We start from the raw sequence: 72089 nt of genomic DNA, 5'->3' as shown, positions 1-72089 counted from the left end.
GGGGGAAGAAAAGGTAGTATTGCCAGACCATACATGATCAAAACAGGGAGCGGAGGTTCAGCTGCAAGGTGTGAATGTCTGACTATAGTTTGTAAAAAGCGGGTAAGACAAGGTGCGAATGCCCAACAATGTATGATCAAAAGAGAGAGTGGAGGTGTTCGGCTGCAAGGTCTGAATGTCCAACCATAATTTGTAAAAACCGGGTAAGAAAAGGCTCGAAAGCCCGACTATACATCATCAAAAGCGGGAGCGGAGGTGTTCAGCTGCAAGAAGGTGTGAATGTTCGACTAAAGTTTGTAAAAAGCTGGTAAGACAAGGAGCGATGTCCCGACATTTTATGATCAAAAGCGGGAGCGGAGGTGTCCAGCTGTGAGTAGGTGTGAATGTCCGACCATAATTGCTGAAAAATGTGTTAGAAAAGTTGAGAATACTGGACCATACATCATCAAAAGCGGGAGAGGTGGTGTTCGGCTGCAAGAAGGTGTGAAAGTCCGACAATGGTTTGTAAAAAGCGGGTAAAAAAAGGTTCGAATGCCCGAATATAGATCATCAAAAGCGGAAGCGGAGGTGTTCGGATGCAAGAAGGTGTGAACGTCCGACCAAAGTTTGTAAAAAGCAGTGAAAAGCGAGAAAAAGCATTTCGTGAGTTCTGCATGATTTGGGATTTTGCTTATAAAATGCATTACTTCACTCAAACTATGTTAAAACTGATTTGTCCTTCATATTTACCATGTCTAGAAATATTTAAACAAAAAACAACGTTGTACTTTGCAGTAAAAGAAATTGCAAATCTATAGTTTCAGGAATCCGAGTATAAGCCTGCTTTCATGAGTTCTGCACGATTTCGGATTTTGCTATAAAATGAATTGCTTTGCTCAAACCAAGTTAAAACTGCTTTGTCCTTCCATATTCATCAATGTCTAGATCGACTTCAACAAAGAAAAACATTGGACTTTGCAGTAGAAGAAGTTGAAATCCATCTACACATTGATAAATATGAAGGACAAAGCAGTTCCCACTTGCCCATAAGAAAATAAGCTTATTCTCGGATTCCTGATCCTTCAGTTTTGCTCTTTCTTCTACTGCAAAATACAATGTTGTTCTTTGTTGAAGTCGATCTAGACATTGATAAATATGAATGAAAAAGCAGTTTTAACTTGGTTTGAGTGAATGAATTCATTTTATACATAAAATCCGAAATCGTGCAGAACTCATGAAAATAAGCTTATTCTCGGATTCCTAAAACTTCTGATTGGCTCTTTCTTTTACTGCAAAGTACAACGTTGTTTTTTTTGTTTAAATCTATCGAGACATTGATAAATATGAAGGTAAAAGCCTTTTTAACATAGTTTGAGTGAAGGAATTGATTTTATAGATAAAATCCCAAATCATGCAGAACTCCTCAAAAGGGGCGTATGGCTTAATCACAAGTGTGGTTCTTTCTCATTCAGGGTAGTATGAGGAAGTTTATGCTTGAAATATATGTAGAAATGGGTACATATGATGGAAAAAGCAGTGTTAACTTAGTTTGAGTGAAGGAATTCATTTTATACATAAAATCCCAAATCATGCAGAACGTATGAAAATAAGCTTATTCTCGGATTCCTGATCCTTCAGTTTTGCTCTTTCTTCTACTGCAAAATACAATGTTGTTCTTTGTTGAAGTCGATCTAGACATTGATAAATATGAAGGAAAAAGCAGTTTTAACTTGGTTTGAGTGAATGAATTCATTTTATACATAAAATCCGAAATCGTGCAGAACTCATGAAAATAAGCTTATTCTCGGATTCCTAAAACTTTTGATTTGCACTTTCTTTTACTGCAAAGTACAACGTTGTTTTTTGTTGAAATCTATCTAGACATTGATAAATACCAGCCGAAACTCTGCTGCCGCTTTTGATAATTTATGGTTGGGCATTCTTACCTTTTCTTACCCACTTTTTACAAATTATGATCTTACATTCACACCTACTTGCAGTCGAACACCTTCTCATCCACTTATGATCATGTGCGGTTGGGCTTTCGCACCTTTTCTTACCCATTTTTCAGTAATTATGGGTGGACATTCAGACCTTCTTGCAGCCGAAAACCTCCGCTCCTCTTTTGATCATATATGGTCTGGCAATAGTACCTTTTCTTACTCGTTTGTGAGTAATTATGGCTGGACATTCACACCTTCTTGCAGCCGAACACAACCTCTCCCGCTTTTGATGATATATGGTCCGGCATTCTTACCTTTTCTAACACATTTTTTAGGCAATTATGGTCGGACATTCACACCTACTCACAGACGAACACCTCCGCTCCCACATTTGATAGTGTATAGTCGGGCATTCTCACCCTTTCTCATCAGCTTTTTGCAAATTATGATCTGATATTCACACCTACTTGCAGTCGAACAGCTCTGCTCCCGCTTTTGATTATGTTTGGTTGGATATTCGAACATTTTCTTAATGCTTTTTACAAACTTTGGTCGGACGTTCACACCGTCTTGCAGCCGAACACCTCCGCTTCCGCTTTTGATGGTGTATAGTCGGGCATTCGAGCCTTTTCTTACCCACCTATTACTTACTATGGTTGGACATTCAAACCTTCTTGTAGCCGAACACATCCGCTCCTGCTTTTGATGATGTATGATTTGGCATTCACACCTTTTCTTACCCATTTTTCAGTAATTATTGGTCGGACATTCAGACCTTCTTGCACCTGAACACCTCTGCTCCCGCTTTTGATGGTGTATAGTCGGGCTTTCGAGCCTTTTCTTCCCCGATTTTTACAAATTATTTGTTGGACATTCAGACCTTGCAGCCGAAAACCTCCGCTCCCTCTTTTGATCATACATTGTCGGGCATTCGCCCCTTGTCTTACACGGTTTTTACAAACTTTAGTCAGACATTCACACCTTGCAGCTGAACCACCTCCATTCCCTGTTTTGATCATGTGTGGTCTGGAAATACTACCTTTTCTTCCCCCGTTTGTGAGTAATTATGGCTGGACATTCACACCTACTTGCAGCCGAAAAACCACCTCTCCCGCTTTTGATGATGTATTGTCCGGCATTCTAGTCTTTTCTATCACATTTTTCAGCAATTATGATCTGACATTCACACCTACTTGCAGTCGAACAGCTCTGCTCCCGCTTTTGATTATGTTCGGTTGGATATTCAAACCTTTTCTTAACTGCTTTTTACAAACTTTGGTCGGACGTTCAAACCTTCTTGCAGCCGAACACCCCCGCTTCCGCTTTTGATGGTATATATTCGGGTATTCGAACCTTCTCTTACCCGCTTTTTACAAACCATGGTTGGACTTTCATACCTTCTTGTAGCTGAACAACTCCACTCCTGCTTTTGATGATTTATGGTTGGACATTCGCATCTTTTCCTACCCATTTTTCAGTAATTATGGGTGGATATTCACATCTTCTTGCAGCTGAACACCTCCTCTCCCGCTAATGATCATGTAAGGGTTGATATTCGAAAATTTTCTTTCATGTTTTAAAGCAATTATTAATGGACATTCACACCTACTTGCAGCCGAACACCACCTCTCCCGCTTTTGATGATGTATAGTCGGGATTTCTCACCCTTTCTCATCAGCTTTTTGCAAATTATTCTCTGACATTCACACCTACTTGCAGTCGAACAGCTCTGCTCCCGCTTTTGATTATGTTTGGTTAGATATTCGAACCTTTTCTTAACTGCTTTTTTACAAACTTTGGTCGGACTTTCACACCTTCTCTTAGCTGAACAACTCCGCTCCCTCTTTTGATTGTGTACATTCGGGTATTTTAACCTTTTCTTACCCGCTTTTTACCAACTATGATCGGACATTCACACCGTCTTACAGCGGAACACCTCCGCTCCCTCTTTTGATGGTGTATGTTCGGGCATTTGAACCTTTTCTTTCCCGCTTTTTACAAACCAGGGTCGGACTTTCACACCTTTTAGTAGCCGAACAACTCCGCTCCCGCTATTGATTGTGTACAGTCGGGTATTTTAACCTTTTCTTACCCGCTTTTTACCAACTATGGTCGGACATTCACACCGTCTTACAGCGGAACACCTCCTCTCCCGCTTATGATCATGTACGGTTTGATATTCGAAAATTTACTTTCTTGTTTTAAAGCAATTATTGATGGACATTCAAACCTCCTTTTTGATGGTGTATAGTCGGGCTTTCAAGCCTTTTCTTCCCGGTTTTTACAAACCATGGTAGGACTTTCACACCTTCTTGTAGCCAAACAACTCCGCTCCCGCTATTGATTGTGTACAGTCGGGTATTTTAACCTTTTCTTACCCGCTTTTTACCAACTATGGTCGGACATTCACACCGTCTTACAGCTGAACACCTCCGCTCCAGCTTTTGATGGTGTATAGTCGGGCTTTCGAGCCTTTTCTTCCCCGGTTTTTACAAATTATGGTTGGACAATCAGACCTTCTTTCAGCCGAAAACCTCCGCTCCCTCTTTTGATCATACATTGTCGGGCATTCGCACCTTTTCTTACCCGCTTTTTACAAACTTTAGTCGGACATTAACACCTTCTTGCAGCTTAACCACCTCCGCTCCCTGTTTTGATCATGTATGGTCTGGCAATACTACCTTTTCTTACCCATTTGTGAGTAATTATGGCTGGACATTCACACCTACTTGCAGCCGAACACCACCTCTCCCGCTTTTGATGATGTATGGACCGGCATTCTTACCTTTTCTAACACATTTTTCAGCAATTATGGTTGGAGATTCACATCTACTCACAGCCGAACACCTCCGCTCCCGCATTTGATGATGTATAGTCGGGCATTCTCACCCTTTCTCATCAGCTTTTTGCAAATTATTCTCTGACATTCACACCTACTTGCAGTCGAACAGCTCTGCTCCCGCTTTTGATTATGTTTGGTTAGATATTCGAACCTTTTCTTAACTGCTTTTTTACAAACTTTGGTCGGACGTTCACACCTTCTTGCAGCCGAACACCTACGCTTCCGGTTTTGATAGTGTATATTCGGGCATACGAACCTTTTCTTACCCGCTTTTTACAAACCATGGTCGGACTTTCACACCTTCTCTTAGCTGAACAACTCCGCTCCCTCTTTTGATTGTGTACAGTCGGGTAATTTAACCTTTTCTTACCCGCTTTTTACCAACTATGATCGGACATTCACACCGTCTTACAGCGGAACACATCCGCTCCCTCTTTTGATGGTGTATGTTCGGGCATTTGAACCTTTTCTTACCCACTTTTTACAAACCAGGGTCGGACTTTCACACCTTTTAGTAGCCGAACAACTCCGCTCCCGCTATTGATTGTGTACAGTCGGGTATTTTAACCTTTTCTTACCCGCTTTTTACCAACTATGGTCGGACATTCACACCGTCTTACAGCGGAACACCTCCTCTCCCGCTTATGATCATGTACGGTTTGATATTCGAAAATTTACTTTCTTGTTTTAAAGCAGTTATTGATGGAAATTCAAACCTTCTTTTTGATGGTGTATAGTCGGGCTTTCGAGCCTTTTCTTCCCGGTTTTTACAAACCATGGTCGGACTTTCACACCTTCTTGTAGCCGAACAACTCCGCTCCCGCTATTGATTGTGTACAGTCGGGTATTTTATCCTTTTCTTACCCGCTTTTTACCAACTATGGTCGGACTTTCACACCGTCTTACAGCGGAACACCTCTGCTCCCATTTTTGATGGTGTATAGTCGGGCATTCGAACCTTTTCTTACCCGCTTTTTACAAACTATGGTGGGACATTCAAACCTTCTTGTATCCGAAAACCTCCGCTCTCTCTTTTGATCATACATTGTCGGACATTCGCACCTTTTCTTACCCGCTTTTTACAAACCATGGTCGGACTTTCACACCTTCTTGTAGCCGAACACATCCGCTCCCGCTATTGATTGTGTACAGTCGGGTATTTTAACCTTTTCTTACCCGCTTTTTACCAACTATGGTCGGACATTCACACCTTCGTACAGCGGAACACCTCCGCTCCCTCTTTTGATGGTGTATAGTCGGGTATTCAAACCTTTTCTTACCCGCTTTTTCCAAACTATGGTCGGCTATTCACAGCTTCCTATGCAAACTAGGCAAACTATGGCCTTCTTGCAGCCAAACACCTCTGATCTCGCTTTTGATGATGTAAGGTTGGGCATTCAGACCTTGCTTCACCTGCTTTTCACCAAATATAGTCGGATATTCACATCCACTTGCATCCGAAGACCTCTGCCCCAAATTTTGTTGATATTTAGTCGGACATTCGCACCTTACCCGCTTTTGGCAAACTATGGCCTTCTTGCAGCCAAACACCTCTGATCTCGCTTTTGATGATGTAAGGTTGGGCATTCAGACCTTGCTTCACCTGCTTTTCACCAAATATAGTCGGACATTCACACCTTCTTGCAGCCGAACACTTCCGCTCCACCTTTTAGTGTTCTATGGGGTATTCACACCTTTTTTTCACCGCATTTTATACATTATGGTCGGAAATTTTCAACCACTCTCATCCGAAGACCTCTCCTCCCACTTTCTTTAATATATTTGAACTTTAGTCGGACATTCAAACCTTCTTGCAGCTGAACCACCTCCGCTCCCTGTTTTGATCATATATGGTCTGGCAATACTACCTTTTCTTACCCGTTTGTGAGTAATTATGGCTGGACATTCACACCTACTTGCAGCCGAACACAACCTCTCTCGCTTTTGATGATGTATGGACCGGCATTCTTACCTTTTCTAACACATTTTTCAGCAATTATGGTCGGAGATTCACACCTACTCACAGCCGAACAACTCCGCTCCCGCATTTGATGGTGTATAGTCGGGCATTCTCACCCTTTCTCATCAGCTTTTTGCAAATTATGATCTGACATTCACACCTACTTGCAGTCGAACAGCTCTGCTCCCGCTTTTGATTATGTATGGTTGGATATTCGAACCTTTTCTTAACTGCTTTTTACAAACTTTGGTTGGACGTTCACACCTTCTTGCAGCCGAACACATGCACTCCTGCTTTTGATGATGTATGGTTGGGCATTCGCACCTTTTTTTTTACCCATTTTTCAGGTATTATGGGTGGACATTCACACCTTCTTGCAGCTGAACACCTCCTCTCCCACTTATGATCATGTGTGGTTTGATTTTCGAAAATTTTCTTTCATGTTTTCTAGCAATTATTGATGGACATTTAGACCTTCTTGCAGCTGAACACCACCTCTCCCGATTTTGATTATGTATGGACCGGCATTTTTACCTTTTCTAACACATTTTTCAGCAATTATGGTTGGAGATTCACACCTACTCACAGCCGAACAACTCCGCTACCGCATTTGATGGTGTATAGTCGGGCATTCTCACCCTTTCTCATCAGCTTTTTGCCAATTATGATCTGACATTCACACCTACTTGCATTCGAACAGCTCTGCTCCCGCTTTTGATTATGTATGGTTGGATATTCGAACCTTTTCTTAACTGCTTTTTACAAACTTTGGTTGGACGTTCACACCTTCTTGTAGCCGAACACATGCACTCCTGCTTTTGATGATGTATGGTTGGGCATTCGCACCTTTTTTTTACCCATTTTTCAGGTATTATGGGTGGACATTCACACCTTCTTGCAGCTGAACACCTCCTCTCCCACTTATGATCATGTGTGGTTTGATTTTCGAAAATTTTCTTTCATGTTTTCTAGCAATTATTGATGGACATTTAGACCTTCTTGCAGCTGAACACCACCTCTCCCGATTTTGATTATGTATGGACCGGCATTTTTACCTTTTCTAACACATTTTTCAGCAATTATGGTTGGAGATTCACACCTACTCACAGCCGAACAACTCCGCTACCGCATTTGATGGTGTATAGTCGGGCATTCTCACCCTTTCTCATCAGCTTTTTGCAAATTATGATCTGACATTCACACCTACTTCCAGTCGAACAGCTCTGCTCCCGCTTTTGATTATGTTTGGTTAGATATTCGAACCTTTTCTTAACTGCTTTTTACAAACTTTGGTCGGACGTTCACAATATCTTGCAGCCGAACACCTCCGCTTCCGCTTTTGATGGTGTATATTCGGGCATACGAACCTTTTCTTACCCGCTTTTTACAAACCAAGGTCGGACTTTGACACCTTCTCTTAGCTGAATAACTCCGCTCCCTCTTTTGATCGTGTACAGTCGGGTAATTTAACCTTTTCTTACCCGCTTTTTACCATCTATGGTCGGACATTCACACCGTCTTACAGCGGAACACCTCCGCTCCCTCTTTTGATGATGTATGGTTAGGTATTCGCACCTTTTCTTACCCATTTTTCAGTAATTATGGGTAGACATTCACACCTTCTTGCAGCTGAACACCTCCTCTCCCGCTTATGATCATGTGCAGTTTGATATTCGAAAATTTTCTTTCATGTTTTCTAGCAATTATTGATGGACATTCAGACCGTCTTGCAGCTGAACAACTCCGCTCCCACTTTTGATGGTGTATAGTCGGGCTTTCGAGCCTTTTCTTCCCCGGTTTTTACAAATTATGGTTGGACATTCAGACCTTCTTGCAGCCGAAAACCTCCACTCCCTCTTTTGATCATACATTGTCGGGCATTCGCACCTTTTCTTACCCGCTTTTTACAAACCATGGTCGGACTTTCACACCTTTTAGTAGCCGAAAAACTCCGCTCCCGCTATTGATTGTGTACAGTCGGGTATTATAACCTTTTCTTACCCGCTTTTTACCAACTATGGTTGGACATTCACACCTTCTTACAGCAGAACACCTCCGCTCCCTGTTTTGATTATGTATGGTTTGACATTCGCACCTTCACTCACCCGCCTTTTACTATGGTCGGCCATTCACAGCTTCCTCTCCACCATACTTGTATGGTGGGATATTCACACCCACTTGCATCCGAAGACCTCCGCCCCCACTTTTGTTGATATTTAGTCGGTCATTCGCACCTTACCCGCTTTTGGCAAACTATGGCCTTCTTGCAGCCAAACACCTCTGATCTCGCTTTTGATGATGTAAGGTTGGGCATTCAGACCTTGCTTCACCTGCTTTTCACCAAATATAGTCGGACATTCACACCCTCTTGCATCCGAACACTTCCGCCCCAAATTTTGTTGATATTTAGTCGGACATTCGCACCTTACCCGCTTTTGGCAAACTATGGCCTTCTTGCAGCCAAACACCTCTGATCTCGCTTTTGATGATGTAAGGTTGGGCATTCAGACCTTGCTTCACCTGCTTTTCACCAAATATAGTCGGACATTCACACCTTCTTGCAGCCGAACACTTCCGCTCCACCTTTTAGTGTTCTATCACACCTTTTTTTCACCGCATTTTATACATTATAGTTGAAAATTTTCAACCACTCTCATCCGAAGACCTCTCCTCCCGCTTTTGTTAATATATTTGAACTTTAGTCGGACATTCGCACCTTCTCTCACCCGCCTTTTACTATGGTCGGCCATTCACAGCTTCCTCTCCACCATACTTGTATGGTGGGATATTCACACCCACTTGCATCCGAAGACCTCCGCCCCCACTTTTGTTGATATTTAGTCGGTCATTCGCACCTTACCCGCTTTTGGCAAACTATGGCCTTCTTGCAGCCAAACACCTCTGATCTCGCTTTTGATGATGTAAGGTTGGGCATTCAGACCTTGCTTCACCTGCTTTTCACCAAATATAGTCGGACATTCACACCCACTTGCATCCGAACACTTCCGCCCCAAATTTTGTTGATATTTAGTCGGACATTCGCACCTTACCCGCTTTTGGCAAACTATGGCCTTCTTGCAGCCAAACACCTCTGATCTCGCTTTTGATGATGTAAGGTTGGGCATTCAGACCTTGCTTCACCTGCTTTTCACCAAATATAGTCGGACATTCACACCTTCTTGCAGCCGAACACTTCTGCTCCACCTTTTAGTGTTCTATCACACCTTTTTTTCACCGCATTTTATACATTATGGTTGAAAATTTTCAACCACTCTCATCCGAAGACCTCTCCTCCCGCTTTTGTTAATATATTTGAACTTTAGTCGGACATTCGCACCTTCTCTCACCCGCCTTTTACTATGGTCGGCCATTCACAGCTTCCTCTCCACCATACTTGTATGGTGGGATATTCACACCCACTTGCATCCGAAGACCTCCGCCCCCACTTTTGTTGATATTTAGTCGGTCATTCGCACCTTACCCGCTTTTGGCAAACTATGGCCTTCTTGCAGCCAAACACCTCTGATCTCGCTTTTGATGATGTAAGGTTGGGCATTCAGACCTTGCTTCACCTGCTTTTCACCAAATATAGTCGGACATTCACACCCACTTGCATCCGAACACTTCCGCCCCAAATTTTGTTGATATTTAGTCGGACATTCGCACCTTACCCGCTTTTGGCAAACTATGGCCTTCTTGCAGCCAAACACCTCTGATCTCGCTTTTGATGATGTAAGGTTGGGCATTCAGACCTTGCTTCACCTGCTTTTCACCAAATATAGTCGGACATTCACACCTTCTTGCAGCCGAACACTTCCGCTCCACCTTTTAGTGTTCTATCACACCTTTTTTTCACCGCATTTTATACATTATGGTTGAAAATTTTCAACCACTCTCATCCGAAGACCTCTCCTCCCGCTTTTGTTAATATATTTGAACTTTAGTCGGACATTCAAACCTTCTTGCAGCTGAACCACCTCCGCTCCCTGTTTTGATCATATATGGTCTGGCAATACTACCTATTCTTACCCGTTTGTGAGTAATTATGGCTGGACATTCACACCTACTCACAGCCGAACAACTCCGCTCCCGCATTTGATGGTGTATAGTCGGGCATTCTCACCCTTTCTCATCAGCTTTTTGCAAATTATGATCTGACATTCACACCTACTTGCAGTCGAACAGCTCTGCTCCCGCTTTTGATTATGTATGGTTGGATATTCGAACCTTTTCTTAACTGCTTTTTACAAACTTTGGTTGGACGTTCACACCTTCTTGTAGCCGAACACATGCACTCCTGCTTTTGATGATGTATGGATGGGCATTCGCACCTTTTTTTTACCCATTTTTCAGGTATTATGGGTGGACATTCACACCTTCTTGCAGCTGAACACCTCCTCTCCCACTTATGATCATGTGTGGTTTGATTTTCGAAAATTTTCTTTCATGTTTTCTAGCAATTATTGATGGACATTTAGACCTTCTTGCAGCTGAACACCACCTCTCCCGATTTTGATTATGTATGGACCGGCATTTTTACCTTTTCTAACACATTTTTCAGCAATTATGGTTGGAGATTCACACCTACTCACAGCCGAACAACTCCGCTACCGCATTTGATGGTGTATAGTCGGGCATTCTCACCCTTTCTCATCAGCTTTTGGCAAATTATGATCTGACATTCACACCTACTTGCAGTCGAACAGCTCTGCTCCCGCTTTTGATTATGTATGGTTGGATATTCGAACCTTTTCTTAACTGCTTTTTACAAACTTTGGTTGGACGTTCACACCTTCTTGTAGCCGAACACATGCACTCCTGCTTTTGATGATGTATGGTTGGGCATTCGCACCTTTTTTTTACCCATTTTTCAGGTATTATGGGTGGACATTCACACCTTCTTGCAGCTGAACACCTCCTCTCCCACTTATGATCATGTGTGGTTTGATTTTCGAAAATTTTCTTTCATGTTTTCTAGCAATTATTGATGGACATTTAGACCTTCTTGCAGCTGAACACCACCTCTCCCGATTTTGATTATGTATGGACCGGCATTTTTACCTTTTCTAACACATTTTTCAGCAATTATGGTTGGAGATTCACACCTACTCACAGCCGAACAACTCCGCTACCGCATTTGATAGTGTATAGTCGGGCATTCTCACCCTTTCTCATCAGCTTTTTGCAAATTATGATCTGACATTCACACCTACTTGCAGTCGAACAGCTCTGCTCCCGCTTTTGATTATGTATGGTTGGATATTCGAACCTTTTCTTAACTGCTTTTTACAAACTTTGGTTGGACGTTCACACCTTCTTGTAGCCGAACACATGCACTCCTGCTTTTGATGATGTATGGTTGGGCATTCGCACCTTTTTTTTACCCATTTTTCAGGTATTATGGGTGGACATTCACACCTTCTTGCAGCTGAACACCTCCTCTCCCACTTATGATCATGTGTGGTTTGATTTTCGAAAATTTTCTTTCATGTTTTCTAGCAATTATTGATGGACATTTAGACCTTCTTGCAGCTGAACACCACCTCTCCCGATTTTGATTATGTATGGACCGGCATTTTTACCTTTTCTAACACATTTTTCAGCAATTATGGTTGGAGATTCACACCTACTCACAGCCGAACAACTCCGCTACCGCATTTGATGGTGTATAGTCGGGCATTCTCACCCTTTCTCATCAGCTTTTTGCAAATTATGATCTGACATTCACACCTACTTGCAGTCGAACAGCTCTGCTCCCGCTTTTGATTATGTATGGTTGGATATTCGAACCTTTTCTTAACTGCTTTTTACAAACTTTGGTTGGACGTTCACACCTTCTTGTAGCCGAACACATGCACTCCTGCTTTTGATGATGTATGGATGGGCATTCGCACCTTTTTTTTACCCATTTTTCAGGTATTATGGGTGGACATTCACACCTTCTTGCAGCTGAACACCTCCTCTCCCACTTATGATCATGTGTGGTTTGATTTTCGAAAATTTTCTTTCATGTTTTCTAGCAATTATTGATGGACATTTAGACCTTCTTGCAGCTGAACACCACCTCTCCCGATTTTGATTATGTATGGACCGGCATTTTTACCTTTTCTAACACATTTTTCAGCAATTATGGTTGGAGATTCACACCTACTCACAGCCGAACAACTCCGCTACCGCATTTGATGGTGTATAGTCGGGCATTCTCACCCTTTCTCATCAGCTTTTTGCAAATTATGATCTGACATTCACACCTACTTCCAGTCGAACAGCTCTGCTCCCGCTTTTGATTATGTTTGGTTAGATATTCGAACCTTTTCTTAACTGCTTTTTACAAACTTTGGTCGGACGTTCACAATATCTTGCAGCCGAACACCTCCGCTTCCGCTTTTGATGGTGTATATTCGGGCATACGAACCTTTTCTTACCTGCTTTTTACAAACCAAGGTCGGACTTTCACACCTTCTCTTAGCTGAACAACTCCGCTCCCTCTTTTGATTGTGTACAGTCGGGTAATTTAACCTTTTCTTACCCGCTTTTTACCATCTATGGTCGGACATTCACACCGTCTTACAGCGGAACACCTCCGCTCCCTCTTTTGATGATGTATGGTTAGGCATTCGCACCTTTTCTTACCCATTTTTCAGTAATTATGGGTAGACATTCACACCTTCTTGCAGCTGAACATCTCCTCTCCCGCTTATGATCATGTGCAGTTTGATATTCGAAAATTTTCTTTCATGTTTTCTAGCAATTATTGATGGACATTCAGACCGTCTTGCAGCTGAACACCTCCGCTCCCACTTTTGATGGTGTATAGTCGGGCTTTCGAGCCTTTTCTTCCCCGGTTTTTACAAATTATGGTTGGACATTCAGACCTTCTTGCAGCCGAAAACCTCCACTCCCTCTTTTGATCATACATTGTCGGGCATTCGCACCTTTTCTTACCCGCTTTTTACAAACCATGGTCGGACTTTCACACCTTTTAGTAGCCGAACAACTCCGCTCCCGCTATTGATTGTGTACAGTCAGGTATTTTAACCTTTTCTTACCCGCTTTTTACCAACTATGGTTGGACATTCACACCTTCTTACAGCAGAACACCTCCGCTCCCTGTTTTGATTATGTATGGTTTGACATTCGCACCTTCTCTCACCCGCCTTTTACTATGGTCGGCCATTCACAGCTTCCTCTCCACCATACTTGTATGGTGGGATATTCACACCCACTTGCATCCGAAGACCTCCGCCCCCACTTTTGTTGATATTTAGTCGGTCATTCGCACCTTACCCGCTTTTGGCAAACTATGGCCTTCTTGCAGCCAAACACCTCTGATCTCGCTTTTGATGATGTAAGGTTGGGCATTCAGACCTTGCTTCACCTGCTTTTCACCAAATATAGTCGGACATTCACACCCACTTGCATCCGAAGACCTCCGCCCCAAATTTTGTTGATATTTAGTCGGACATTCGCACCTTACCCGCTTTTGGCAAACTATGGCCTTCTTGCAGCCAAACACCTCTGATCTCGCTTTTGATGATGTAAGGTTGGGCATTCAGACCTTGCTTCACCTGCTTTTCACCAAATATAGTCGGACATTCACACCTTCTTGCAGCCGAACACTTCCGCTCCACCTTTTAGTGTTCTATCACACCTTTTTTTCACCGCATTTTATACATTATGGTTGAAAATTTTCAACCACTCTCATCCGAAGACCTCTCCTCCCGCTTTTGTTAATATATTTGAACTTTAGTTGGACATTCAAACCTTCTTGCAGCTGAACCACCTCCGCTCCCTGTTTTGATCATATATGGTCTGGCAATACTACCTTTTCTTACCCGTTTGTGAGTAATTATGGCTGGACATTCACACCTACTTGCAGTCGAACACAACCTCTCTCGCTTTTGATGATGTATGGACCGGCATTCTTACCTTTTCTAACACATTTTTCAGCAATTATGGTCGGAGATTCACACCTACTCACAGCCGAACAACTCCGCTCCCGCATTTGATGGTGTATAGTCGGGCATTCTCACCCTTTCTCATCAGCTTTTTGCAAATTATGATCTGACATTCACACCTACTTGCAGTCGAACAGCTCTGCTCCCGCTTTTGATTATGTATGGTTGGATATTTGAACCTTTTCTTAACTGCTTTTTACAAACTTTGGTTGGACGTTCACACCTTCTTGTAGCCGAACACATGCACTCCTGCTTTTGATGATGTATGGTTGGGCATTCGCACCTTTTTTTTACCCATTTTTCAGGTATTATGGGTGGACATTCACACCTTCTTGCAGCTGAACACCTCCTCTCCCACTTATGATCATGTGTGGTTTGATTTTCGAAAATTTTCTTTCATGTTTTCTAGCAATTATTGATGGACATTTAGACCTTCTTGCAGCTGAACACCACCTCTCCCGATTTTGATCATGTATGGACCGGCATTTCTACCTTTTCTAACACATTTTTCAGCAATTATGGTTGGAGATTCACACCTACTCACAGCCGAACAACTCCGCTACCACATTTGATGGTGTATAGTCGGGCATTCTCACCCTTTCTCATCAGCTTTTTGCAAATTATGATCTGACATTCACACCTACTTCCAGTCGAACAGCTCTGCTCCCGCTTTTGATTATGTTTGGTTAGATATTCGAACCTTTTCTTAACTGCTTTTTACAAACTTTGGTCGGACGTTCACAATATCTTGCAGCCGAACACCTCCGCTTCCGCTTTTGATGGTGTATATTCGGGCATACGAACCTTTTCTTACCCGCTTTTTACAAACCAAGGTCGGACTTTCACACCTTCTCTTAGCTGAACAACTCCGCTCCCTCTTTTGATTGTGTACAGTCGGATAATTTAACCTTTTCTTACCCGCTTTTTACCATCTATGGTCGGACATTCACACCGTCTTACAGCGGAACACCTCCGCTCCCTCTTTTGATGATGTATGGTTAGGTATTCGCACCTTTTCTTACCCATTTTTCAGTAATCATGGGTAGACATTCACACCTTCTTGCAGCTGAACACCTCCGCTCCTGCTTATGATCATGTGCAGTTTGATATTCGAAAATTTTCTTTCATGTTTTCTAGCAATTATTGATGGACATTCAGACCGTCTTGCAGCTGAACACCTCCGCTCCCACTTTTGATGGTGTATAGTCGGGCTTTCGAGCCTTTTCTTCCCCGGTTTTTACAAATTATGGTTGGACATTCAGACCTTCTTGCAGCCGAAAACCTCCACTCCCTCTTTTGATCATACATTGTCGAGCATTCGCACCTTTTCTTACCCGCTTTTTACAAACCATGGTCGGACATTCACACCTTTTAGTAGCCGAACAACTCCGCTCCCGCTATTGATTGTGTACAGTCGGGTATTTTAACCTTTTCTTACCCGCTTTTTACCAACTATGGTTGGACATTCACACCTTCTTACAGCAGAACACCTCCGCTCCCTGTTTTGATTATGTATGGTTTGACATTCGCACCTTCTCTCACCCGCCTTTTACTATGGTCGGCCATTCACAGCTTCCTCTCCACCATACTTGTATGGTGGGATATTCACACCCACTTGCATCCGAAGACCTCCGCCCCCACTTTTGTTGATATTTAGTCGGTCATTCGCACCTTACCCGCTTTTGGCAAACTATGGCCTTCTTGCAGCCAAACACCTCTGATCTCGCTTTTGATGATGTAAGGTTGGGCATTCAGACCTTGCTTCACCTGCTTTTCACCAAATATAGTCGGACATTCACACCTTCTTGCAGCCGAACACTTCCGCTTTTAGTGTTCTATGAGGCATTCACATATTTTTTTTCACCGTATTTTATAGATTATGGTTGGAAATTCTCACCCACTCTCATCCGAAGACCTCTCCTCCCGCTTTTGTTAATATATAGTCGGGCATTCGAACCTTTTCTTACCCGCTTTTTACAAATTATGGTCGAACATTCACACCTACTTTCAGCTGAATACTTCCGCTCCACCTTTTAGGTATGTATGGTTGGCATTTGCACCTCTTTTTATACTGATTGCTGAAGATTAAGTTGTTCTTTCTCAAACTACAAATTTTTTTTAATTGTTGAAACTTGATTTGAAGTGGATAAATAAGGAGGACAAACAGTTTTAAGTCAGGCTGATAGAAGGAATTAATTTTATAGCAAAATCTGTATTTCGTCATATGTCGAGAGATGCTTATTGCTGAAGAAGTTCTTTCTCATTCTACAAAGTACAACGTTGTTTATCATTGAAACTTGATTAGACATGAATAAATATGAAGGACAAAGCAGTCTTAACTTGGTATGAGTTAATGAATTCGTTTTTTAGGAGAATCCGAATTCGTGCATAACTCATAAAATAGAGCTTATTTTCGGATTCCTGAAGAACGAGTCTGGTTCTTTCTCATAATACAAAGTTTGTTGTTTATTGTTGAAACTTCATCAGAAGTGAAGAAATAAATGAATGCCTATCAACAAATGTGGGATCTATACTCTAGTGCTTCCTCTAAAATAATTTCCTTTCTCAATTTAGAAATGTGTGTGTGTAAGTCACAACACCCGTGACACCAAAACGGCTTACTTTTCTCTACACTCTGCACTATGAGCACACACACCAAATCAGAAAGGCTTTTTTCTCTCTTTTCTACATTATGGACTGTGGGGACACAAAACCGCTCTCTCTCTTTTTTTTTTTAATCGTGTGCCAGGGCGTTGTCTCACGTATTGGATTATGCTTAAGATACGAATGGGTTTATCAGTCACATCAGAATCCATACATACTGATCCTCCCGTAATAAAATGGTCGGATCTTATCAAACACACTTTGTTTCTTGTGACAATCAAATCAGCGAAACAGCGTATACACGTCAAGACACTGAATCAAGTTTGCCACAAGAACTCATAAGTTTGGCAGTATTGCTCTGCCGTCAGCAATCATACACCCATTTTATTTTCGTGAGACATGTGCAAGCACCTGTTCATCTACTGTTCTATCACTATGAATTAGTGATCTATTATCAATAAGGATACTTCTACAACTACTATCAAAGTATGTCCGGACTTCTTATGTATTCAATTGCTATATATGAATAAGTGGGTAGCTACTGACAAGCATTAAGCATGTCACACAGCCCAAACATATAACATATCAGGATATACCACACAGTTAACAACCACAGTGAAGCGTGTCAAAGCCCAAACATGTAACATTCAACAGGACACTTACACAACACATTCAAATCAAACAGTCAGACAACATACAAGAACATATACCCCAGCCGGCATTGCTCCCTGCCTATTTTCGTACAGCACACTATGTGTGCGCACACCTTTATTCACAAACTCTTCAACTTATACTCTTTTACCGAAGCTGCTACAGCTCGATTGGCCGAATACCCTTTGATCCTATTTCGGTGAAAATGAACATCTGCCTTACATATAACAGATTAGCGGTTTAGCAGTTTTAATTTAGTTTGAGTGAAGGAATTCATTTTATAGCAAAATCCGAAATCGTGAAGAACTCATGAAAGTAAGCTTATTCTCGGATTCCTGAAACATTAGATTTGCTCTTTCTTTTACTGCAAAGTACAACGTTGTTTTTTTTTGTTTAAATCTTTCTAGACATGGTAAATATTAAGGAAAAAGCAGTTTTCACATAGTTTGAGTGAAGGAATTCATTTTATAGATAAAATCCCAAGAGTCTGCTGAGAAAAGAGAGTGAATGCGAAGTAGACTTTAACACGGCTATGGGAGCGAGCCGAGTGTGGGCTAACCGGGAGAATTGCTTGAAAGAAACGCGACACCGAATGAGCGATCAGAACAAAGCCTCAATATGGGATTCTCGTGGTGTTTTTGTTGCTGCCTTGTCTTTTGCACAGAGTAAAAGACAAGGCAGCCATCGAATAGGGCCCGATTGTTCCTAGTTGGTCAGCCGAGGAGCAAGGGGGGGAGGGGAGCAAGCGTCTCAACCAAGCAAAGCTCACCATGGGGAAGGTGGCTATGCCAACTAGCCTGATGCCCTGCTCCCGCAGTGACGGCTAATCGTACTCTGGTTTCTCTTCATAACGTACAAGTCTTTCGCCTTTTACTAAAGATTTCTGTGGAGAGCAGCACTAATGAGTTGTTTCTATTTTTGGCAGGCTTTACCTTTGCGGGTGAAGCCCTTTCTGTCTGTGCAAAAGAAATCTTCTTACTGTGCAGAGTGACTTCTCTGAGTAGAGTCGCCTTACTTGTTGCGACTGTGCCGATGTTCGAAGCTGGAGTGCAAAGTTGTTGCTTGAATGGTGCTTGCTGGAGCGTGCGGGAGTGCAAAGTTATACCATTTAAAATGGCTGAAGAGTGCTCAGTGCAGCGGGTGGGCGACACTCTGGCCACCTTGAAAACCGAGGTTACATCCACTACCAGGGGCAGCCCAAGTTCTGCCGCAAGTGTGGTGAGCATGGGCACCTGGTTGAGGCTTGTACCAAGGTGTTATGTGGGAAGAGCAGAGAAATTGGGCAAACTTTTGGAGAGTGTCCAAATGGCAGGAAATGTAATCTCTGTGGAGAATTAAATCACCTCTTCAGAGATTGCCCTAAATCTTTTGCCAACAAATTAAAGACGGTAAAGCCACAGTCAAGCCAACAAAGAGAAGGACCAAAGGTGGCAGTTGGTGAACAAAGTGAAGAGGTTGACCCAATAAATTCAAACTTCCCGCCAAAAGCTTGGATTGGAAGTGAGGAGCAAAAAGGGGAGGGGCCTGTAGAGGCCTCACCACTCAGTGTTGAAGTCTGTGAGAATTCACAGGCAGAGGGTGGAGCTACGCTAAATGAGGAGGAAGAGCAGACAGGTGAGTCTAGTGAAGATACTCACCTCCCCGAAGGTCAACAGCCGAAGAGGAAGGCATCTGAGCCTCTGATTCCCCAGTGGTATCAGAGAAGAGGGGAAGGGTTAGGTCCCTTTCAGACAGTTCTTCAGTGGAAGAACCTAGAGTCTTCCCCTCCGACTCACCAAATGAGCTCTCCTTTTTAACTTCAGCTCTGCAATCAACCCCCAGGGACTCAAAGTTAAATGCAACATTGCGTCAGAGGCCAACACCGAGAGTCTGAAAAGGAAATATAGATCACCCTACTCACTTTTCACCTAAAGAAATGAAGGAAGAGCTAGTTTCCCAAGAAATAACCTGTGTGTAATTTGTTTTGATAACTTAGAAAAACGAAAATGACATACCTACTTTCCTTTATGCTTTTAATGGTTCTCACCTTCTCAACACTAAATGTGAGAAGTGTGAAATCAAAGACAAGAGCCCAGAGTATTTTATCCTTCTTAGACTCCATAAAATCAGATGTGTTTTTAATACAAGAATGTGGACTACCTTTTTTAAAAAACCATAGACAATGGGAGGAAATGTGGCCCCATTTATCGATATGGAGTGGCTCAAATCAAAATAAAAATGATGGTGTGGCCATTCTAATTAAAAATCCGCATGTTCTGGTGAAAGGTAGCACAGTGGTGAGAGACGGACGGGCACTTTTAGCACACTTGAATTTTATGGGGCAAGACTTTAACCTCTTAAATATTTATGGTTTCAATGGAAAAAATGAAAGGTATGACCTTTTAGAAGATATACAGCTTTACATGCTAGGGCAAGTACCTTTAGTTGTAGGAGGGGATTTGAACTGTATCTTGAGCAGGAAAGATAGAAAAAGAGCAGGGGTAGATTTTAAAGTGGATAAGACTTCGATTTTACTTCAGGGCATATGCAGGGATTTTAAGCTTACTGACTGTTTTAAAACCATGCATCCCAGAGAGGAGGGCTTCACCTGGTTTAGTCATGATGGCACCAGAGCCTCTCGCATTGATTATTTCTTTACTAGAGATTGCCCACCCACTGATGTTAGATTAACCCCTGTTTTCTTTTCAGACCACCTTATGCTCTCCTGCACCCTTTCACCCCCTTCTGGTGTGACGGTAGGAAGTGGTCTGTGGAAACTCAACTGTTCCCTGTTGGAGGATGAAATCATAGTCAGTCAGTACAGGGAATGTTATAAAGAGTGGCAGACCCTTCAAGACCTCTACGAAACACATGCACAATGGTGGGAAATGGTGAAGGAAATGACCCAGACTTTTTTTAAACAGCAAGGTAAACATAAAAAAAGGAAAGAGAATAGATGTATGATGGGACTACATAAACGCTTACAGCGCTACTTTAAACTAAATCAGTGTGGCATAGACTTTAAAGAAGAAATCAAAGATGTCAAAAAGGAAATGTCAGTTTTAGCAGAAATAAAGAGTAAAGGAATTTTTGTAAGAAGCAGGGAGCAGGAAATTGAGGAAGATGAAAAAGAAAGAAAGTTATAAATAAAAAGGAGTGTATTCAAAATCTAAAAAGAGAAGATGGGTTTTTAACAAAATCCACACAAGAGATGATTGAAACTGTACATACCTTTTATAGTAACATGTACAAAGAGAAACCAGTGCACTTGGAAACATCGGCAGAAATCTTAAAATTCGTTGACAAAACCGTAAAAGAGAATGCACACTTGACACAGAATTTTACTGCTTTAGAGTTAAAAAAATGCCTAACAGGTTTTAAGAGAAGTCGAACTCCGGGTTTAGACGGGCTTCCTGCAGAATTCTATCTGACCTATTGGGACCTTTTATCATCAGACATTTTAGATGTTTTTAAAGATTTTGAAAAACTCGACCGACTGCCTGACAGTTTTAGAGTGGGAATAGTGACTCTACTTTATAAAAAAAATGATAAGACTGACCTAAAGAATTGGAGGCCCATCACACTTTTAAACTTAGACTGTAAACTTTTTAGCAAGGTTTTAGCGACACGGATGTCCTCTGTTTTAGAGGAGGTAATTCACCCAGACCAAGCTTGTGCCATCTCAGGGAGACAACTCACCGACAGCCTCGTACTGATTCGAGACATCATTGATTACGCTAGAGACAGAAACACCCGGCTTGTCATCTTAAATTTAGACTTTGAAAAAGCATTTGATCGGGTCTCGCATCAATATCTCTTTCAGGTGTTGCAGCCATCGAAAAGGGCCCGATTGTTCCTACTTGGTGAGCTTTGCTTGGTTGAGACGCTTGCCCACCCCCCCTGCTCCTCGGCTGACCAAGTAGAAACAATCTATTCGATGGCTGCCTTGTCTTTTACTCTGTGCAAAAGACAAGGCAGCCACAAACACCACGGGAACACCGTATTGAGGCTTTGTTCTGACCACTCATTCGGTGTCGCGTTTCTTTCAAGCAATTCTCCCGGTTAGCCCACACTCGGCTCGCTCCCATAGCCGTGTTAAAGTCTACTTCGCATTCACTCTCTTTTCTCTGCAGACTCTTGGGATTTTATCTATAAAATTAATTCTTTCACTCAAACTATGTGAAAACTGCTTTGTCGTTCATATTTACCATGTCTAGAAAGATTTAAACAAAAAAAACAACGTTGTACTTTGCAGTAAAAGAAAGAGCAAATCTAATGTTTCAGGAATCCGAGAATAAGCTTACTTTCATGAGTTCTTCACGATTTCGGATTTTGCTATAAAATGAATTCCTCCACTCAAACTAAATTAAAACTGCTAAACCGCTAATCTGTTATATGTAAGGCAGATGTCAAATTCACAGAAATAGGATCTAAGGGTATTCGGCCAATCGAGCTGTAGCAGCTTCGGTGAAAGAGTATAAGTTGAAGAGTTTGTGAATAAAGGTGTGCACACACATAGTGAGCTGTATGAAAATAGGCAGGGAGCAATGCCGGCTGCCGGCTATATGTTCTTGTATGTTGTCTGACTGTTTGATTTGAATGTGTTGTGTAAGTGTCCTGAAATGTTATATGTTTGGGCTGTGTGACATGCTTAATGCTTGTCAGTAGCTACCCACTTATTCATATATAGCAACTGACAACATAAGAAGTCTGGACATACTTTGATAGTAGTTGTAGAAGTATCCTTATTGATAATAGATAAACTAATTCATAGTGATAGAACAGTAGATGAACAGGTGCCTGCACGTCTCACGAAAATAAAATGGGTGTATGATTGCTGACGGCAGAGCAATACTGCCAAACTTATGAGTTCTTGTGGCAAACTTGATTCAGTGTCTTGACGTGTATACGCTGTTTCGCTGACTTGATTGTCACAAGAAACAAAGTGTGTTTGATAAGATCCGACCATTTTATTACGGGAGGATCAGTATGTATGGATTCTGATGTGACTGATAAACCCATTCGTATCTTAAGCATAATCTAATACGTGAGACAACGCCCTGGCACACAATCAAAAAAAAAAAAGAGAGAGCGGTTTTGTGTCCCCACAGTCCATAATGTAGAAAAGAGAGAAAAAAGCCTTTCTGATTTGGTGTGTGTGCTCATAGTGCAGAGTGTAGAGAAAAGAGAGAAAAAAAAGCCGTTTTGGTGTCACGGGTGTTGTGACTTACACACACACATTTCTGAATTGAGAAAAGAAATTATTTTAGAGGAAGCAGTAGAGTTTAGATCCCACATTTGTTGATAGGCATTCATTTATTTCTTCACTTCTGATGAAGTTTCAACAATAAACAACAAACTTTGTATTATGAGAAAGAACCAGACTCATTCTTCAGGAATCCGAAAATAAGCACGAATTCGGATTCTCCTATAAAACGAATTAATTAACTCAAACCAAGTTAAGACTGCTTTGTCCTTCATATTTATTCATGTCTAATAAAGTTTCAACGATAAACAACGTTGTACTTTGTAGAATGAGAAAGAACTTCTTCAGCAATAAGCATCTCTCGACATATGATGAAATACAGATTTTGCTATAAAATTAATTTCTTCTATCAGCGTGACTTAAAACTTTTTGTCCTCCTTATTTATCCACTTCAAATCAAGTTTCAACAAAAAAATTGAAGTTTGAGAAAGAACAACTTAATCTTCAGCAATCAGTATAAAAAGAGGGTAACAAAAGGTGCAAATGCCAACCATACATCACTAAAAGGTGGAGCGGAAGTATTCAGCTGCAAGTAGGTGTGAATGTTCGACCATAATTTGTAAAAAGTGGGTACGAAAAGGTTCGAATGCCCGACTAAATATTAACAAAAGCGGGTGGAGAGGTCTTCGGATGAGAGTGGGTGAGAATTTCCTACCATACAAGTATGGTGGAGAGGAAGCTGTGATTGGCAGACAATAGTAAAAAGCAGGTGAGAAAAGGTGCGAATGTCAAAACATACATGATCAAAACAGGGAGCGGAGGTGTTTGGCTGCGACAAGGTGTGAATGTCCACCCATAATTAATGAAAAACGGGCAACAAGTAGGTTCGAATGCCCAACCATACATCATCAAAAGCAGGAGTGGATGTGTTCGGCTTCAAGAAGGTATGAATGTCCATCAATAATTGCTATAAAACATGAAAGAAAATTTTCGAATATCAAACCGCACATAATCATAAGCGGGAGAGGAGGTGTTCCGCTGCAAGAAGGTGTGAATATCCACCCATAATTACTGAAAAATGGGTAAGAAAAGGTGCGAATGCCCAACCATACATCATCAAAAGCAGGAGTGGATGTGTTCGGCTACAAGAAGGTTTGAATGTCCGACCATAGTTTGTAAAAAGCGGGTAAGAACAGGTTTGTATGCCCGACTGTACACAATCAAATGTGGGAGCGGAGTTGTTCAGCTACAAGAAGGTGTGAAAGTCCGACCATGGTTTGTAAAAAGCGGGTAAGAACAGGTTCGTATGCCCGAATATACACCATCAAATGCGGGAGCGGAGGTGTTCGGCTGTGAGTAGGTGTGAATCTCCAACCATAATTGCTGAAAAATGTGTTAGAAAAGGTAAGATACCGGTCCATACATCATCAAAAGCGGGAGAGGTGGTGTTCGGCTGCAAGTAGGTGTGAATGTCCAGCCATAATTACTCACAAATGGGTAAGAAAAGGTAGTATTGCCAGACCATACATGATCAAAACAGGGAGCGGAGCGGAGGTGGTTAAGCTGCAAGAAGGTGTTAATGTCCGACTAAAGTTTGTAAAAAGCGGGTAAGAAAAGGTGCGAATGCCCGACAATGTATGATCAAAAGAGGGAGCGGAGGTTTTCGGCTGAAAGAAGGTCTGAATGTCCAACCATAATTTGTAAAAACCGGGGAAGAAAAGGCTCGAAAGCCCGACTTTACACCATCAAAAGCTGGAGCGGAGGTGTTCAGCTGCAAGAAGGTCTGAATGTCCATCAATAATTGCTAGAAAACATGAAAGAGAATTTTCGAATATCAAACCGCACATGATAATAAGCGGGAGAGGAGGTGTTCAGCTGCAAGAAGGTGTGAATGTCCACCCATAATTACTGAAAAATGGGTAAGAAAAGGTGCGAATTCCCAACCATACATCATCAAATGCACGAGTGGATGTGTTCGGCTACAAGAAGGTTTGAATGTCCGACCATAGTTTGTAAAAAGCGGGTAAGAAAAGGTTCGAATGCCCAAACATACACCATCAAAAGAGGGAGCGGAGGTGTTCCGCTGTAAGAAGGTGTGAATGTCCGACCATAGTTGGTAAAAAGCGGGTAAGAAAAGGTTAAAATACCCGACTGTACACAATCAATAGCGGGAGCGGAGTTGTTCGGCTACTAAAAGGTGTGAAAGTCCGACCCTGGTTTTAAAAAGCGGGTAAGAAAAGGTTCGAATGCCCGAACATACACCATCAAAAGAGGGAGCGGAGTTGTTCAGCTAAGAGAAGGTGTGAAAGTCCGACCATGGTTTGTAAAAAGCGGGTAAGAAAAGGTTCGTATGCCCGAATATACACTATCAAAACCGGAAGCGTAGGTGTTCGGCTGCAAGAAGGTGTGAACGTCCGACCAAAGTTTGTGAAAAAGCAGTTAAGAAAAGGTTCGAATATCTAACCAAACATAATCAAAAGCGGGAGCAGAGCTGTTCGACTGCAAGTAGGTGTGAATGTCAGAGAATAATTTGCAAAAGCTAATGAGAAAGGGTGAAAAATCCCGACTATACACCATCAAATGCGGTAGCGGAGTTGTTCGGCTGTGAGTAGGTGTGATTCTCCAACCATAATTGCTGAAAAATGTGTTAGAAAAGGTAAGAATGCCGGTCCATACATCATCAAAAGCGGGAGAGGTGGTGTTCGGCTGCAAGTAGGTGTGAATGTCCATTAATAATTGCTTTAAAACATGAAAGAAAATTTTCGAATATCAAACCTTACATGATCATTAGCGGGAGAGGAGGTGTTCAGCTGCAAGAAGGTGTGAATATCCACCCATAATTACTGAAAAATGGGTAGGAAAAGATGCGAATGTCCAACCATAAATCATCAAAAGCAGGAGTGGAGTTGTTCAGCTACAAGAAGGTATGAAAGTCCAACCATGGTTTGTAAAAAGCGGGTAAGAGAAGGTTCGAATACCCGAATATATACCATCAAAAGCGGAAGCGGAGGTGTTCGGCTGCAAGAAGGTTTGAACGTCCGACCAAAGTTTGTAAAAAGCAGTTAAGAAAAGGTTTGAATATCCAACCGAACATAATCAAAAGCGGGAGCAGAGCTGTTCGACTGCAAGTAGGTGTGAATGTCAGATCATAATTGCTGAAAAATGTGATAGAAAAGACTAGAATGCTGGACAATACATCATCAAAAGCAGGAGAGGTGGTTTTTCGGCTGCAAGTAGGTGTGAATGTCCAGCCATAATTACTCACAAACGGGGGAAGAAAAGGTAGTATTTCCAGACCACACATGATCAAAACAGGGAATGGAGGTGGTTCAGCTGCAAGGTGTGAATGTCTGACTAAAGTTTGTAAAAACCGTGTAAGACAAGGGGCGAATGCCCGACAATGTATGATCAAAAGAGGGAGCGGAGGTTTTCGGCTGCAAGGTCTGAATGTCCAACCACAATTTGTAAAAATCGGGGAAGAAAAGGCTCGAAAGCCCGACTATACACCATCAAAAGCGGGAGCAGAGGTGTTCAGGTGCAAGAAGGTCTGAATGTCCGACCAAAAATTACTGAAAAATGGGTAAGAAAAGGTGTAAATGCCAAATCATACATCATCAAAAGCAGGAGCGGATGTGTTCGGCTACAAGAAGGTCTGAATGTCCAACCATAATTTGTAAAAACCGGGGAAGAAAAGGCTCGAAAGCTCGACTATACACCATCAAAAGTGGGAGCGGAGGTGTTCAGCTGCAAGACGGTCTGAATGTCCATTAATAATTGCTAGAAAACATGAAAGAAAATTTTCGAATATCAAACTGCACATGATCATAAGCGGGACAGGAGGTGTTCAGCTGCAAGAAGGTGTGAATGTCTACCCATAATTACTGAAAAATGGGTAAGAAACGGTGCGAATGCCTAACCATAAATTATCAAAAGAGGGAGCGGAGGTGTTCCGCTGTAAGACGGTGTGAAAGTCCGACCTTGGTTTGTAAAAAGCGGGTAAGAAAAGGTTCGTATGCCCGAATATACACCATCAAAAGCGGAAGCGGAGGTGTTCGGCTGCAAGATATTGTGAACGTCCGACCAAAGTTTGTAAAAAGCAGTTAAGAAAAGGTTCGAATATCTAACCAAACATAATCAAAAGCAGGAGCAGAGCTGTTCGACTGCAAGTAGGTGTGAATGTCAGATCATAATTTGCAAAAAGCCAATGAGAAAGGGTGAGAATGCCCGACTATACACCATCAAATGCGGTAGCGGAGTTATTCGGCTGTGAGTAGGTGTGAATCTCCAACCATAATTGCTGAAAAATGTGTTAAAAAAAGGTAAAAATGCCGGTCCATACATCATCAAAAGCGGGAGAGGTGGTGTTCAGCTGCAAGAAGGTCTAAATGTCCATCAATAATTGCTAGAAAACATGAAAGAAAATTTTCGAAAATCAAACCACACATGATCATAAGTGGGAGAGGAGGTGTTCAGCTGCAAGAAGGTGTGAATGTCCACCCATAATACCTGAAAAATGGGTAAAAAAAAAGGTGCGAATGCCCAACCATACATCATCAAAAGCAGGAGTGCATGTGTTCGGCTACAAGAAGGTGTGAACGTCCAACCAAAGTTTGTAAAAAGCAGTTAAGAAAAGGTTCGAATATCCAACCAAACATAATCAAAAGCGGGAGCAGAGCTGTTCGACGGCAAGTAGGTGTGAATGTCAGATCATAATTTGCAAAAAGCTGATGAGAAAGGGTGAGAATGCCCGACTATACACCATCAAATGCGGGAGCGGAGTTGTTCGGCTGTGAGTAGGTGTGAATCTCCGACCATAATTGCTGAAAAATGTGTTAGAAAAGGTAAGAATGCCGGTCCATACATCATCAAAAGCGAGAGAGGTTGTGTTCGGCTGCAAGTAGGTGTGACTGTTCGACTAAAGTTTGTAAAAAGTGGGTAAGACAAGGTGCGAATGCCTGACAATGTATGATCAAAAATGGGAGCGGAGGTGTTCAGCTGCAAGAAGGTCTACATGTCCATCAATAATTGCTAGAAAACATGAAAGAAACTTTTCGAAAATCAAACCGCACATGATCATAAGCTGGATAGGAGGTGTTCAGCTGCAAGGTGTGAATGTCCACCCATAATTCCTGAAAAATGGGCAAAAAAAAGGTGTGAATGCCCAACCATACATCATCAAAAGCAGGAGTGGAAGTGTTCGGCTACAAGAAGGTGTGAACGTCCAACCAAAATATGTAAAAAGCAGTTAAGAAAAGGTTCGAATATCCAACCAAACATAATCAAAAGCTTTTCGACTGCAAGTAGGTGTGAATGTCAGATCATAATTTGCAAAAAGCTGATGAGAAAGGGTGAGAATGCCCGACTATACATCATCAAATGCGGGAGCGGAGTTGTTCGGCTGTGAGTAGGTGTGAATCTCCGACCATAATTGCTGAAAAATGTGTTAGAAAAGGTAAAAATGCCGGTCCATACATCATCAAAAGCGAGAGAGGTTGTGTTCGGCTGCAAGTAGGTGTGAATGTCCAGCCATAATTACTCACAAACGGGTAAGAAAAGGTAGTATTGCCAGACCATATATGATCAAAACAGGGAGCGGAGGTGGTTCAGCTGCAAGAAGGTTTGAATGTCCGACTAAAGTTTGTAAAAAGCGGGTAAGACAAGGTGTGAATGCCCGACAATGTATGATCAAAAGAGGAGCGGAGGTTTTCGGCTGCAAGAAGGTCTGAATGTCCACCCATAATTACTGAAAAATGGGTAAGAAAAGGTGCGAAAGCCCAACCGCACATGATCATAAGTGGATGAGAAGGTGTTTGACTGCAAGTAGGTGTGAATGTAAGATCATAATTTGTAAAAAGCGGGTAAGAAAAGGTAAGAATGCCCAACCATAAATTATCAAAAGCGGCAGCAGAGTTTCGGCTTGTATTTATCAATGTCTAGATAGATTTCAACAAAAAACAACGTTGTACTTTGCAGTAAAAGAAAGTGCAAATCAAAAGTTTTAGGAATCCGAGAATAAGCTTATTTTCATGAGTTCTGCACGATTTCGGATTTTATGTATAAAATGAATTTCTTCACGCAAACTAAGTTAACACTGCTTTGTCCTTCATATGTACCCATTTCTACATATATTTCAAGCATAAACTTCCTCATATTACCCTGAATGAGAAAGAGCCACACTTGTGATTAAGCCATACCTCCCTTTTGAGGAGTTCTGCATGATTTGGGATTTTATCTATAAAATTAATTCCTTCACTCAAACTATGTTAAAACGGCTTTTACCTTCATATTTATCAATGTCTCGATAGATTTAAACAAAAAAACAACGTTGTACTTTGCAATAAAAGAAAGAGCAAATCAAAAGTTTTAGGAATCCGAGAATAAGCTTATTTTCATGAGTTCTGCACGATTTCGGATTTTATGTATAAAATGAATTCATTCACTCAAACCAAGTTAAAACTGCTTTTTCCTTCATATTTATCAATGTCTAGATCGACTTCAACAAAGAACAACATTGTATTTTGCAGTAGAAGAAAGAGCAAAACTGAAGGATCAGGAATCCGAGAATAAGCTTCTTTTCATACGTTCTGCATGATTTGGGATTTTATGTATAAAATGAATTCCTTCACTCAAACTAAGTTAACACTGCTTTGTCCATCATATGTACCCATTTCTACATATATTTCAAGCATAAACTTCCTCATACTACCCTGAATGAGAAAGAACCACACTTGTGATTAAGCCATACGCCCCTTTTGAGGAGTTCTGCATGATTTGGGATTTTATCTATAAAATCAATTCCTTCACTCAAACTATGTTAAAACGGTTTTTACCTTCATATTTATCAATGTCTCGATAGATTTAAACAAAAATGTATAAAATTATGTATAAAATGAATTCATTCACTCAAACCAAGTTAAAACTGCTTTTTCCTTCATATTTATCAATGTCTAGATCGACTTCAACAAAGAACAACATTGTATTTTGCAGTAGAAGAAAGAGCAACACTGAAGGATCAGGAATCCGAGAATAAGCTTATTTTCTTATGGGCAAGTGGGAACTGCTTTGTCCTTCATATTTATCAATGTGTAGATGGATTTCAACTTCTTCTACTGCAAAGTCCAATGTTTTTCTTTGTTGAAGTCGATCTAGACATTGATGAATATGGAAGGACAAAGCAGTTTTAACTTGGTTTGAGCAAAGCAATTCATTTTATAGCAAAATCCGAAATCGTGCAGAACTCATGAAAGCAGGCTTATACTCGGATTCCTGAAACTTTAGATTTGCTCTTTCTTTTACTGCAAAGTACAACGTTGTTTTTTTGTTTAAATATTTCTAGACATGGTAAATATAAAGGACAAATTAGTTTTAACATAGTTTGAGTGAAGTAATGCATTTTATAAGCAAAATCCCAAATCATGCAGAACTCACGAAATGCTTTTTCTCGCTTTTCACTGCTTTTTACAAACTTTGGTCGGACGTTCACACCTTCTTGCATCCGAACACCTCCGCTTCCGCTTTTGATGATGTATATTCGGGCATTCGAACCTTTTTTTACCCGCTTTTTACAAACCATTGTCGGACTTTCACACCTTCTTGCAGCCGAACACCACCTCTCCCGCTTTTGATGATGTATGGTCCAGTATTCTTACCTTTTCTAACACATTTTTCAGCAATTATGGTCGAACATTCACACCTTCTTGCAGCTGAACACCTCCGCTCCCGCTTTTGATGATGTATAGTCGGGCTTTCGAGCCTTTTCTTACCCGGTTTTTACAAATTATGGTTGGACATTCAGACCTTGCAGCCGAACACCTCCGCTCTCTCTTTTGATCATACATTGTTGGGCATTCGCACCTTGTCTTACCCGCTTTTTACAAACTATAGTCAGACATTCACACCTTGCAGCTGAACCTCCGCTCCCTGTTTTGATCATGTATGGTCTGGCAATACTACCTTTTCTTCCCCCGTTTGTGAGTAATTATGGCTGGACATTCACACCTACTTGCAGTCGAACAGCTCTGCTCCCGCTTTTGATTATGTTTGGTTGGATATTCGAACCTTTTCTTAACTGCTTTTTACAAACCATGTTCGGACGTTCACACCTTCTTGTAGCCGAACAACTCCGCTCCCGCTATTGATTGTGTACAGTCGGGTATTTTAACCTTTTCTTACCCGCTTTTTACCAACTATGGTCGGACATTCACACCGTCTTACAGCGGAACACCTCCGCTCCCGCTTTTTATGGTGTATGGTCGGGCATTCGAACCTTTTCTTACCCGCTATTTACAAACTATGGTAGGACATTCAAACCTTCGTGTATCCGAAAACCTCCGCTCTCTCTTTTGATCATACATTGTCGGACATTCGCACCTTTTCTTACCCGCTTTTTACAAACCATGGTCGGACTGTCACACCTTCTTGTAGCCGAACACATCCGCTCCCCCTATTGATTGTGTACAGTCGGGTATTTTAACCTTTCCTTACCCGCTTTTTACCAAGTATGGTCGGACATTCACACCTTCGTACAGCGGAACACCTCCGCTCACTCTTTTGATGGTGTATGTTCGGGCATTCAAACCTTTTCTTACCCGCTTTTTCCAAACTATGGTCGGCTATTCACAGCTTCCTCTCCACCATACTTGTATGGTGGGATATTCACACCCACTTGCATCCGAAAACCTCCGCCCCAAATTTTGTTGATATTTAGTCGGACATTCGCACCTTACCCGCTTTTGGCAAACTATGGCCTTCTTGCAGCCAAACAACTCTGATCCTGCTTTTGATGATGTAAGGTTGGGTATTCAGACCTTGCTTCACCTGCTTTTCACCAAATATAGTCGGACATTCACACCTTCTTGCAGCCGAACACTTCCGCTCCACCTTTTAGTGTTCTATCACACCTTTTTTTTCACCGCATTTTATACATTATGGTTGGAAATTTTCAACCACTTTCATCCGATGACCTCTCCTCCCGCTTTTGTTAATATATTTGAACTTTAGTTTGACATTCAAACCTTCTTGCAGCTGAACCACCTCCGCTCCCTGTTTTGATCATATATGGTCCTGCAATACTACCTTTTCTTACCCGTTTGTGAGTAATTATGGCTGGACATTCACACCTACTCACAGCCGAACAACTCCGCTCCCGCATTTGATGATGTATAGTCGGGCATTCTCACCCTTTCTCATCAGCTTTTTGCAAATTATGATCTGACATTCACACCTACTTGCCGTCGAACAGCTCTGCTCCCGCTTTTGATTATGTTTGGTTGGATATTCGAACCTTTTCTTAACTTCTTTTTACATATTTTGGTTGGACGTTCACACCTTCTTGTAGCCGAACACTTCCACTCCTGCTTTTGATGATGTATGGTTGGGCATTCACACCTTTTTTTTGCCCATTTTTCAGGAATTATGGGTGGACATTCACACCTTGCAGCTGAACACCTCCTATCCCACTTATGATCATGTGCGGTTTGATTTTCGAAAAGTTTCTTTCATGTTTCCTAGCAATTATTGATGGACATGTAGACCTTCTTGCAGCTGAACACCTCCGCTCCCGCTTTTGATCATACATTGTCAGGCATTCGCACCTTGTCTTACCCACTTTTTACAAACTTTAGTCGAACAGTCATACCTTTTTGCAGCCGAACACCACCTCTACCGCTTTTGATGATGTATGGTCCAGCATTCTTACCTTTTCTAACACATTCTTCAGCAATTATGGTCGGACATTCACACCTACTCAGAGCCGAACACCTCCGCTCCCGCATTTGATGGTGTATAGTCGGGCATTCTCACCCTTTCTCATCAGCTTTTTACAAATTATGATCTGACATTCACACCTGCTTTTGATAATGTATTGTTAGGCATTCGCACCTTTTTTTTTTACCAATTTTTCAGGAATTATGGGTGGACATTCACACCTTCTTGCAGCCGAACACCTCCTCTCCCGCTTATGATCATGTGCGGTTTGATATTCGAAAATTTACTTTCTTGTTTTAAAGCAATTATTGATGGACATTCAAACCTTCTTTTTGATGGTGTATAGTCGGGATTTCGAGCCTTTTCTTCCCGGTTTTTACAAACCATGGTTGGACTTTCACACCTTCTTGTAGCCGAACAACTCCACTCCCGCTTTTGATTGTGTACAGTCGGGTATTTTAACCTTTTCTTACCCGCTTTTTACCAACTATGGTCGGACATTCACACCGTCTTACAGCGGAACACCTCTGCTCCCGCTTTTGATGGTGTATAGTCGGGCATTCGAACCTTTTCTTACCCGCTTTTTACAAACTATGGTGGGACATTCAAACCTTCTTGTATCCGAAAACCTCCGCTTTCTCTTTTGATCATACATTGTCGGACATTCGCACCTTTTCTTACCCGCTTTTTACAAACCATGGTCGGACTTTCACATCTTCTTGTAGCCGAACACATCCGCTCCCGCTATTGATTGTGTACAGTCGGGTATTTTAACCTTTTCTTACCCGCTTTTTACCAAGTATGGTCGGACATTCACACCTTCGTACAGCGGAACACCTCCGCTCCCTCTTTTGATGGTGTATGTTCGGGCATTCAAACCTTTTCTTACCCGCTTTTTCCAAACTATGGTCGGCTATTCACAGCTTCCTCTCCACCATACTTGTATGGTGGGATATTCACACCCACTTGCATCCGAAGACCTCCGCCCCAAATTTTGTTGATATTTAGTCGGACATTCGCACCTTACCCGCTTTTGGCAAACTATGGCCTTCTTGCAGCCAAACACCTCTGATCTCGCTTTTGATGATGTAAGGTTGGGCATTCAGACCTTGCTTCACCTGGTTTTCACCAAATATAGTCGGACATTCACACCTTCTTGCAGCCGAACACTTCCGCTCCACCTTTTAGTGTTCTATCACACCTTTTTTTCACCGCATTTTATACATTATGGTTGGAAATTTTCAACCACTCTCATCCGAAGACCTCTCCTCCCGCTTTTGTTAATATATTTGAACTTTAGTCGGACATTCAAACCTTCTTGCAGCTGAACCACCTCCGCTCCCTGTTTTGATCATATATGGTCTGGCAATACTACCTTTTCTTACCCGTTTGTGAGTAATTTTGGCTGGACATTCACACCTACTTGCAGCCGAACACAACCTCTCTCGATTTTGATGATGTATGGACCGGCATTCTTACCTTTTCTAACACATTTTTCAGCAATTATGGTCGGAGATTCACACCTAGTCACAGCCGAACAACTCCGCTCCCGCATTTGATGGTGTATAGTCGGGCATTCTCACCCTTTCTCATCAGCTTTTTGCAAATTATGATCTGACATTCACACCTACTTGCAGTCGAACAGCTCTGCTCCCGCTTTTGATTATGTTTGGTTGGATATTCGAACCTTTTCTTAACTTCTTTTTACATATTTTGGTTGGACGTTCACACCTTCTTGTAGCCGAACACTTCCACTCCTGCTTTTGATGATGTATGGTTGGGCATTCACACCTTTTTTTTGCCCATTTTTCAGGAATTATGGGTGGACATTCACACCTTGCAGCTGAACACCTCCTATCCCACTTATGATCATGTGCGGTTTGATTTTCGAAAAGTTTCTTTCATGTTTTCTAGCAATTATTGATGGACATGTAGACCTTCTTGCAGCTGAACACCTCCGCTCCCGCTTTTGATCATACATTGTCAGGCATTCGCACCTTGTCTTACCCACTTTTTACAAACTTTAGTCGAACAGTCATACCTTTTTGCAGCCGAACACCGCCTCTCCCGCTTTTGATGATGTATGGTCCAGCATTCTTACCTTTTCTAACACATTCTTCAGCAATTATGGTCGGACATTCACACCTACTCAGAGCCGAACACCTCCGCTCCCGCATTTTATGGTGTATAGTCGGGCATTCTCACCCTTTCTCATCAGCTTTTTACAAATTATGATCTGACATTCACACCTGCTTTTGATAATGTATTGTTAGGCATTCGCACCTTTTTTTTACCCATTTTTCATGAATTATGGGTGGACATTCACACCTTCTTGCAGCCGAACACCTCCTCTCCCGCTTATGATCATGTGCGGTTTGATATTCGAAAATTTACTTTCTTGTTTTAAAGCAATTATTGATGGACATTCAAACCTTCTTTTTGATGGTGTATAGTCGGGCTTTCGAGCCTTTTCTTCCCGGTTTTTACAAACCATGGTCGGACTTTCACACCTTCTTGTAGCCGAACAACTCCGCTCCCGCTATTGATTGTGTACAGTCGGGTATTTTAACCTTTTCTTACCCGCTTTTTACCAACTATGGTCGGACATTCACACCGTCTTACAGCGGAACACCTCTGCTCCCGCTTTTGATGGTGTATAGTCGGGCATTCGAACCTTTTCCTACCCGCTTTTTACAAACTATGGTGGGACATTCAAACCTTCTTGTATCCGAAAACCTCCGCACTCTCTTTTGATCATACTTCGCACCTTTTCTTACCCGCTTTTTACAAACCATGGTCGGACTTTCACATCTTCTTGTAGCCGAACACATCCGCTCCCGCTATTGATTGTGTACAGTTTGGTATTTTAACCTTTTCTTACCCGCTTTTTACCAACTATGGTCGGACATTCACACCTTCGTACAGCGGAACACCTCCGCTCCCTCTTTTGATGGTGTATGTTCGGGCATTCAAACCTTTTCTTACCCGCTTTTTCCAAACTATGGTCGGCTATTCACAGCTTCCTCTCCACCATACTTGTATGGTGGAATATTCACACCCACTTGCATCCGAAGACCTCCGCCCCAAATTTTGTTGATATTTAGTCGGACATTCGCACCTTACCCGCTTTTGGAAAACTATGGCCTTCTTGCAACCAATCACCTCTGATCTCACTTTTGATGATGTAAGGTTGGGCATTCAGACCTTGCTTCACCTGCTTTTCACCAAATATAGTCGGACATTCACACCTTCTTGCAGCCGAACACTTCCGCTTTTAGTGTTCTATGAGGCATTCACATATTTTTTTTCACCGTATTTTATAGATTATGGTTGGAAATTCTCACCCACTCTCATCCGAAGACCTCTCCTCCCGCTTTTGTTAATATATAGTCGGGCATTCGAACCTTTTCTTACCCGCTTTTTACAAATTATAGTTGAACATTCACACCTACTTGCAGCTGAATACTTCCGCTCCACCTTTTAGGTATGTATGGTTGGCATTTGCACCTCTTTTTATACTGATTGCTGAAGATTAAGTTGTACTTTCTCAAACTACAACATTTTTTTAATTGTTGAAACTTGATTTGAAGTGGATAGATAAGGAGGACAAACAGTTTTAAGTCAGGCTGATAGAAGGAATTAATTTTATAGCCAAATCTGTACTTCGTCATATGTCGAGAGATGCTTATTGCTGAAGAAGTTCTTTCTCATTCTACAAAGTACAACGTTGTTTATCGTTGAAACTTGATTAGACATGAATAAATATGAAGGACAAAGCAGTCTTAACTTGGTTTGAGTTAAGGAATTCGTTTTATAGGAGAATCCGAATTCGTGCATAACTCATAAAATAGAGCATATTTTCGGATTCCTGAAGAATGATTCTGGTTCTTTCTCATAATACAAAGTTTGTTGTTTATTGTTGAAACTTCATCAGAAGTGAAGAAATAAATTAATGCCTATCAACAAATTGACCTTCTGTTGACCTTCGGGGAGGTGAGTATCTTCACTAGACTCACCTGTCTGCTCTTCCTCCTCATTTAGCGTAGCTCCACCCTCTGCCTGTGAATTCTCACAGACTTCAACACTGAGTGGTGAGGCCTCTACAGGCCCCTCCCCTTTTTGCTCCTCACTTCCAATCCAAGCTTTTGGCGGGAAGTTTGAATTTATTGGGTCAACCTCTTCACTTTGTTCACCAACTGCCACCTTTGGTCCTTCTCTTTGTTGGCTTGACTGTGGCTTTACCGTCTTTAATTTGTTGGCAAAAGATTTAGGGCAATCTCTGAAGAGGTGATTTAATTCTCCACAGAGATTACATTTCCTGCCATTTGGACACTCTCCAAAAGTTTGCCCAATTTCTCTGCTCTTCCCACATAACACCTTGGTACAAGCCTCAACCAGGTGCCCATGCTCACCACACTTGCGGCAGAACTTGGGCTGCCCCTGGTAGTGGATGTAACCTCGGTTTTCAAGGTGGCCAGAGTGTCGCCCACCCGCTGCACTGAGCACTCTTCAGCCATTTTAAATGGTATAACTTTGCACTCCCGCACGCTCCAGCAAGCACCATTCAAGCAACAACTTTGCACTCCAGCTTCGAACATCGGCACAGTCGCAACAAGTAAGGCGACTCTACTCAGAGAAGTCACTCTGCACAGTAAGAAGATTTCTTTTGCACAGACAGAAAGGGCTTCACCCGCAAAGGTAAAGCCTGCCAAAAATAGAAACAACTCATTAGTGCTGCTCTCCACAGAAATCTTTAGTAAAAGGCGAAAGACTTGTACGTTATGAAGAGAAACCAGAGTACGATTATCCGTCACTGCGGGAGCAGGGCATCAGGCTTGTTGGCATAGCCACCTTCCCCATGGTGAGCTTTGCTTGGTTGAGACGCTTGCTCCCCCCGCCTTGCTCCTCGGCTGACCAAGTAGGAACAATCGGGCCCTATTCGATGGCTGCCTTGTCTTTTACTCTGTGCAAAAGACAAGGCAGCAACAAAAACACCACGAGAATCCCGTATTGAGGCTTTGTTCTGACCGCTCATTCGGGGTCGCGTTTCTTTCAAGCAATTCTCCTGGTTAGCCCACACTCGGCTCGCTCCCATAGCCGTGTTAAAGTCTACTTCACATTCACTCTCTTTTCTCAGCAGACTCTTGGGATTTTATCTATAAAATGAATTCCTTCACTCAAACTATGTGAAAACTGCTTTGTCCTTAATATTTACCATGTCTAGAAAGATTTAAACAAAAAAAACAACGTTGTACTTTGCGGTAAAAGAAAGAGCAAATCTAAAGTTTCAGGAATCCGAGAATAAGCTTACTTTCATGAGTTCTTCACGATTTCGGATTTTGCTATAAAATGAATTCCTTCACTCAAACTAAATTAAAACTGCTAAACCGCTAATCTGTTATATGTAAGGCAGATGTCAAATTCACCGAAATAGGATCAAAGGGTATTCGGCCAATCGAGCTGTAGCAGCTTCGGTAAAAGAGTATAAGTTGAAGAGTTTGTGAATAAAGGTGTGCACACACATAGTGTGCTGTACGAAAATAGGCAGGGAGCAATGCCGGCTGGGGTATATGTTCTTGTATGTTGTCTGACTGTTTGATTTGAATGTGTTGTGTAAGTGTCCTGTTGAATGTTACATGTTTGGGCTTTGACACGCTTCACTGTGGTTGTTAACTGTGTGGTGTGTCCTGAAATGTTATATGTTTGGGCTGTGTGACATTCTTTAATGCTTGTCAGTAGCTACACACTTATTCATATATAGCAACTGACAACATAAGAAGTCCGGACATACTTTGATAGTAGTTGTAGAAGTATCCTTATTGATAATAGATCACTAATTCATAGTGATAGAACAGTAGATGAACAGGTGCTTGCACATGTCTCACGAAAATAAAATGGGTGTATGATTGCTGACGGCAGAGCAATACTGCCAAACTTATGAGTTCTTGTGGCAAACTTGATTCAGTGTCTTGACGTGTATACGCTGTTTCGCTGACTTGATTGTCACAAGAAACAAAGTGTGTTTGATAAGATCCGACCATTTTATTACGGGAGGATCAGTATGTATGGATTCTGATGTGACTGATAAACCCATTCGTATCTTAAGCATAATCTAATACGTGAGACAACGCCCTGGCACACGATAAAAAAAAAAAAAGAGAGAGAGCGGTTTTGTGTCCCCAGAGTCCATAATGTAGAAAAGAGAGAAAAAAGCCTTTCTGATTTGGTGTGTGTGCTCATAGTGCAGAGTGTAGAGAAAAGAAAGCCGTTTTGGTGTCACGGGTGTTGTGACTTACACACACATATTTCTAAATTGAGAAAGGAAATTATTTTAGAGGAAGCACTAGAGTTTAGATCCCACATTTGTTGATAGGCATTCATTTATTTCTTCACTTCTGATGAAGTTTCAACAATAAACAACAAACTTTGTATTATGAGAAAGAACCAGACTCATTCTTCAGGAATCCGAAAATAAGCTCTATTTTATGAGTTATGCACGAATTCGGATTCTCCTATAAAACGAATTCATTAACTCAAACCAAGTTAAGATTGCTTTGTCCTTCATATTTATTCATGTCTAATCAAGTTTCAACGATAAACAACGTTGTACTTTGTAGAATGAGAAAGAACTTCTTCAGCAATAAGCATCTCTCGACATATGACGAAATACAGATTTTGCTATAGAATTAATTCCCTCTATCAGCCTGACTTAAAACTGTTTGTCCTCCTTATTTATCCACTTCAAATCAAGTTTCAACAATTAAAAAAAATTTGTAGTTTGAGAAAGAACAACTTAATCTTCAGCAATCAGTATGAAAAGAGGTGCAAATGCCAACCATACATACCTAAAAGGTGGAGCGGAAGTATTCAGCTGCAAGTAGGAGTGAATGTTCGACTATAATTTGTAAAAAGCGGGTAAGAAAAGGTTCGAATGCCCGACTATATATCAACAAAAGCGGGAGGAGAGGTCTTCGGATGAGAGTGGGTGAGAATTTCCAACCATAATCTATAAAATACGGTGAAAAAAAATATGTGAATGCCTCATAGAACACTAAAAGCGGAAGTGTTCGGCTGCAAGAAGGTGTGAATGTCCGACTATATTTGGTGAAAAGCAGGTGAAGCAAGGTCTGAATGCCCAACCTTACATCATCAAAAGCGAGATCAGAGGTGTTTGGCTGCAAGAAGCCCATAGTTTGCCAAAAGCGGGTAAGGTGCGAATGACCGACTAAATATCAACAAAAGTGGGGGCGGAGGTCTTCGGATGCAAGTGGGTGTGAATATCCCACCATACAAGTATGGTGGAGAGGAAGCTGTGAATGGCCGACCATAGTAAAAGGCGGGTGAGAGAAGGTGCGAATGTCAAACCATACATAATCAAAACAGGGAGTGGAGGTGTTCTGCTGTAAGAAGATGTGAATGTCCAACCATAGTTGGTAAAAAGCGGGTAAGAAAAGGTTAAAATACCCGACTGTACACAATCAATAGCGGGAGCGGAGTTGTTCGGCTACTAAAAGGTGTGAAAGTCCGACCATGGTTTGTAAAAAGCGGGTAAGAAAAGGTTCGTATGCCCGACAATGTATGATCAAAAGAGGGAGTGGAGGTTTTCGGCTGCAAGAAGGTCTGAATGTCCATCCATAATTTGTAAAAACCGGGGAAGAAAAGGCTCGAAAGTCCGACTATACACCATCAAAAGTGGGAGCGGAGGTGTTCAGCTGCAAGACGGTCTGAATGTCCATCAATAATTGCTAGAAAACATGAAAGAAAATTTTCGAATATCAAACTGCACATGATCATAAGCGGGAGAGGAGGTGTTCAGCTGCAAGAAGGTGTGAATGTCTACCCATAATTACTGAAAAATGGGTAAGAAAAGGTGCGAATGCCTAACCGTACATCATCAAAAGAGGGAGCGGAGGTGTTCCGCTGTAAGACGGTGTGAATGTCCGACCATAGATGGTAAAAAGCGGGTAAGAAAAGGTTAAATTACCCGACTGTACACAATCAAAAGAGGGAGCGGAGTTGTTCAGCTAAGAGAAGGTGTGAAAGTCCGACCTTGGTTTGTAAAAAGCGGGTAAGAAAAGGTTCGTATGCCCGAATATACACCATCAAAAGCGGAAGCGGAGGTGTTCGGCTGCAAGATATTGTGAACGTCCGACCAAAGTTTGTAAAAAGCAGTTAAGAAAAGGTTCGAATATCTAACCAAACATAATCAAAAGCGGGAGCAGAGCTGTTCGACTGGAAGTAGGTGTGAATGTCAGATCATAATTTGCAAAAAGCTGATGAGAAAGGGTGAGAATGCCCGACTATACACCATCAAATGCGGTAGCGGAGTTGTTCGGCTGTGAGTACGTGTGAATCTCCAACCATAATTGCTGAAAAATGTGTTAGAAAAGGTAAAAATGCCGGTCCATACATAATCAAAATCGGGAGAGGTGGTGTTCAGCTGCAAGAAGGTCTAAATGTCCATCAATAATTGCTAGAAAACATGAAAGAAAATTTTCGAAAATCAAACCACACATGATCATAAGTGGGAGAGGAGGTGTTCAGCTGCAAGGAGGTGTGAATATCCACCCATAATACCTGAAAAATGGGTAAAAAAAAGGTGCGAATGCCCAACCATACATCATCAAAAGCAGGAGTGCATGTGTTCGGCTACAAGAAGGTGTGAACGTCCAACCAAAGTTTGTAAAAAGCAGTTAAGAAAAGGTTCGAATATCCAACCATACATAATCAAAAGCGGGAGCAGAGCTGTTCGACTGCAAGTAGGTGTGAATGTCAGATCATAATTTGCAAAAAGCTGATGAGAAAGGGTGAGAATGCCCGACTATACACCATCAAATGCGGGAGCGGAGTTGTTCGGCTGTGAGTAGGTGTGAATCTCCGACCATAATTGCTGAAAAATGTGTTAGAAAAGGTAAGAATGCCGGTCCATACATCATCAAAAGCGAGAGAGGTTGTGTTCGGCTGCAAGTAGGTGTGAATGTCCAGCCATAATTACTCACAAACGGGTAAGAAAAGGTAGTATTGCCAGACCATATATGATCAAAACAGGGAGCGCAGGTGGTTCAGCTGCAAGAAGGTTTGAATGTCCGACTAAAGTTTGTAAAAAGCGGGTAAGACAAGGTGTGAATGCCCGACAATGTATGATCAAAAGAGGAGCGGAGGTTTTCGGCTGCAAGAAGGTCTGAATGTCCACCCATAATTACTGAAAAATGGGTAAGAAAAGGTGCGAAAGCCCAACTGCACATGATCATAAGTGGATGAGAAGGTGTTCGACTGCAAGTAGGTGTGAATGTAAGATCATAATTTGTAAAAAGCGGGTAAGAAAAGGTAAGAATGCCCAACCATAAATTATCAAAAGCGGCAGCAGAGTTTCGGCTGGTATTTATCAATGTCTAGATAGATTTCAACAAAAAACAACGTTGTACTTTGCAGTAAAAGAAAGTGCAAATCAAAAGTTTTAGGAATCCGAGAAAGCTTATTTTCATGAGTTCTGCACGATTTCGGATTTTATGTATAAAATGAATTTCTTCACGCAAACTAAGTTAACACTGCTTTGTCCTTCATATGTACCCATTTCTACATATATTTCAAGCATAAACTTCCTCATACTACCCTGAATGAGAAAGAACCACACTTGTGATTAAGCCATACGCCCCTTTTGAGGAGTTCTGCATGATTTGGGATTTTATCTATAAAATCAATTCCTTCACTCAAACTATGTTAAAACGGCTTTTACCTTCATATTTATCAATGTCTCGATAGATTTAAACAAAAAAACAACGTTGTACTTTGCAGTAAAAGAAAGAGCCAATCAAAAGTTTTAGGAATCCGAGAATAAGCTTATTTTCATGAGTTCTGCACGATTTCGGATTTTATGTATAAAATGAATTCATTCACTCAAACCAAGTTAAAACTGCTTTTTCCTTCATATTTATCAATGTCTAGATCGACTTCAACAAAGAACAACATTGTATTTTGCAGTAGAAGAAAGAGCAACACTGAAGGATCAGGAATCGGAGAAAAAGCTTATTTTCTTATGGGCAAGTGGGAACTGCTTTGTCCTTCATATTTATCAATGTGTAGATGGATTTCAACTTCTTCTACTGCAAAGTCCAATGTTTTTCTTTGTTGAAGTCGATCTAGACATTGATGAATATGGAAGGACAAAGCAGTTTTAACTTGGTTTGAGCAAAGCAATTCATTTTATAGCAAAATCCGAAATCGTGCAGAACTCATGAAAGCAGGCTTATACTCGGATTCCTGAAACTTTAGATTTGCTCTTTCTTTTACTGCAAAGTACAACGTTGTTTTTTTGTTTAAATATTTCTAGACATGGTAAATATGAAGGACAAATCAGTTTTAACATAGTTTGAGTGAAGTAATGCATTTTATAAGCAAAATCCCAAATCATGCAGAACTCACGAAATGCTTTTTCTCGCTTTTCACTGCTTTTTACAAACTTTGGTCGGACGTTCACACCTTCTTGCATCCGAACATCTCCGCTTCCGCTTTTGATGATGTATATTCGGGCATTCGAATTTTTTTTTACCCGCTTTTTACAAACCATTGTCGGACTTTCACACCTTCTTGCAGCCGAACACCACCTCTCCCGCTTTTGATGATGTATGGTCCAGTATTCTTACCTTTTCTAACACATTTTTCAGCAATTATGGTCGGACATTCACACCTACTCACAGCTGGACACCTCCGCTCCCGCTTTTGATCATACAATGTCGGGACATCGCTCCTTGTCTTACCAGCTTTTTACAAACTTTAGTCGAACATTCACACCTTCTTGCATCCGAACATCTCCGCTCCCGCTTTTGATGATGTGTAGTCGGGCTTTCGAGCCTTTTCTTACCCGGTTTTTACAAATTATGGTTGGACATTCAGACCTTGCAGCCGAACACCTCCGCTCTCTCTTTTGATCATACATTGTTGGACATTCGCACCTTGTCTTACCCGCTTTTTACAAACTATAGTCAGACATTCACACCTTGCAGCTGAACCTCCGCTCCCTGTTTTGATCATGTATGGTCTGGCAATACTACCTTTTCTTCTCCCGTTTGTGAGTACAAACTTTAGTCGAACAGTCACACCTTTTTGCAGCCGAACACCACCTCTACCGCTTTTGATGATGTATGGTCCAGCATTCTTACCTTTTCTAACACATTCTTCAGCAATTATGGTCGGACATTCACACCTACTCAGAGCCGAACACCTCCGCTCCCGCATTTGATGGTCTATAGTCGGGCATTCTACAGCGGAAAAGACTCATTCTTATGTTTGGTTAGATATTCGAACCTTTTCTTAACTGCTTTTTACAAACTTTGGTCGGACGTTCACAATATCTTGCAGCCGAAAACCTCCGCTTCCGCTTTTGATGGTGTATATTCGGGCATACGAACCTTTTCTTACCCGCTTTTTACAAACCAAGGTCGGACTTTCACACCTTCTCTTAGCTGAACAACTCCGCTCCCTCTTTTGATTGTGTACAGTCGGGTAATTTAACCTTTTCTTACCCGCTTTTTACCATCTATGGTCGGACATTCACACCGTCTTACAGCGGAACACCTCCGCTCCCTCTTTTGATTATGTATGGTTAGGCATTCGCACCTTTTCTTACCCATTTTTCAGTAATTATGGGTAGACATTCACACCTTCTTGCAGCTGAACACCTCCTCTCCTGCTTATGATCATGTGCAGTTTGATATTCGAAAATTTTCTTTCATGTTTTCTAGCAATTATTGATGGACATTCAGACGGTCTTGAAGCTGAACACCTCCGCTCCCACTTTTGATGGTGTATAGTCGGGCTTTCGAGCCTTTTCTTCCCCGGTTTTTACAAATTATGGTTGGACATTCAGACCTTGCAGCCGAAAACCTCCATTCCCTCTTTTGATCATACATTGTCGGGCATTCGCACCTTTTCTTACCCGCTTTTTACAAACCATGGTCGGACTTTCACACCTTCTTGTAGCCGAACAACTCCGCTCCCGCTATTGATTGTGTACAGTCGGGTATTTTAACCTTTTCTTACCCGCTTTTTACCAACTATTGTTGGACATTCACACCGTCTTACAGCGGAACACCTCCGCTCCACCTTTTAGTGTTCTATGGGGTATTCACACCTTTTTTTTCACCGCATTTTATTGATTATGGTTGGAAATTCTCACCCACTCTTATCCGAAGACCTCTCCCCCTGCTTTTGTTAATATACAGAAGGGCATTCAAACCTTTTCTTACCCGCTTTTTACAAATTATGGTCGAACATTCACACCTACTTGCAGCCGAACACCTCCGCTACCGCTTTTGATGGTGTATAGTCGGGCTTTCGAGCCTTTTCTTCCCCGGTTTTTACAAATTATGATTGTACATTCAGACCTTGTAGCGGAAAACCTCCGCTCCCTCATTTGATCATACATTGTCAGGCATTCGCACCTTGTCTTACCCGCTTTTTATAAACTTTAGTCAGACATTCACATCTTGCAGCTGAACCACCTCCGCTCCCTGTTTTGATAATGTATGGTCTGGCAATACTGCCTTTTCTTACCGGTTTGTGAGTAATTATGGCTGGACATTCACACCTACTTGCAGCCAAACACCACTTTTCCCGTTTTTGATGATGTATGGTCTGGCATTCTAGTCTTTTCTAACACATTTTTCAGCAATTATGGTTTGACATTCACACCTACTCACAGCCGAACACTTCCGCTCCCGCATTTGATGGTGTATAGTCGGGCATTCTCACCCTTTCTCATCAGCTTTTTGCAAATTATGATCTGACATTCACACCTACTTGCAGTCGAACAGCTCTGCTCCCGCTTTTGATTATGTTTGGTTGGATATTTGAAACTTTTCTTCACTGCTTTTTACAAACTTTGGTCGGACGTTCACACCTTCTTGCAGCCGAACACCTCCGCTTCCGCTTTTGATGGTATATATTCGGGCATTCGAACCTTTTCTTACCCGCTTTTTACAAACCATGGTCGGACTTTCACACCTTCTTGTAGCCGAACAACTCCGCTCCCGCTATTGATTGTGTACAGTCGGGTATTTTAACCTTTTCTTACCCGCTTTTTACCAACTATTGTTGGACATTCACACCGTCTTACAGCGGAACACCTCCGCTCCCTCTTTTGATGGTGTATGTTCGGGCATTCGAACCTTTTCTTACCCGCATTTTACGAACTATGGTCGGACATTCAAACCTTCTTGTAGCCGAACACATCCACTCCTGCTTTTGATGATGTATGGTTGAGCATTCACACCTTTTCTTACCCATTTTTTACAAACTATGGTCGGACATTCACACCTTTTTGCAGCTGAACACCTCCTCTCCCGCTTATGATGATGTGTGGTTTGATATTCGAAAATTTTCTTTCATGTTTTCTAGCAATTATTGATGGACATTCAGACCTTCTTGCAGCTGAACACCTCCGCTCACGCTTTTGATGATGAATAGTCGGGCTTTCGAGCCTTTTCTTCCCCGGTTTTTACAAAATTATTGTTGGACATTCAGACCTTCTTGCAGCCGAAAACCTCCGCTCCCTCTTTTGATCATACATTGTCGGGCATTCGCACCTTCTCTTACCCGCTTTTTACAAACCAGGGTCGGACTTTCACACCTTTTAGTAGCCGAACAACTCCGCTCCCGCTATTGATTGTGTACAGTCGGGTATTTTCACCTTTTCTTACCCGCTTTTTACCAACTATGGTCAGACATTCAAACCTTCTTACAGTGGAACACCTCCGCTCCCTCTTTTGATGGTGTATGTTCGGGCATTCGAACCTTTTCTTACCCGCTTTTTACAAACTATGGTCGGACATTAAAACCTTCTTGTAGCCGAACACATCCACTCCTGCTTTTGATGATGTATGGTTGGGCATTCGTACCTTTTCTTACCCATTTTGCAGTAATTATGGGTGGACATTCACACCTTTTTGCATTTTAACACCTCCTCTCCCGCTTATGATCATGTGCGGTTTGATATTCGAAAATTCTCTTCCATGTTTTCTAGCAATTATTGATGGACATTCAGACCTTCTTGCAGCTGAACACCTCCGCTCCAGCTGTTGATGGTGTATAGTCGGGCTTTCGAGCCTTTTCTTCCCCGATTTTTACAAATTATGGATGGACATTCAGACCTTCTTTCAGCCGAAAACCTCCGCTCCCTCTTTTGATCATACATTGTCGGGCATTCGCACCTTTTCTTACCCGCTTTTTACAATTCATGGTCGGACTTTCACACCTTTTAGTAGCGGAACAACTCTGCTCCCGCTATTGATTGTGTACAATAGGGTATTTTAACCTTTTCTTACCAGCTTTTTGCCAATTATGGTATGACATTCACACCTTCTTACAGCGGAACAACTCCGCTCCCTCCTTTGATGGTGTATGTTCGGGCATTCGAACCTTTTCTTACCCGCTTTTTACAAACTATGGTCAGACATTCAAACCTTCTTGTAGCCGAACACATCCACTCCTGCTTTTGATGATGGGTATTCAAACCTACTTGTTGCCCGCTTTTCATTAATTATGGGTGGACATACACAGCTTGTCGCAGCCAAATACCTCCGCTCCCTGTTAGGATCATGTATGGTTGGGCATTCGTACCTTTTCTTACCCATTTTTCAGTAATTATGGGTGGATATTCACACCTTCTTGCATTTGAACACCTCCTCTCCCGCTTATGATCATGTGCGGTTTGATATTCGAAAATTCTCTTCCATGTTTTCTAGCAATTATTGATGGACATTCAGACCTTCTTGCAGCTGAACACCTCCGCTCCAGCTGTTGATGGTGTATAGTCGGGCTTTCGAGCCTTTTCTTCCCAGATTTTTACAAAATATGGATGGACATTCAGACCTTGTTTCAGCCGAAAACCTCCGCTCCCTCTTTTGATCATACATTGTCGGGCATTCGCACCTTTTCTTACCCGCTTTTTACAAACCATGGTCGGACTTTCACACCTTTTAGTAGCGGAACAACTCTGCTCCCGCTATTGATTGTGTACAATAGGGTATTTTAACCTTTTCTTACCTGCTTTTTGCCAACTATGGTCGGACATTCACACCTTCTTACAGCGGAACACCTCCGCTCCCTCCTTTGATGGTGTATGTTCGGGCATTCGAACCTTTTCTTACCCGCTTTTTACAAACTATGGTCAGACATTCAAACCTTCTTGCAGCCGAACACTTCCGCTCTACCTTTTAGTGTTCTATGGGGTATTCACACCTTTTTTTTCACCGCATTTTATAGATTATGGTTGTAAATTCTCACCCACTCTTATCCGAAGACCTCTCCTCCTGCTTTGGTTAATATATAGTCGGGCATTCGAACCTTTTCTTACCCGCTTTTTACAAATTATGGTCGAACATTCACACCTACTTGCAGCCGAACACCTCCGCTCCCGCTTTTGATGGTGTATAGTCGGGCTTTCGAGCCTTTTCTTCTCCGGTTTTTACAAATTATGGTTGGACATTCAGACCTTGCAGCCGAAAACCTCCGCTCCCTCTTTTGATCATACATTGTCAGGCATTCGCACCTACTTGCAGCCGAATACTTCCGCTCCACCTTTTAGTGATGTATGGTTGGCATTTGCACCTTTTCTTACCCTTTCTTACCCTACTGATTGCTTAAGATTAAGTTGTTTTTTCTCAAACTACAACATTTTTTTAATTGTTGAAACTTGATTTGAAGTGGATAAATAAGGAGGACAAACAGTTTTAAGTCAGGCTGATAGAAGGAATTAATTTTATAGCAAAATCTGTATTTCGTCATATGTCGAGAGATGCTTATTGCTGAAGAAGTTCTTTCTCATTCTACAAAGTACAACGTTGTTTATCGTTGAAACTTGATTAGACATGAATAAATATGAAGGACAAAGCAGTCTTAACTTGGTTAGAGTTAAGGAATTCGTTTTATAGGAGAATCCGAATTCGTGCATAACTCGTAAAATAGAGCTTATTTTCGGATTCCTGAAGAATGAGTCTGGTTCTTTCTCATAGTACAAAGTTTGTTGTTTATTGTTGAAACTTCATCAGAAGTGAAGAAATAAATGAATGCCTATCAACAAATGTGGGATCTAAACTCTAGTGCTTCCTCTAAAATAATTTCCTTTCTCAATTCAGAAATGTGTGTGTGTAAGTCACGACACCCGTGACACCAAAACGGCTTTCTTTTCTCTCTTTTCTCTACACTCTGCACTGTGAGCACACACACCAAATCAGAAAGGCTTTTTTCTCTCTTTTCTACATTATGGACTGTGGGGACACAAAACCGCTCTCTCTTTTTTTTTTTGATTGTGTGCCAGGGCGTTGTCTCACGTATTAGATTATGCTTACGATACGAATGGGTTTATCAGTCACATCAGAATCCATACATACTGATCCTCCCGTAATAAAATGGTCGGATCTTATCAAACACATTTTGTTTCTTGTGACAATCAAGTCAGCGAAACAGCGTATACACGCCAAGACACTGAATCAAGTTTGCCACAAGAACTCATAAGTTTGGCAGTATTGCTCTGCCGTCAGCAATCATACACCCATTTTATTTCCGTGAGACATGTGCAGGCACCTGTTCATCTACTGTTCTATCACTATGAATTAGTTTATCTATTATCAATAAGGATACTTCTACAACTACTATCAAAGTATGTCCAGACTTCTTATGTTGTCAGTTGCTATATATGAATAAGTGGGTAGCTACTGACAAGCATTAAGCATGTCACACAGCCCAAACATATAACATTTCAGGACACACCACACAGTTAACAACCACAGTGAAGTGTCAAAGCCCAAACATGTAACATTCAACAGGACACTTACACAACACATTCAAATCAAACAGTCAGACAACATACAAGAACATATACCCCAGCCGGCATTGCTCCCTGCCTATTTTCCTACAGCTCACTATGTGTGCGCACACCTTTATTCACAAACTCTTCAACTTATACTCTTTTACCAAAGCTGCTACAGCTCGATTGGCCGAATACCCTTAGATCCTATTTCGGTGAATTTGACATCTGCCTTACATGTAACAGATTAGCGGTTTAGCAGTTTTAATTTAGTTTGAGTGAAGGAATTCATTTTATAGCAAAATCCGAAATCGTGAAGAACTCATGAAAGTAAGCTTATTCTCGGATTCCTGAAACTTTAGATTTGCTCTTTCTTTTACTGCAAAGTACAACGTTGTTTTTTTTTTGTTTAAATCTTTCTAGACATGGTAAATATGAAGGACAAAGCAGTTTTAACATAGTTTGAGTGAAGGAATTCATTTTATAGATAAAATCCCAAGAGTCTGCTGAGAAAAGAGAGTGAATGCGAAGTAGACTTTAACACGGCTCTGGGAGCGAGCCGAGTGTGGGCTAACCGGGAGAATTGCTTGAAAGAAACGCGACACCGAATGAGCGGTCAGAACAAAGCCTCAATACGGTGTTCCCGTGGTGTTTTTGTTGCTGCCTAGTCGATTGCACAGGGGCAAGCGTTTCAACCAAGCAACGCTCACCATGGGGAAGGTGGCTATGGCAACTAGCCTGATGCCCTGCTCCCGCAGTGACGGATAATCGTACTCTGGTTTCTCTTCATAACATACAAGTCTTTCGCCTTTTACTAAAGACTTTCGTGAAGAGCAGCACTAATGAGTTGTTTCTATTTTTGGCAGGCTTTACCTTTGCGGGTGAAGCCCTTTCTGTCTGTGCAAAAGAAATCTTGTTACTGTGCAGAGTGACTTCTCTGAGTAGAGTCGCCTTACTTGTTGCGATTGTGCCGATGTTCGAAGCTGGAGTGCAAAGTTGTTGCTTGAATGGTGCTTGCTGGAGCATGCGGGAGTGCAAAGTTATACCATTTAAAAGGGCTGAAGAGTGCTCAGTGCAGCGGGTGGGCGGAGGTGCAACGTGACACTCTGGCCACCTATGGCCATAAAAAGAACACTGCTACAAGTGCGCATTGTGCCAGCAAGGGCCCTCGGACCTGAAACAGTGGACAGTTATCGCTTCTCGGCCTTTTGGCTAAGATCAAGTGTAGTATCTGTTCTTATCAGTTTAATATGTCCTCTATACGAGGACTACATATTAAATGGATTTTTAAGAATAGGAGTTGAAAAAGAAGCTTGCTCCGTTCACTCTAAGCATCGACCCAGTACTGCAGTGCCGCTGGGAATGGTGCGCTCTTCTCTGCTCTTGTGAAAAAGCAAACAGCGGTGCAGGATGGAAGTTTCAGGGAGCCCAAGATGAAACTTTCTTTTAATCTGCTGAGAAAAGAGAGTGAATGCGAAGTAGACTTTAACAAAGCTCTGGGAGCGAGCCGAGTGTGGGCTAACCGGGAGAATTGCTTGAAAGAAACGCGACACCGAATGAGTGGTCAGAACAAAGCCTCAATACGGTGTTCCCGTGGTGTTTGTGGCTGCCTTGTCTTTTGCACAGAGTAAAAGACAAGGCAGCCATCGAATAGGGCCCGATTGTTCCTACTTGGTCAGCCGAGGAGCAAGGGGGGGGAGCAAGCTTCTCAACCAAGCAAATCTCACCAAGTAGGAACAATCGGGCCCTATTCGATGGCTGCAACACCTGAAAGAGATATTGATGCGAGACCCGATCAAAAGCCTTTTCAAAGTCTAAATTTAAGATGACAAGCCGGGTGTTTCTGTCTCTAGCGTAATCAATGATGTCTCGAATCAGTACGAAGCTGTCGGTGAGTTGTCTCTCTGAGATGGCACAAGCCTGGTCTGGGTGAATTACCTCCTCTAAAACAGAGGACATCCGTGTCGTTAAAACCTTGCTAAAAAGTTTACAGTCAAAGTTTAAAAGTGTGATGGGCCTCCAATTCTTTAGGTCAGTCTTATCATTTTTATCAGAAGTGAAGAAATAAATGAATGCCTATCAACAAATGTGGGATCTAAACTCTAGTGCTTCCTCTAAAATAATTTCCTTTCTCAATTTAGAAATGTGTGTGTGTAAGTCACAACACCCGTGACACCAAAACGGCTTTCTTTTCTCTACACTCTGCACTATGAGCACACACACCAAATCAGAAAGGCTTTTTTTTCTCTTTTCTACATTATGGACTGTGGGGACACAAAACCGCTCTCTCTTTTTTTTTTTATCGTGTGCCAGGGAGTTGTCTCACGTATTAGATTGTGCTTAAGATACGAATGGGTTTATCAGTCACATCAGAATCCATATATACTGATCCTCCCGTAATAAAATGGTCGGATCTTATCAAACACACTTTGTTTCTTGTGACAATCAAGTCAGCGAAACAGCGTATACACGTCAAGACACTGAATCAAGTTTGCCACAAGAACTCATAAGTTTGGCAGTATTGCTCTGCCGTCAGCAATCATACATCCATTTTATTTTCGTGAGACATGTGCAGGCACCTGTTCATCTACTGTTCTATCACTATGAATTAGTTTATCTATTATCAATAAGGATACTTCTACAACTACTCTATCAAAGTATGTCCGGACTTCTTACGTTGTCAGTTGCTATATATGAATAAGTGGGTAGCTACTGACAAGCATTAAGCATGTCACACAGCCCAAACATATAACATTTCAGGACACACCACACAGTTAACAACCACAGTGAAGCGTGTCAAAGCCCAAACATGTAACATTCAACAGGACACTTACACAACACATTCAAATCAAACAGTCAGACAACATACAAGAACATATACCCCAGCCGGCATTGCTCCCTGCCTATTTTCCTACAGCTCACTATGTGTGCGCACACCTTTATTCACAAACTCTTCAACTTATACTCTTTTACCGAAGCTGCTACAGCTCGATTGGCCGAATACCGAATAATCCTAATTCGGTGAATTTGACATCTGCCTTACATGTAACAGATTAGCGGTTTAGCAGTTTTAATTTAGTTTGAGTGAAGGAATTCATTTTATAGCAAAATCCGAAATCGTGAAGAACTCATGAAAGTAAGCTTATTCTCGGATTCCTGAAACTTTAGATTTGCTATTTCTTTTACTGCAAAGTACAACGTTGGTTTTTTTGTTTAAATCTTTCAAGACATGGTAAATATGAAGGACAAAGCAGTTTTAACATAGTTTGAGTGAAGGAATTCATTTTATTGATAAAATCCCAAGAGTCTGCTGAGAAAAGAGAGTGAATGCGAAGTAGACTTTAACACGGCTCTGGGAGCGAGCCGAGTGCGGGCTAACCGGGAGAATTGCTTGAAAGAAACGCGACACCGAATGAGCGGTCAGAACAAAGCCTCAATACGGTTTTCCCGTGGTGTTTTTGTTGCTGCCGCTGTTTGCTTTTTCACAAGAGCGCACCTGTTGAGGGGGGGCCTGGGGGGGCCTGGGTGATGGTGGGTCTCAGGCCCGGGCTGCTGCGACTGGTGTGACCGGGTGGTTTGTTTGTTTGTTTTTTGTTGTTGTTTGTTTGTTTTTTGTAGAGGTCCTCCGGAGTGGGGTTGGGTTGAGTGGGGTGGGGCGGGATGGGTACCTTCTGGGGGTACAGTAGCTCCCAGAATATGATCATGTGCGGTTTGATATTCGAATATTTTCTTTCATATTTTAAAGCAATTATTGACAGACATTCAGACCTTCTTGCAGCTGACCCCCTCTGCTCCCGCTTTTGATGGTGTATAGTCTGGCTTTCGAGCCTTTTCTTCCCGGTTTTTACAAATTATGGTTGGACATTCAGACCTTCTTGCAGCCGAACACCTCCGCTCCCTCTTTTGATTATACATTGTCGGGCATTCGCACCTTGTCTTACCTGCTTTTTACAAAATTTAGTCGGACATTCACACCTTCTTGCAGCTGAACCACCTCCGCTCCCTGTTTTGATCATGTATGGTCTGGCAATACTACCTTTTCTTACCCATTTGTGAGTAATTATGGCTGGACATTCACACCTACTTGCAGCCGAACACCACCTCTCCCGCTTTTGATGATGTATGGACCGGCATTCTTACCTTTTCTAACACATTTTTCAGCAATTATGGTCGGAGATTCACACCTACTCACAGCCGAACAACTCCGCTCCCGCATTTGATGGTGTATAGTCGGGCATTCTCACCCTTTCTGATCAGCTTTTTGCAAATTATGATCTGACATTCACACCTACTTGAAGTCGAACAGCTCTGCTCCCGCTTTTGATTATTTTCTGTTGGATATTCGAATCTTTTCTTAACTGCTTTTTACAAACTTTGGTCGGACGTTCACGTCTTCTTGAATTCGAACACCTCCGCTTCCGCTTTTGATGGTGTATATTCGGGCATGCCAACCTTTTCTTACCCGCTTTTTACAAAACATGGTCGGACTTTCACACCTTCTTGTAGCTGAACAACTCCGCTCCCTCTTTTGATTGTGCACAGTTGGGTATTTTAACCTTTTATTACCCGCTTTTTAGCAACTATGGTCGGACATTCAAACCTTCTTGTAGCCGAATACATCCACTCCTGCTTTTGATGATGTATGGTTGGGCATTCGCACCTTTTCTTAACCATTTTTCAGTAATTATTGGTGGACATTCAGACCTTCTTGCAGCCGAACACCTCCGCTCCCTCTTTTGATCATACATTGTCAGGCATTCGCACCTTGTCTTACCCGCTTTTTACAAACTTTAGTCGGATATTCACACCTTGCAGCTGAACCACCTCCGCTCCCTGTTTTGATCATGTATGGTCTAGCAATACTACCTTTTCTTACCCGTTTGTGAGTAATTATGGCTGGACATTCATACCTACTTGCAGCTGAACACCACGTCTCCCGCTTTTGATGATGTATGGACCGGCATTCTTACCTTTTCTAACACATTTTTAAGCAATTATGGTCGGAGATTCACACCTACTCACAGACGAACACCTCCGCTCCCGCATTTGATGGTGTATAGTCGGGCATTCTCACCCTTTCTCATCAGCTTTTTGCAAATTATGATCTGAAATTCACACCTACTTGCAGTTGAACAGCTCTGCTCCCGCTTTTGATTATGTTTGGTTGGATATTCGATACTTTTCTTAACTGCTTTTTTACAAACTTTGGTCGGACGTTCACACCTTCTTGCAGCCGAACACCTCCGCTTCCGCTTTTGATGGTATATATTCGCGCATTCGAACCTTTTCCTAGCCGCTTTTTACAAACCATGGTTGGACTTTCACACCTTCTTGTAGCCTAACAACTCCGCTACCGCTATTGATTGTGTACAGTCGGGTATTTTAACCTTTTCTTACCCGCTTTTTACAAACTATGGTCGGACATTCACACCTTCTTACAGCGGAACACCTCCGCTCCCTCTTTTGATGGTGTATGTTCGGGCATTCAAACCTTTTCTTACCCGCTTTTTATAAACTATGGTCGGATATTCAAACCTTCTTGTAGCCTAACACATCCACTCCTGCTTTTGATGATGTATTGTTGGGCATTCGAACCTACTTGTTGCCCGCTTTTAATTAATTATGGGTGGACATTCATAGCTTCCTCTCCACCATACTTGTATGGTGGGATATTCACACCCACTTGAATCCGAAGACCTCCGCCCCCACTTTTGTTGATATTTAGTCGGTCATTCGCACCTTACCCGCTTTTGGCAAACTATGGCCTTCTTGCAGCCAAACACCTCTGATCTCGCTTTTGATGATGTAAGGTTGGGCATTCAGACCTTGCTTCACCTGCTTTTCACCAAATGTAGTCGGACATTCACACCTTCTTGCAGCCAAACACTTCCGCTCCACCTTTTAGTGTTCTATCACACCTTTTTTTTCACCGCATTTTATAGATTATGGTTGGAAATTCTCACCCACTCTAATCCGAAGACCTCTCCTCCCGCTTTTGTTAATATATTTGAACTTTAGTCGGACATTCACACCTTCTTGCAGCTGAACCACCTCCGCTCCCTGTTTTGATCATGTATGGTCTGGCAATACTACCTTTTCTTACCCGTTTGTGAGTAATTATGGCTGGACATTCACACCTACTTGCAGCCGAACACCACCTCTCTCGCTTTTGATGATGTATGGAACGGCATTCTTACCTTTTCTAACACATTTTTCAGCAGTTATGGTCGGAGATTCACACGTACTTACAACCGAACAACTCCGCTCCCGCATTTGATGGTGTATAGTCGGGCATTCTCACCCTTTCTCATCAGCTTTTTGCAAATTATGATCTGACATTCAACCCTACTTGCAGTCGAACAGCTCTGCTCCCGCTTTTGATTATTTTTGGTTGGATATTCTAACCTTTTCTTAACTGCTTTTTACAAACTTTGGTTGGACGTTCACACCTTCTTGTAGCCGAACACATCCACTCCTGCTTTTGATGATGTATGGTTGGGCATTCGCACCTTTTTTTTACCCATTTTGCTGGAATTATGGGTGGACATTCACACCTTCTTGCAGCTGACCACCTCCTCTCCCACTTATGATCATGTGCGGTTTGATTTTCGAAAATTTTCTTTCATGTTTTCTAGCAATTATTTATGGACATTTAGACCTTCTTGCAGCTGAACACCTCCGCTCCTGCTTTTGATCATATATTGTCAGGCATTCGCACCTTGTCTTACCCGCTTTTTACAAACTTTATTCGAACATTCACACCTTTTTGCAGCCGAGCACCACCTCTCCCGCTTTTGATGATGTATGGTCCGGCATTCTTACCTTTTCTAACACATTTTTCAGCAATTATGGTCGGACATTCACACCTACTCAGAGCCGAACACCTCCGCTCCCTCTTTTGATGGTTTATAGTCGGGCATTCTCACCCTTTCTCATCAGCTTTTTGCAAATTATGATCTGACATTCACACCTGCTTTTGATTATGTATGGTTGGGCATTCGCACCTTTTCTTAATCATTTTTCAGTAATTATTGGTGGACATTCAGACCTTCTTGCAGCTGAACCCCTCTGCTCCCGCTTTTGATGGTGTATAGTCGGGCTTTCGAGCCTTTTCTTCCCCGGATTTTACAAATTATGGTTGGACATTCAGACCTTCTTGCAGCCGAACACCTCCGCTCCCTCTTTTGATTATACATTGTCGGGCATTCACACCTTGTCTTACCCGCTTTTTACAAACTTTAGTCGGACATTCACACCTTCTTGCAGCTGAACCACCTTCGCTCCCTGTTTTGATCATGTATGGTCTGGCAATATTACCTTTTCTTACCCGTTTGTGAGTAATTATGGCTTGACATTCACACCTACTTGCAGCCGAACACCACCTCTCCCGCTTTTGATGATGTATGGACCGGCATTCTTACCTTTTCTAACACATTTTTCAGCAATTATGGTCGGACATTCACACCTACTCAGAGCCAAAACCCTCTGCTCCCACTTTTGATGGTGTATAGTCGGGCATTCTCACCCTTTCTCATCAGCTTTTTGCAAATTATGATCTGACATTCACACCTGCTTTTGATTATGTATGGTTGGGCATTCGCACCTTTTTTTACCCATTTTTCAGGAATTATGGGTGGACATTCACACATTCTTGCAGCTGAACACCTACTCTCCCGCTTATGATCATGTGCGGTTTGATATTCGAATATTTTCTTTCATATTTTAAAGCAATTATTGACAGACATTCAGACCTTCTTGCAGCTGAACCCCTCTGCTCCCGCTTTTGATGGTGTATAGTCTGGCTTTCGAGCCTTTTCTTCCCGGTTTTTACAAATTATGGTTGGACATTCAGACCTTCTTGCAGCCGAACACCTCCGCTCCCTCTTTTGATTATACATTGTCGGGCATTCGCACCTTGTCTTACCTGCTTTTTACAAAATTTAGTCGGACCTTCACACCTTCTTGCAGCTGAACCACCTCCGCTCCCTGTTTTGATCATGTATGGTCTGGCAATACTACCTTTTCTTACCCATTTGTGAGTAATTATGGCTGGACATTCACACCTACTTGCAGCCGAACACCACCTCTCCCGCTTTTGATGATGTATGGACCGGCATTCTTACCTTTTCTAACACATTTTTCAGCAATTATGGTCGGAGATTCACACCTACTCACAGCCGAACAACTCCGCTCCCGCATTTGATGGTGTATAGTCGGGCATTCTCACCCTTTCTGATCAGCTTTTTGCAAATTATGATCTGACATTCACACCTACTTGAAGTCGAACAGCTCTGCTCCCGCTTTTGATTATTTTTGGTTGGATATTCGAATCTTTTCTTAACTGCTTTTTACAAACTTTGGTCGGACGTTCACGTCTTCTTGAAGTCGAACACCTCCGCTTCCGCTTTTGATGGTGTATATTCGGGCATGCCAACCTTTTCTTACCCGCTTTTTACAAAACATGGTCGGACTTTCACACCTTCTTGTAGCTGAACAACTCCGCTCCCTCTTTTGATTGTGCACAGTTGGGTATTTTAACCTTTTATTACCCGCTTTTTAGCAACTATGGTCGGACATTCAAACCTTCTTGTAGCCGAACACATCCACTCCTGCTTTTGATGATGTATGGTTGGGCATTCGCACCTTTTCTTAACCATTTTTCAGTAATTATTGGTGGACATTCAGACCTTCTTGCAGCCGAACACCTCCGCTCCCTCTTTTGATCATACATTGTCAGGCATTCGCACCTTGTCTTACCCGCTTTTTACAAACTTTAGTCGGACATTCACACCTTCTTGCAGCTGAACCACCTCCGCTCCCTGTTTTGATCATGTATGGTCTAGCAATACTACCTTTTCTTACCCGTTTGTGAGTAATTATGGCTGGACATTCATACCTACTTGCAGCTGAACACCACGTCTCCCGCTTTTGATGATGTATGGACCGGCATTCTTACCTTTTCTAACACATTTTTAAGCAATTATGGTCGGAGATTCACACCTACTCACAGACGAACACCTCCGCTCCCGCATTTGATGGTGTATAGTCGGGCATTCTCACCCTTTCTCATCAGCTTTTTGCAAATTATGATCTGAAATTCACACCTACTTGCAGTCGAACAGCTCTGCTCCCGCTTTTGATTATGTTTGGTTGGATATTCGATACTTTTCTTAACTGCTTTTTTACAAACTTTGGTCGGACGTTCACACCTTCTTGCAGCCGAACACCTCCGCTTCCGCTTTTGATGGTATATATTCGCGCATTCGAACCTTTTCCTAGCCGCTTTTTACAAACCATGGTTGGACTTTCACACCTTCTTGTAGCCTAACAACTCCGCTACCGCTATTGATTGTGTACAGTCGGGTATTTTAACCTTTTCTTACCAGCTTTTTGCCAACTATGGTTGGACATTCACACCGTCTTACACCGGAACACCTCCGCTCCCTCCTTTGATGGTGTATGTTCGGGCATTCGAACCTTTTCTTACCCGCTTTTTACAAAATATGGTCGGGCATTCAAACCTTCTTGTCGCCAAACACATCCACTCCTGCTTTTGATGATGTATGGTTGGGCATTCGCACCTTTTCTTATCCATTTTTCAGTAATTATGGGTGGACATTCACACCTTCTTGCAGCTAAACACCTCCTCTCCCGCTTATGATCATGTGTGGTTTGATACTCGAAAATTCTCTTTCATGTTTTCTAGCAATTATTGATGGACATTCAGACCTTCTTGCAGCTGAACACCTCCGCTCCAACTTTTGATGGTGTATATTCGGGCATGTCAACCTTTTCTTACCCGCTTTTTACAAAACATGGTCGGACTTTCACACCTTCTTGTAGCTGAACAACTCCGCTCCCTCTTTTGATTGTGCAAAGTCGGGTATTTTAACCTTTTCTTACCCGCTTTTTAGCAACTATGGTCGGACATTCACACCATCTTACAGCAGAACACCTCCGCTCCCTCTTTTGATGGTGTATGTTCGGTCATTCGAACCTTTTCTTACCCGCCTTTTACAATCTATGGTCGGACATTCAAACCTTCTTGTAGCCGAACACATTCACTCCTGCTTTTGATGATGTATGGTTGGGCATTCGCACCTTTTCTTAACCATTTTTCAGTAATTATTGGTGGACATTCAGACCTTCTTGCAGCCGAACACCTCCGCTCCCTCTTTTGATCATACATTGTCAGGCATTCGCACCTTGTCTTATCCGCTTTTTACAAACTTTAGTCGGACATTCACACCTTCTTGCAGCTGAACCACCTCCGCTCCCTGTTTTGATCATGTATGGTCTAGCAATACTACCTTTTCTTACCCGTTTGTGAGTAATTATGGCTGGACATTCATACCTACTTGCAGCTGAACACCACCTCTCCCGCTTTTGATGATGTATGGACCGGCATTCTTACCTTTTCTAACACATTTTTAAGCAATTATGGTCGGAGATTCACACCTACTCACAGACGAACACCTCCGCTCCCGCATTTGATGGTGTATAGTCGGGCATTCTCACCCTTTCTGATCAGCTTTTTGCAAATTATGATCTGACATTCACACCTACTTGCAGTCGAACAGCTCTGCTCCCGATTTTGATTATGTTTGGTTGGATATTCGATACTTTTCTTAACTGCTTTTTACAAACTTTGGTCGGACGTTCACACCTTCTTGCAGCCGAACACCTCCGCTTCCGCTTTTGATGGTATATATTCGCGCATTTGAACCTTTTCCTAGCCGCTTTTTACAAACCATGGTGGGACTTTCACACCTTCTTGTAGCCTAACAACTCCGCTACCGCTATTGATTGTGTACAGTCGGGTATTTTAACCTTTTCTTACCCGCTTTTTGCCAACTATGGTTGGACATTCACACCGTCTTACACCGGAACACCTCCGCTCCCTCCTTTGATGGTGTATGTTCGGGCATTCGAACCTTTTCTTACCCGCTTTTTACAAACTATGGTCGGGCATTAAAACCTTCTTGTAGCCGAACACATCCACTCCTGCTTTTGATGATGTATGGTTGGGCATTCGCACCTTTGTGCTCCTCACCCTCCCTTTCTCCCTCCTCCTCCCCTCACCTGAAATTCACTGAGGAGATGATGGAACGGGTTAATGTTGGGCTTAGATCTACCCCCCAGCCCAATCCCTTTTTATCCCCCATAAACCCCCAACCAAAGCGGCCAAAGGTTCCCTGCCGAGCCCCGCCCCTACTAGAGCAGCCGAAGCGACGGAGCCCAGCCCCACCCCCTTGGGGTCCAGGCTGTGTGGATTCTGACAGTCGTGACTTTTCCCAGGACAAGCTGGGGCCCTGTTCGTTAGAAGATTTTAAAATTTCTGTACTTTTGGGTGACAGAAGGAGAAATGTGACCCAGTCAAAACAAAGAGAGTTGCACTCAAAAAGATCTTTAAATAAAGTAAACATACCTTGTGTGCCACAGACTGCTCCCAAACACGAGGGGGCAAATAATACCTCTAAAACACTTAAGTTGGCTTTATTAAATGTTAGGTCTTTAGCTGGGAAAACATTCTTAATTAATGATTTTATGACTGAGCACACCCTGGATTTTATGTTTTTAACTGAAACTTGGTTGGAACAAAATAACAGTGCTGCTGTTCTTATTGAGTCAACACCTCCTGGTTACAGTTTTAACAGCGAGGCCAGAGTGAGCAGGAGAGGAGGAGGGGTCGCAGTCTTATTCAATTAATCATTTCAATGTAAGCAGTTATCTCCTGGAAGTTTTCAGTCCTTTGAATATATGGCTATTGTGAGTGGGGATAGCCTTATAAGGAAATATCATGTATAACCGGCTTGCTCATTTCTGTGCTTGCACAGCAGCCTTATAAGGAGATATCTCTGAGAAAGACATGTTGTGAAACTAGGACCGCACCTACAACGGTCTTCTGAAAGTAACGCCTTATACCAGTACACACACGCACACACATAGAGGAAGAGACAAGATATTGACGCACACACATCTCATAAGGTGGAGACTGAACTCAAGTCTATATAACATCACACCCCTAGACAAAGACAGAGCTTTTCCGTACTTTGTGCTGTTCGCATGTATTGTACTGAACTGTTCTCCGCACTTTGCAAACTGCGCAAATAAAACTGTGTTGATTCTTATATCGTCTCCTCTGTCTTCCTCCTTCACTGCATCAACGGACTCGGAAAGAGGTACAGGTTGACCTCAACAATTTTGGGGGCTCGTCCGGGATGTGGTGAGGAGAGGACGGAGTTCATTCGGATAAAAGGTTCCTTCACGGTGACAGAGACGGGACACGAGCCGGCACGTTAACACAGAGGTAAGCAGAACCTGTTTTATCAAACTCTGCACATTGAATATCTTAAAACAACGTGTCCTGTCCTGAAACTGGTGATTGAATCAGCAAAAGACGATAAGAGTTAATGTTGATAACTGCGTGAAATTATAAGAGAAAAGTGAATAGAAAAGAGGATAAAACAGACTGTCATTGGTCGTGGCGGACCCCACCGGTTGCCTGACGAGGAACCGGAAGCCTGAGAGGCTGCTGGGTTAGAGTCCCGGGGAGGTGAAGACACCCCGAATTCTACTGGGTTTGAGTCCCTGGGGTTAGAGTCCCCTAAAGTAGCATACTCTGCGGAGTTGGGTTAGAGTCCCTTGAGGTTATACTCCTCATAAATTCTTAAGTCTGTTTGGGGCTAGAGTCCCCTATACTAGAGTACAGGAACAGGGTTCCTGAGGTATTTTTTTCTATAAATGCATTTTGAAAGAGTGTGTGAAGATTTTAACGTGTTTTGTGTGTTTTGTATTTGTTTGAGAGAAATAAGGAGAAGCGGGCTGTGGGAAAAATAAAATTCTGAGGTGTCTAAAGGTGAATGGGTACATAAAACGGTGTCTTGACAAACTCGACAATCAGACAGAGGAAACCTAACGGTGATAACGTAATCTGTCTGAGCCATCGAAACCTAGCGGTGCTAACATAAGTGGCTTGGTTTGTCAAAAGGGTCAGTTGCTCGGGTGTTATGCCATACAAACTGACTGGCCGTTAATAAATCATCACCTTACAAGGCTTGTTGCTCGGACGTACGTCATACAAACCGGCTGGCCTCAGAATTTAGAACAGGAGAAGTAAAATGGAGGGAGAGTTTGACAGAGAAATAGATGATGGGAGATGGGGCCCAGGTATGGGTGCCTGGAGGTCCCTCGAGCTGCAGTTAGAGAATACGTTAAAAGCAGCAGGGGCAGTGTTACCTAAAAAGGGTAGGGACAGGAAATTAGCCGACATGAAGGGACAAGTGGAACAATTGGTGAGATATAAGGGCAAGAAAATGTCAGACCCCGGTCCGTTAGGGGCCTGGTTGTGGGAAAAGGAGAAAGAATGTAAGGTGAGGAAAGAAGAGCTGGCAGAGCAGGGACAAAAGGCAGGTGTGCTGCAACGTTCAAAATTAAAAAAAGGAGGCGAAAGAGCAGGAGGAGCGACGACGGGGCTGGTCTGAGCTGGCGGTCTTCTGGCAAAGTGTGAGACATCTCCATGAGAACGCAGGAAAACCAGGAGGCAAACAAATGGTAACTGCACCTGACACTCCTACATGCCCACCTCCATATGCACCGCCTGCTGCACCGACACCAGGGTTATATCCCACACTATAGGTGACTAGTGGTACACTTCAGGTTGGAGCCTCAGAAGAGACACTTGTAAGTGACAGTGTGACTGAAGCAGGTGCAGCCACTCCTACAGCATCAATCTCTGAGACTTCAGTAAGGACAGGGACGACGTCCAAATCTTCTTATAACCCCTTCACAGGTGATAACCTCTCGGCGCCCCCAGACCCATTCTCGCAGAGACAGGCAAGAGAACAGGCTCCACAGCACACGGTAAAACGAGAAGTCACACCACAGCCACGGAGGCAGGTCATGAGGGGAAGTGAGATGTCAGATTGTGAGGAGGAAGCAGAAGCAGCAGGGACAGCTTCTTTTCAAGGCAAGGGACAGTGGGAAAGTGAAAGACAAGAAGTACCAGTAAGTTTTAGCTTGGCAGGAACATGGAGGGAAGATGAGGAAGATTCAGCCGTCAGGAAAGAGAGAGAGCTAGATGAGTTATGTCGGTAAGAGATAGAAGAGCTCTGTCAAAAAAGGGACGGACTGGTGAGAAGTGTAGAGAAAGGAATGAAGGTGGCAGAGGAACTGACAGATACGATAGGCAGAAGAGTTAGCCAGCGCCGACGTGGTGGGACAATCCTTCCGGTCACAATGTACCCACTAACAGCAGTACCAGGACAAGGTGACCAGTACCGACCATTTACTATAGGGGACATACAGGCCATAGTGGAGAAATTACCACCTGTAGCCGAGGGTGGAAATTTGTGGCTCAGCAAATTGGATTCTCTGACGGCAGGACAGAAATTGGCATTGGGGGACTTTAGAGCTATTGCAGGACGATGCATGACGGGTGGGGACATGAGAGAAATTGAGACTATCGCTCATACAGACAGGGTGACAGATGACACCCCTTTCACGCATCATAGCACTGAAATAGGGAAAGCTATGAGAGAAAAATATCCACTACCTAACGCCACCGTAATGCCAAAGATGAGATGGGACCCCAAACAAAATCCCAGGGAGTATGTGGATCAGAGCAAGGATTTATGGTTGAAACACACAGGATGCCACCCAGGGAAAGCTGGAGCTCAGAGAGAGTGGTTTAGACAGGCTATACTGGAAGGAGTGCCGGAGAATGTCAAAACAGCCATGGTAAATAACCCGGACATGCTCGGTAGTGAATCCCATGTCTGGGAGAAACACTTAATACACCACCTCACCCGTGCTCAAGATAATACGCAGAAGGAACAGGATGACTTAAAAGAATTGCAGGTTCAGCTGTTAAAATTACAGTTAACGGAAGCTAGACAGAAATGTAATGATAAAAATAAAAAACAAAAAGGGGAAGCTGCGAAGGTCATGTTAGCTGCCGAGCCACCACAGGTTCCTGATTTATTTCCGGTCCCACCATGGGTACCGCAGCCCCCATCAGGCGGGAGAAGACATGGGGGAGGACCAATGCGGGGTGGAGGCTTTGGGGGAAGAGGTCGGGGACTAAGGGGCGGTACAGGAAGAGTACAGTCGGGGGAGACTCGTTGTTGTTATCTCTGCGGAGATCCTAATCACTGGATAAGAAACTGCCCACATAATCCAAGAGCACAGAAAGGTGTGGATAGTGGTCCTCCTGGGAGAGGCAGGGGTCGCGGCTCCGGACCTCCTGTTACTGCACCTATGTATCCTCAGCAGCCTTGGGGAGCAGCTGCTGCTGGTCAGTTCCCATTGTGGGACAATGGGGAGAACTCTGACCAGTCCGGTCAGTATTGACACACCCCACAGAGACTCTCAGACAGCATCACTACGGCAGAACCGATGCTGTCAGTTCAGATTGAGAAAAAAGATCTGCCTTTCTTGGTTGACACTGGAGCCACATGTTCCACATTGAAAGTTGTACCATCTGGTTCCCTGTCATCGCATACCATCACGCTTATGGGCTTCTCTGGGGAGAAAAAGACACTGCCGTTCACTAAGCCGCTACTCACCCAGGTGGGAAAACAGACTGTGACACATCCATTTGTACATTCACCTTCTGTACCGATGAACTTGCTGGGAAGAGATCTCCTGATAAAACTGGGGGCCACGATACTCTGCAGCGCCGATGGCCTGGTTGTTGTCATGCCTGATGGATCTCATTTGCCGTGCTCTGGACCGATGGAGAACATCACTGGTCAATATCTTGTGCAGCCAGTGAATGAACAATACGCGGACATATACTGGGGTCTATTACAGCCGGAAACATCTGAGCGGCGTGGTATCCTCTCGGCTTACCTCCAGTGGAAACCCTGGATTTCCCAACTCGAACCCTATGTCTCACCTCCAGATTCCCCCCATGTTACTCTATTTTATGATGGGTTACAGACAGATTGGTATCAGGAAAATTTTCAGGACCAACTTGAAGGTCGAGATTGGCAAATTAAGACACATAATATTTATGTGGCGCCTGAAGGCGTGGCGGCAGGTGTTGCCCTGACCTCTGCACAACTTCCCTGGTATATGATGGCAGAAGAAACGGCCCCACATGTATCATTGGCATTACACCCACAGCATCAGGCAAAAGAGCTAGGGAGTATTGTTAAACGGGCACTCCTACAATCCGATTGGGTAAATACACAACTTCCACAAGTTCAGTATTCTGCGCAAGCTCGCACATATCGCATTCAGGTTTCAGGGGAAGATACAGTCACATTAGAGCATGCACAGATCTCTAGACATCATGGCCGTGAACGTACAGATCACGTGGAGGCGGCAGCTCTACTCGCCAGCCTCCCTGAACACCTATGGGCACAGGGTCCGACAGATGTTGGACAAGTTAAGTACAAGCCCATTACATTCCAGGTGCGTGTGGGTCCCCCTATTTGGATAAGGCAGTATCCTCATAAACCTCAGGCGGAAGAAGGACTTAGGGACACTATTGATGGCCTGTTACAAAAGGGGGTGTTAGAACCCTCGTCCTCAGAGTGGAACACACCCATTTTACCTATTGAAAAGAAAGGGACAGGTAAATATCGCATGGCACATGACCTACGGGCAATCAACGATATTCTCCTCACTCCTACAGTTCCTGTTCCGAATCCATATGTGGCTCTAACCAATTTGGATCCTAAACATGAGTGGTTTACCTGCATTGACTTGGCTAATGCATTCTTTTGTCTTCCCTTGGCGGAAGACTGCAGGCACATTTTCTCGTTTTCGTATCAGCACAAGCAGCTACAGTACACCAGGCTGCCACAAGGGTTCGCTTTGTCCCCAGGGATTTTTAACCAAGTTTTAAAAGATATCCTGAGTGATTGCCCACTACCAGAGGAGGTGACTCTCGTTCAGTATGTAGATGATTTGTTGTTGGCAGCGCCCACTGCGGCTCTGTGTTTGGAAGCAACTAAAAATGTCCTTTTACATCTTGCAAGAACAGGGTTCAAGGTCAGCAAAGCCAAACTTCAGGTTGCACGGCGGCAGGTAGCGTTTTTGGGCAGGCAAATTTCCCAAAAAGGAGCAGGGCTCTCCCCTCAGCACAGGTCTACTATTCTCCATCACTCTAAGCCAGTGAAGGTAAAGGACATGTTGTCTTTCTTAGGGTTGACGGGCTATAGTAGGACTTACATAGCCAATTACACCGGCTTAACTAGACCTCTGCAGGCCCTAGTGAAAGAACAAGGCATGCGCAACCTGTCAGCGACCCTTAATTGGACTCAGGAGGCGGAGGAAGCCTTTATTGCACTAAAACAAGCCCTCTCCACAGCAGCAGACCTAGCTATACCCGATTATAGCTTACCATTCTACTTGGATGTCTCTGGAACAGAACTTTGCACTAATGGCGTCCTGTTCCAGAGAAAAGGGGGTGAGAGAGTAGTACTAATGTATATCAGTGTGATGCTAGACAATATGGAAAAGCGCCATCCTATGTGTACACAACAGGCAGCAGGGATAGCAAAGCTCATTCAAAAAACTGCACACATTGTCATGGGACATCAACTGCACATTCTGACCACACATAGCGTTGTGGCCTATGTGAACTCACAGACTTTTACGCTGACTGCTCTGAGACAAAGACGACTGAGCAAAATTCTCGAGGCACCAAACCTGACTTTCACTCATGAAGGCATAAACATGGCAGACCAGCTAGGAACAGGCGAGCCGCATGAGTGTACGGACAGAGTGCAGAAAGAGGAGAAAGTACGACTGGACCTACAAACAGAGCCGATACCAGGGGCCAGAGAACTGTACACAGACGGCTGTTGCTTCAGGGATGAACGAGAAGGACTGAAAGCAGCATATGCAGTTGTAGAGGACGTCCAAGGGGAACTGATCACACGACAAGCAGAGAGACTGGAAGGACAGCAGTCAGCACAAAGAGCAGAAGTATTGGCAGTAATAGCAGCACTGAGGCTAGGGGAAGGGCAGGAAGTAAACATTTACACAGATTCAGCCTATGCAGCAGGAGCAGTACATGTGGAACTGAAACAGTGGTTGAGGGCTGGATTTCTAACCGCAACAAATAAACCCATCAGACATGAGGCAGAAATGAAAGAGCTAGCGGAGGCCCTACTACTCCCGAGCAAAGTAGCTGTTATCAAATGTAAGGGCCATGAGAAAAATGACTCACCTACAAAAAAGGGAAACGACGCAGCAGATATGGCAGCTAAAACCGCGGCAGGATATGTGGTGAAGGCGATCCTCATGTGCGCTGAGACAGAGAAAGACACAGACATGACCGCACTGATAGCTGAGCAAGCTGCGGCCTCTCCACAAGAAAAGACATTATGGAAAGCGAGAGGGGCGACAGAAGTACACGGCCTCTGGAGGGGCCCAGATGGACGACCTATACTACCTCCAGGGATCAGACAGACAGCGTTGGCGGAGGCACATGGAGTGGGACATGTGGGGGTAGCTCAAATGATGAGAAATCTAGAGCACTGGTGGCATCCATACCTAAAGGACATGGCCAAACATTTTGTGGGGTCATGCGAGGAGTGTCTAAAGTACAATGTCAGACCAACAGTGAAACCACACCCTGGACGTTATCCATTGGAGGTAAAGCCAGGGAAAGAAATCATCATTGATTACACAGACATGATCACACCGGTGAAAGGGTATAGGTATATTCTGATGTGTGTGGACGCATATTCAGGATGGCCTGAGGCATGGCCTACCAAGAAAGAGGATGGTAAGTCGGTAATAAAATTTCTGATCAACCATTATATCCCCAGGCATGGATTTCCAGAAAGGATCAGGTCAGACAACGGCACTCACTTCAAAAACCAAGAGTTGCAACAGGTTGAGGCCATGCTAGGGCTAAAACACAAGTTTGGTACTGTCTACCATCCACAATCACAGGGTAAGGTTGAGAGAATGAATCAGACAGTGAAGAGCAAATTGGCTAAAATCTGTGCACAGACCAAAATGAATTGGCTAGATGCGTTGCCCTTAGCCTTAATGTCCATCAGGAGCTCTGTTAATCAGTCCACAAGGTTTACACCACATGAGCTCCAGACAGGGAGAGCTTTTCCTGGACCTCAATCTAAGTTGCCAGGAACAGGACATATTGAACAACACCTAACCCACAAAATGTATTTCCATGAACTCCAAAGTCTCGTTGCAGAATTTTCAAAGCAGGTGGCGAGTAGCAGAGGAGAGGGCCAACCAGCGCCGGCTCCAGAGGCTGAGTGGGTATTGCTGAGGGTCATCAAAAGAAAGTGGTCGGAGCCAAGGTGGACAGGGCCCTATCAGGTGACCGAGAGGACCTCCCACGCAGTCCGAGTCAAAGGGAAAGGTGATACGTGGTTCCATTGGAGCCAGTGTGCGGCAGCCGAGGAACCTCAACGCTCCCTAGCAGCGACTCACCAGGCGCTGAAAGATTTGTACACTGTACCAGCTGGTACAGAGGAAAAGACCACCAACCAACAAGGGGCAGAATAATCCCCTGGTGGCATTTTGCAGGCAGAAGTAGTACACTTCTGCCTCCTTGCAACGACATCATTTACGAGCAGGACGGGTGTTGGACCCGGGCTCCAACTCAACCCTCATCTGGAAACGTCAGCCCTCACCCTCTTCATATTACCAGCGACTGACTGTCCTTAAAGAGCACCCGGAGTTGTGCTTCTCAGAAGAACGGGACCAGATGACGTCATCGCAGTTGAATTCTTTTATTTTTGGATTTGTTATACTCATAATCGTGTTTGCTGGGGCTTTGCTTAAACTTGCTCTTACAGGTCATACCAAATTATAATCATGTTAAGGTTTGCTATTTGCTAAGGAGTTGGGTAATGTTGACAAACTATAAGGTTTTAAGCTCCTCTAGGGGTAACCCCGCCTAGAGCACCCTGACGGATAAGGTCTGACTTACCAAGAAAGTTTTGCTTGCTATTTTTATCATACTTGAGACACAGTGAAACATATTAGAATGTTATTGTTTGGGAGTTGGAAAATTCTCACATGTTGTGCAGCCATCACGTGCGTGATTGTCCCCCTGATCTTCTGGTTATGTGAACCCAGTCCTGCACACAAACGACCCAAACGACAAACTCAAAAACAAGATTTTTGTTTGAACCAATATGGCGGCTTGGAGTTGAATTACACAGTAGGCTCCACCACAGCGTTTCAATTCGATTTGTGCGACGTTATTAAATGCGGAGGCAATGCAGCGGGTTGGAGAGGATATGATGTTTATCTCTGTGCTGACTCCTTTGTAAGTGAAGATTGCGCAAGGCGCCGAACGCCAGGTGGCTCCACGTGGTGGAAGCGTCTGTGCCACTCGTGGGGTCAGGCGGTGGGTTATACAGGGCCATGGACGCCCACTTATACGTATGGGAATGCAACCAAAGCTGCGAAAGTCGCCTTAGCCAGAGAAGGATGGGTTAATGATAAGCAAGGTCTGAACCCTCTCATGTTATCAATTGATAAAATGACAGGCGGATTTCACCCGGAAGGGCAAAATCATGACAAAACAGTGTATTTCATTCTCGGGGTGGAGACCTCAGGTAATGACCCTCAGGCTTTTGTAAAAGTCAATTTCATCACACCACCAGTCAATTTAACTAGCACCCCTTCGCCAGACACAACTGTAAACCCACCAGTTGGACAGGATAAGAAACTGGCCGAATCGGTAATCCAAGACAGCAATTCTAAGTTTAAGGTAATTGACTTTTCTCAACTGAAACCCGCAGATGTAGTGCGTATGGCCACTGGCGTCTCAGAGGAAAATTTATGGCTATCTTGGGTAGCTCAAACTGCTCAGGAAAATAGTAAAGGAGATTGCGTGGCCTGTGCGTCTGCGCGCCCTAAACTGGTTACCGTCCCAGCTCCTCTAATTACTAATGACACATCAGGGTATCAATGTATGATGAATCTCACTTGGGGCAGAGATACAAGCTGCCAGACTCTGGGCAGTCTTTTCCCACCAATTAGCAACAAGACTATAGTTGGCCCATTTACGCCAGAGAAGGGTAATGGGTCTTATGTGTGCTTTAACATTACATCCCCGCGCTGCACGGTTAATCATACCAAGCCATCACCCGATGTTCAGTTAGGCGCTATAGATCCCTCATGGTGTCGGGGGATGAGGCCAGGTAATGAATTAGGAGGGTGGGCGAGAGCAGGATTGTATTTCTATTGTGGTCAACCTAAATTACATGTCAGGGTCCCACCTCACAGCATGGGGGTTTGCGCGATGGTCAGATTACGTACTCCTCTTATCCTGTTAGGAGATAGGTTAAGACATTTACATGGGGAACGGGACAGCAGTGCGGCTTTGACTCGCCGACGACGTCGCCATATTCTTACACGGCGCAGCACACACAATTTTGATTTATCAGTTGATAACCCCACCTACATGGATGCTATAGGAGTACCACGTGGAGTTCCTAACGAATTTAAATTGGCTGATCAAGTTGCGGCAGGATTCGAGAATATTCCTATTATAGCGGCCTTCTTTCCGGTGACTCCGAATAAAAATGTGGATCGGATTAATTATGTACATTATAACGTGTTGCGACTGACCAATTTGACCAGGGATGCTGTTGCAGGTTTGGCAGAACAGACAGCTCCCACCTCTCTCATGGCGGTGCAAAATAGGATGGCCTTAGACATGTTGTTAGCGGAAAAAGGTGGTGTTTGTGCCATGTTTGGTGATATGTGTTGCACATTTATCCCCAATAATACGGCTCCAGATGGTTCGGTATCGAAAGCCCTACAAGGTTTGCGCACGCTCTCTAAAATAATGCATGAACACTCTGGGATTGACAATCCGCTGGATGAATGGCTGACCAAGGTGTTTGGGAAATGGAAGACTCTGATAATGTCACTTTTTGTATCTCTTGCTATATTCGTCGCTATTTTGGTGACTTGTGGTTGCTGCTGTATCCCATGTATCCGTTCACTTGCCATTAGACTTATAACTACCACTATAGAGGGGAAGGCTCCCTCCCCTTTGGTAATGCCACTGCTGAACCCTCCCGATCCTGATATAGATGAAGACGATATCATCAGAATGTCAGAGATTGTGTGATCACCTTGTAGTGATCAAAAGGGGGCGTGAGGTTTTTCAATTTCTTTTTAGTCATGTATTGTTACTCAACTATTTGTGTGATCTCTTAAAAGAGATCAAAAGGGGGTATTGTGAGTGGGGATAGCCTTATAAGGAAATATCATGTATAACCGGCTTGCTCATTTCTGTGCTTGCACAGCAGCCTTATAAGGAGATATCTCTGAGAAAGACATGTTGTGAAACTAGGACCGCACCTACAACGGTCTTCTGAAAGTAACGCCTTATACCAGTACACACACGCACACACATAGAGGAAGAGACAAGATATTGACGCACACACATCTCATAAGGTGGAGACTGAACTCAAGTCTATATAACATCACACCCCTAGACAA

General features: G+C 42.9%; 4 non-coding genes across 4 annotated transcripts; 3 read left to right on the top strand and 1 right to left on the bottom strand.

Moving 5' to 3' along the window:
• The first annotated feature begins 18766 nt into the window (after positions 1-18766).
• LOC140265938 (U5 spliceosomal RNA) lies at positions 18767-18880 on the top strand. The gene has a single exon (XR_011906618.1). It is a non-coding gene; the product is annotated as a U5 spliceosomal RNA (small nuclear RNA).
• An 18634-nt stretch (positions 18881-37514) lies between these two features.
• On the bottom strand, positions 37515-37628 carry LOC140265937 (U5 spliceosomal RNA). Its single transcript, XR_011906617.1, has one exon. It is a non-coding gene; the product is annotated as a U5 spliceosomal RNA (small nuclear RNA).
• A 12773-nt stretch (positions 37629-50401) lies between these two features.
• LOC140265973 (U5 spliceosomal RNA) lies at positions 50402-50515 on the top strand. The gene has a single exon (XR_011906650.1). It is a non-coding gene; the product is annotated as a U5 spliceosomal RNA (small nuclear RNA).
• Positions 50516-50823: 308 nt separating this feature from the next.
• LOC140320573 (U2 spliceosomal RNA) lies at positions 50824-51007 on the top strand. The gene has a single exon (XR_011918408.1). It is a non-coding gene; the product is annotated as a U2 spliceosomal RNA (small nuclear RNA).
• The last annotated feature ends 21082 nt before the right edge of the window (positions 51008-72089 follow it).

The sequence above is a fragment of the Leuresthes tenuis genome, unplaced genomic scaffold (genome assembly GCF_036924035.1).
Source record: "Leuresthes tenuis unplaced genomic scaffold, fLeuTen1.0.hap1 SCAF_12, whole genome shotgun sequence".
NCBI classification, from domain to species: Eukaryota; Metazoa; Chordata; class Actinopteri; order Atheriniformes; family Atherinopsidae; genus Leuresthes; species Leuresthes tenuis.
This window is presented reverse-complemented; position numbering and strand designations above follow the sequence as displayed.